General features: G+C 40.5%; 8 protein-coding genes across 9 annotated transcripts in view; all 8 read right to left on the bottom strand.

Moving 5' to 3' along the window:
- Positions 1–2,224, bottom strand: part of LOC138837435 (protocadherin beta-14-like) — a 4,639-nt gene extending 2,415 nt beyond the window's left edge. Inside the window, 2 exon segments of the mRNA XM_070036219.1 lie at positions 1–1,869; positions 1,872–2,224. The exon segment at positions 1–1,869 is cut by the window's left edge and continues 2,415 nt beyond it. Coding sequence (XP_069892320.1) covers positions 1–1,869; positions 1,872–2,088 — 2,086 coding nt within the window. The 5' untranslated portion in view covers positions 2,089–2,224.
- Positions 2,225–8,735: 6,511 nt separating this feature from the next.
- On the bottom strand, positions 8,736–21,887 carry LOC138837431 (protocadherin beta-14-like). Of its 2 annotated transcripts, XM_070036215.1 has the most exons (2): positions 19,501–21,887; positions 8,736–11,775 (listed from the first exon to the last, which is right to left on the bottom strand). In XM_070036215.1, exons 1-2 carry the CDS (start codon positions 20,185–20,187, stop codon positions 10,066–10,068), a joined length of 2,397 nt encoding a protein of 798 aa, XP_069892316.1. In that variant the 5' UTR covers positions 20,188–21,887; the 3' UTR covers positions 8,736–10,065. The 2 variants fall into 2 exon arrangements, with proteins under 2 accessions (XP_069892316.1, XP_069892315.1); XM_070036214.1 differs by lacking the exon at positions 19,501–21,887 and having other exon boundaries at positions 8,736–12,576.
- A 1,962-nt stretch (positions 21,888–23,849) lies between these two features.
- LOC138837433 (protocadherin beta-18-like) lies at positions 23,850–29,201 on the bottom strand. The gene has a single exon (XM_070036218.1). The coding sequence runs from the start codon at positions 27,480–27,482 to the stop codon at positions 25,113–25,115; it is 2,370 nt and encodes a 789-aa protein (XP_069892319.1). The 5' UTR covers positions 27,483–29,201; the 3' UTR covers positions 23,850–25,112.
- An 87-nt stretch (positions 29,202–29,288) lies between these two features.
- LOC138837432 (protocadherin beta-16-like) lies at positions 29,289–34,607 on the bottom strand. Its single transcript, XM_070036216.1, has one exon. It carries the CDS (start codon positions 32,610–32,612, stop codon positions 30,213–30,215), a length of 2,400 nt encoding a protein of 799 aa, XP_069892317.1. The 5' UTR covers positions 32,613–34,607; the 3' UTR covers positions 29,289–30,212.
- Positions 34,608–36,044: 1,437 nt separating this feature from the next.
- On the bottom strand, positions 36,045–41,256 carry LOC138837429 (protocadherin beta-13-like). The gene has a single exon (XM_070036212.1). It carries the CDS (start codon positions 40,842–40,844, stop codon positions 38,439–38,441), a length of 2,406 nt encoding a protein of 801 aa, XP_069892313.1. The 5' UTR covers positions 40,845–41,256; the 3' UTR covers positions 36,045–38,438.
- Positions 41,257–43,161: 1,905 nt separating this feature from the next.
- On the bottom strand, positions 43,162–46,841 carry Pcdhb7 (protocadherin beta 7). Its single transcript, XM_070036213.1, has one exon. The coding sequence runs from the start codon at positions 46,654–46,656 to the stop codon at positions 44,254–44,256; it is 2,403 nt and encodes an 800-aa protein (XP_069892314.1). The 5' UTR covers positions 46,657–46,841; the 3' UTR covers positions 43,162–44,253.
- Positions 46,842–59,873: 13,032 nt separating this feature from the next.
- LOC138837428 (protocadherin beta-14-like) lies at positions 59,874–62,786 on the bottom strand. Its single transcript, XM_070036211.1, has one exon. The coding sequence runs from the start codon at positions 62,590–62,592 to the stop codon at positions 60,208–60,210; it is 2,385 nt and encodes a 794-aa protein (XP_069892312.1). The 5' UTR covers positions 62,593–62,786; the 3' UTR covers positions 59,874–60,207.
- A 2,714-nt stretch (positions 62,787–65,500) lies between these two features.
- Positions 65,501–68,963, bottom strand: LOC138837427 (protocadherin beta-5-like). Its single transcript, XM_070036210.1, has one exon. It carries the CDS (start codon positions 68,779–68,781, stop codon positions 66,409–66,411), a length of 2,373 nt encoding a protein of 790 aa, XP_069892311.1. The 5' UTR covers positions 68,782–68,963; the 3' UTR covers positions 65,501–66,408.
- Between the last annotated feature and the right edge of the window lie 2,013 nt (positions 68,964–70,976).

The raw sequence follows: 70,976 nt of genomic DNA, 5'->3' as shown, positions 1-70,976 counted from the left end.
CGGTGCGCACCTCGCCATTGTGCGGCCACACGCTGAACAGCCCGGGCTCCGTGGCCTTGAGCAGCTGGAACGACAGCCAGGCGTTCTGGCCCGAGTCGCGGTCCACCGCCACCACCTTGCTCACCAGGTAGCCCGGCTCGGCCGCCCTGGGCAGCAGCTCGGTGCAGGGCGCAGACGCGTTCTGCAGCGGGTACAGCACGAAGGGCGAGTTGTCGTTGGCGTCCAGCACCTGCACGCGCACCAGCGCCTGGCTGCTGAGCGGGGGCGAGCCGCGGTCGGCGGCGCGCACGCGCACCTCGAACGCCTGCAGGGCCTCATAGTCCAGCGCCCTCAGGGCGAACAGCTGCCCGCTGTCCGCGTTGATGGACACCAGCGCCGCCGCCGCGTCGGGGCCGGGCTGCGGGCCGGGCAGCAGCGAGTAGGTCAGCTGGGCGTTGCTGCCCGAGTCTCTGTCTGTGGCGCTGATGCTGCCAATGTGCAGGGCGGGGCTGTTGTTCTCGCGGACCCACAGGGTGTAGGACGACTGCGTGAATTCGGGGGCGTTGTCGTTCACGTCGGACACCTGCAGGGTGATGGTGTGCTGGGTTTGCAGCCTGGGAGTCCCCAAGTCGGAAACGGTGATGGTGATGTTGTATTCATCTCTTTCCTCTCTGTCTAGCGCTCTCTCTGTTATCAACATGTAAAAGTTCTTGACGGTTGGTTTCAGGATAAAAGGTATATCTTCTTCAACAGAACAAACCATTCTTCCATTGTCTCCCGAATCAAGATCTCGAACACTAAATAGAGCCACCAGGGTCTCTGAAGCATTCTCTTTAATTGTCTTTGTAGTTGATGAAATCATTACCTCTGGTGGATTGTCATTAACATCTAATACTTTAATTCCAAGAGTGCATTCTTCTGAAAGACCCCCACCATCTGTTGCCTGAATAGTTATACTATAGGACTGTATCACTTCAAAATCCAGCGCTGATTTCAAATGAACTTCCCCAGATAATGCGTTCATGTCAAAAGTTTTGCGAATATCTTCAGATGCATGGAAAAAAGTGTAGGATATTTTCCCATGATTTCCTGCATCCAGATCCTTAGCAGACATAGTGATTATCCAGGACCCAATGGGTGTGTCCTCTGGGACCTGCACCTCATAGAGACTCTGAGCAAACTTAGGTGCATTATCATTGATGTCCAAAACCTTAATGAGAACCAAAGTTGTCCCAGACCTGGGTGGAGATCCACCATCCAGTGCTGTGAGTGTTAATCTGTGCTCAGATTCCTTCTCATGATCTAATGCTCTATCCAGAACCAGCTCTGGGTAAATCTTCCCATCAACACTGTTTCTAATTTTAATATGGAAATAGGAATTGGGGCTAATTGTGTAGTTCTGAAGACTGTTCCTTCCTATGTCCACATCTTGAGCACTTTCCAATAGAAAGGTGGTTCCAATGGGAGCACTTTCTGATATTCTCAAAATTATTTCCTTGTCTAAGAATGTGGGAGAGTTATCATTTACATCTCTGACATGCAGTTCAACCTGAAAAAACTGTAAAGGGTTTTCCAATACTACCTGGAAATGCATTATGCAGGGTTCTGCAGAGGCACACAGCTCTTCTCTGTCCAGTTTCTCATTTAGAAACAAATCTCCTGTCAGTAAATCAAGGCGCAAATGCCTTTTATTGTCATCAGACACCACCCTAGCTTCCCGGAAGGACAGCTCCTCCACCCCTAGCCCCAAGTCCTTCAGAAGATTAGCCACAAATGAACCCATTTCAGTTTCCTCTGGCATAGTATAGTGCACAGATTCAGTACTAGCCTGAGACAATTGTAGCAAAACAAAGAAAATCAGCACTTGCCTTTTCTGAAGAGCCAATGCTTCTCTGATCCCCATGGTTCTTTCAGGTCACTTCTTTTATGGAAAAACGTTGGTTTGGCCTTAATTTTGAAAGCTTTAGCTCTAATTTTTAGGTAGGAAATCTCTGATAAATATGCAGCCCTCCTGCAGCTCCGTAGGTGAAGCTCCTTTAATACATTCCCCTTCAGTGTGTTAGATATTCTGTTTTGTGTAATGGAGCCCCCAGTGCCGGTATGGCTCATCTCATCTTATCCTGTAGCGCCACCATGTGTCTCTATAATGTTTTTCAATACTGTGCAATTTTTTTGTTTTTGAAAAATTTCACAATGCACCTGTTGTATTCATAATCATGTTTCCACTTACCTCTAAATACATTAAGACTCTCTTATAGATTAAGCTTTTGAAAATACAAGAACAAAATTACTCTTCTGATCAGGAAATATAGCATGACTTTTTTGAAACCATTTATCCCCAGTCTCTTTGGTTTACCTCAGTTCTTGACAAAAGGCATCTTATTGCTCATTTGTTTAAATCAGAAGCCAAACAAGGTCTATTTATGCATTCAGTTACCATTGCTTCTGATAATTCAAAGAAAGGATAACATTTTATTCAGGCAACTTCTTTAGTAGCTACCATGATATTCTCTTTTCCATTGAGTTTACCAATTGTAGTTAATAAATTCCTTTTTTCTCATATTTACATATAATCAGGAAAAATCCACAAAGTTTACTGTATGTCTAACACACGGTATTCAGTTTTGTATTTTAAAAGATACATGACACAAGTAAGATTGAGATAATCTTTATGGAGAATGACAAATATGGAGAGCATTATAATAATAAACTAACATGACAAATAGAAAATTTGAGAAATAATTCTTTTTTATAATTTAAATTGTTTATTAAGATGTTGTACAGAAGGATTGCAAATACACCAGTCAGTAACAAATACATTTCCTTTTATACAATGTTTTCTGTCCCCTTCCTGAGAGAGGAAAAAAATCATATTAAAATCAGAGAATGTCTTGAGTTAAAAATTGTGAAACCAAAAGGCAAATATAGATCTGAAAACCAAAGGCCCACGTCTGTAATTCGAACATCTTAGGAAACAGAGATCAGGAGAACTGAGGGTAAAGTCTAGCCTAGGCATATGGAATTCTCCTTCTCAATAAAAGCTAGGTGTGGTGGCACATATCTATCATCCCACTTTCAATGAAAAGTGAGAAAATAGCAGAATTAAGATTCAGGTGCATGTCCAGGCAGTAATCTACACCCTGCTTAAAAATAATCAGTGCAAGAAAAAAAGGCATGTCTCAGTAGTAGAGTGCCCACTTTGGAAGTGAAAGGTCTTTAATTTAAACCTCATTGCTCCAATAAAAATAAAGAAAAAGAAAATGAGGAAAAACAAAAACAACTGGTGCTTCAGAAAATCAAGAAAAAAATCAAGTTTTGAAATAGTTTATTGGATTTAAGATTGTCATTATGAAAGACTCTGATAGATATTCAACAAAATCTGTACTTCCTTTCTTCTGTAATAATAGAACTGCACCCAAGCAAATGGCTACTCTGGTAAATTGCTTATCATATTTTTTTTTTTGCAGTTATGTGTGGCTAAGTGAACTAAGCTCTTGCAGATAAAGCAGATCTGCAACAAAAGAGATCAGAATCTGCCTTTTTTCTCAAAGCCAACTACAACTAAATATGTTAATGTCCAGCTATAGGCATGCAGATTATTACATTATCATAAGATATATTGGAGTAGTTGCTTGGAACAAATTGCTTCCAAGGGATTGCAAATGATAAAACTTCTCTATACAGAGACTGTCACATAAAAGAGATATACACTTCTACATGCTTGTGGAGTTATGCCTTTGTATTCCAGCACTATAATGTTACTTAAATTATAAGAAAACTTAGAAGATGTTACAATAACATTTTCAGTGGAATAAAAATTGGATCACTGTTTTTTGAAATGTATGAGGGATGATAAAAAATAAAACAAAGATGGAAAAGCATTAATATATAATGGGAGAAAATGCTATAAAAGGAAGGAATTTATTAATACTTGGAGGATAATTTAGGTTCACAGAAATATTTAAATGCTGATGTTCAAAATACAATAGAGAATTGGGTGTAGTGGTGCATGCCTGTAATACTAGATATGAAAGATGCGTAAGTGGGAGGTTCATTGTTCCAAACCATCTTGGGAAAAAAGCATGAGACCCTATCTGAAACAACTAAAAGCAAAAATGGGTTAGAAGTATATAGCTCAAGTGGTAGAGTACCCTGATTTCAAACTTCTTTTTAAAAAATTATTTATTTTTGTCAGTGCTGAGGCTTGAACTCAGGGCCTGGGTTTATCATTGAGCTTTTTTTGCTCAAGGCTAGCTCTCTACAAATTTGAGCCATAGCACCACTTCCAGTTGTCTGGTGGTTAATTGGAGAAAAGAGTCTCATGGACTTTCTTGCCCAGGCAGCCTCAAATCACGATCCTCAGATCTCACCCTCCCGAGTAGCTATGACTACAGGTGTGAGACACTCATGCCTGGCTGATTTCAAACACTGCCAAAGCATAATTCAATACAGAGGTAATTCAATACAGAGGGAGAAAATTATGATATAGAAGAAACATTCAGTGGGAGGCCCCTAGACTCTTTAGATTGGATCTTTAGCCCTTTTTTCCAAACAGCTAAGGATTGGTCTTAAGAAACATATGAACTATTGGACTAAGGTGGGAAAAGCTTCTGTAGAAGAAAAGTATATGTACAGCTGCTCTCAAAGGTATAGGCGTGGGACAGGAAAATCAGGTAATTTCCATCTGACAGTTCTGTTTTCTCTGCATGTATTTGGCAAGCTCATTTGCTAAAAGCAAGTAGGCTGAAAAGATTAACAATTTTTAAAGTTTAAAATATTTGTGGAGACAGAAAGATGATAGGACACATTTAAAAAGATGTCTTGACCGTAGTGTCAACTTTTTTTAAGTTTTGTGTTACTTGTACAAGCAGCCCAAGTGTGCAAAGTGGGGGGAGATAGTTGTGTTCATTCTGAGTAAAGCTTCATCAGGTGGTTTTAGTGGAGGAAGACTGAATAAAGGAATGAAAGATATGAGCATCATAGTGAATGGGAATAGACAACCAAGGAACTGGCTATATAGAAAGGAAATTAAAAGAGGGTATGGTTGTTATGTTGTAGCAGCAACATCATGGAATGGAGGTTCTCATAACATCAAAGATGTGTTTTTTTTTTTAAAGAAAAATATGATAGACAAAGTGGCACAAAAGTTGATGGTGCAGAAAATTGTGTGTGTCCTCGAGGGATATTTTATATTACCCAAAGATAAGTTTTGGTGAAGAAAAAGTATAGCACATAATCCAGGCAGTAATACCTGGAATGTGAGGTGAAGACCTGGAATTAATTGAAGGCCATGTTTGCACATTAATCAGTGAATTCAGGTGTCATGGCAGGACATGAGATTGAAAAAAAGATGAAAAAAAACAATGTATTTAAAAGCTAAACCTTAGTAACTTTGCTAATTCTGAATTAACTCATTTTACACTTATTCTTTAGAGTTCATCCTGGGAAGCTCATTTCTTACAGCTCTTATTTTCTGAGTAGCTCTCCCCAGTTGTACCTAATATTATTTCCTTGATTATTTATAACCCAAGGACCTTTATAACAAAACTGGTGCAGTTTAACTTGTATACATTGGTTTATACCTTTATAACAAAACTGGTGCAGCTTAACTTGTACACATTGGTTTAAATATGTAAGTGTGATATTTGAAGAATAAGATATAGGAAGTGGCGCTGTAGCTCAAGTGGTAGAGTGCTCGCCTTGAGCTGAAGAGCTGAGGGACAGCTCCCAGGCCCAGAGTTCAAGCCCCACGACCGACAAAAAAAAAAAAAAAAAAAAAAAAGAATAAGATATAAACTTTAAGCCAAGTGATTTAGGAGATTGCTTAGTAACTTGTATCTTGATTGGCATATGAACTTTTAAATGCTTAGTGACTCTCAATTATTGTGAAGAAACATACAGTTGCTCTCATAAACAGAGAAATCCTGCTGCTCATCTATCTGGAAAATCTGAAACATGAAGACAAGTACCTGATCTTGTCTCTACTACTACTGTAGAGACTGTTTTTGTCTCCATCATAGATAAGACTTAGCTTACTCAAGCATTTGGAGTTACTTCACCTTTATTTTTAGAAGGTTTATTAAGGTATAATGTAAATGCTGTAATATAAATTAGCTCCTTTAAAATATACAAGTTGATGATTTATAGCATATTTGTAGAGTTTTGAAAATATCTCCATAGTCTAATGTAGAACATTTAATAAACCTTAAAACAGACTGTGTACCTATTGCAGTTACTCTCCATCCACACTTTTGCCAGCCTTAGGCAACCATTAATCTGCTTTTGGTCTCTATAAATTGCTCCATATGACTATTCCTACAATGGAATCATACAACCTGTGAACTTTCATGACTGGTTTCTTTCATTCATTGTATTTTTGAGACTCATCCACCTTGTAGCATGTACCAGCACTTCAGTCTATTTCATTGCTGAATAAAAACAATTTGATTATATGGAGATTCCAATTTTATCAATTCATTTATCAATTTCCAAACATCGGATTGTTTCCACTTTTAGTTATTATAAATAATGCTATTGTGAATATTTGTAATTTGGGGGGACATATATTTTAATTTCTTTCTCATACATAAATAGGAGTTGACTTTGTGAGTTATAGGAAAACAAGATCTTTAACATTCAACAAAGTGCTCTCTCATTTTACTTTTCCACAAGAATGAGCATTTCAATTTCTACACATCTTTGCCTACACTTGTTATTGTCTGTTTTTTCTATTTACATGTTTTAGAAGTGACCATTTTTTAATTTTTATTTTGTTTGGTTCTGGTCATGGAGCCTTAACTCTGGGCCTGGGCGTTGTCCCTCAGCTCTTCAGCTCAAGGCTAGCTTAAAGAAAAAAGCCAGTAGTGGCTCAAGGTTAGCACTCTACCACCTCCGGCTTTTTTCTTTTTTCTTATGTGGTGCTGAGGAATTGAACCCAGGGCCTCATGCATGCAAGGCAAACGCTCTACCACTGAGCCACCTTCCCAGCCCCTCAGTAGTGACCATTTTTATGTTCACCTTGTCTGAGTTTCTTGCCTAACATGCTGTAGTATCTTATATATGGATGGCTTATCTCCCCTTTGTACCTTATTTAAGATAAAATGATTAGTGGGGAAATGAGGCAGGATAGATGAGACAGAAAAACTATATTATTGTTAAATATATACCAAAAGGGCTGGACTCAGCGGCTAAAATTTGGAAGTAAATTGAAAAAAGCAAAGCTCCCTTCACTCTATATTTCCTTTAGATGTTAAGTTACAAGATTAGGAAAAATAGGAGGGGCTATTTAAATCTGCCTTCTTTAAAATGAAGGAGGAACCGGGCGCTGGTGGCTTACTCCTGTAATCCTAGCTACTCAGGAAGCTGAGATCTGAGGATCGAGGTTCAAAGCCAGACCCAGCAGGCAAGTCCGTGAGACTCTTACCTCCAATAAACCACCAGAAAACCAGAGTGGTGCTGTGGCTCAAGTGGTAGAGCACTAGCCTTAAGCTGAAGAGCTGTGGACAGCGCCCAGGCCCAGAATTCAAGCCTCACAACTGACAAAAATAAAATAAAATGGGGGCAGGGGAATCCAAATCTCTCCTACCCATTGATAATGGCAAAACCCTGGGGGAGAAACAGAAAGAATGAAAGTTTTATCAGGCAAAAGGAAGTCCTGAAGAATACCTTCATTTGAGGTAGGCCAAACAATACACCCATTTGCCTATGTAGGACTGTTGTCTAAGGATTTGTTGTTACTATAAAGTACTTGGCCCATTGTATTTGCTCAATTCAAAAAGTTTAAAAGTTACAGGTAGGAACTGCCATTTTGAATTTTTTAACTCTCGTTTCTTGCATGGGAAGCAGAAAATGTTTCTTTTTCCTTTTCCCCCCTCTTTTAATCTGGTTATACTAAAATAAATCCTTGTTGACAAAAAAGAAATACAGTAGTAATCTTCCACTAATGAATAATTAGTATTTCTAGGAGTTTGTTTCTTCTTTCTTTCTCTTTCTTTCTTTCTTTTCTTTCTTTCTTTCTTTCTTTTTTGTTGGTCGTGGGACTTGAACTCTGGGCCTAAGCACTGTCCCTCAGCTCTGCAGCTCAAGGCTAGTGCTCTACCACTTGAGCTACAGTTCCACTTCTGGTTTTCTGGGTTTTTTGGAGCTAAAAGTTTCATGGACTTTCTTGCCCAGACTGGCTTTGAACCACGACCCTCAGATCTCAGCCTCCTGAGTAGCTAGGATTACAGGCATGAGCCACGGGCACCCCACAAGTTTTTGTTTCTTATGTAAAGAAACTTCCAATTAGGGAAGAACTTATTCTTACTTTAACTTTTGAAAATAGACAATTAGAATTTAATTAGCCTATATTTTTTAACACAGTTGACTTCTGTTTTCCCCATTTCTCTTGTATATGAAGATTCTAAGTTGCTGCACACAACTCAACAGTTCTAGTAAAATCATAGTCTTCAAAAAGTATATTTTGTAGCTGGGCGCTGGTGGCTCACGCCTGTAATCCTAGCTACTCAGGAGGCTGAGATCTGAGGACCACGGTTCAAAGCCAGCCCGGACAGGAGAGACCGTGAGACTCCTATCTCCAATAAACCACCAGAAAACCAGAAGTGGCGCTGTAGCTCAAGTGGTAGAGCGCTTGCCTTGAGCTGAAGAGCTGAGGGACAGCGCTCAGGCCCAGAGTTCAAGCCCCATGACGCTGTAGCTCAAGTGGTAGAGCGCTTGCCTTGAGCTGAAGAGCTGAGGGACAGCGCTCAGGCCCAGAGTTCAAGCCCCATGACCGACCAAAAAAAAAAAAGTATATTTTGTATACTAAACAAAGAGCCTAGAAATATAAATTGACTAATACTTAGCACTTTGGCAGTGTTAAAAGAGTTTAAGTATGTCTTAAGACGCAGTTTTTTGGCACTGACTATAAAACTAGTTATAATCACCCTCACTCATATTTTCTCTTCCTCCCTCCACTTCCTTCTCTATGATTACTGGTTACTAATTGTCTATAATTTGGGGGCTTTTGTAAAGGTTTTCCTTCTAAGATCACTGATCTTAGATCAAGAATAATTGCCTACTTTCTATGCAACACAAGACAAAAGTAATGCCTATAATAGATTTTTAAAACTTCCTAGTCTTCCACATGTATTGCCAAGAAAAGTGGTTATTAAACTTTTGATTGCTATTTATTAGTAGGTCACCCCATTTGGTGAATTGAAATCACATCTGAAAGTTAAAAATCATAGAATATAATCAGTGATATTGAGTTCCATAATAAAAGACTAAGCATTGTTTACAAAACATTTTTCTATTATATTTCAATGTTGTAAAACAGATGCAACTTAGATTTGTGATAGGTGTGGTAAAAAAAAATAAGTGCAAAAATAACTGCTCTGTTCTAGGAGAACACAGGTAAAAAGTTGCACTTATTGTTCAAGCATCTGTGTCTAAAGAGATTGAATTCTGACTTTGTAACCTGAGTGAAACATCTGAAAAATCATAGCTTCAATTGTGAAGACTTTGTAAGTAGCCAAAATATTAATGTGACTTTACAATCACTTTCCATGATTAAAAGGGAAAGGTTATAAGGAAACTCACCTTATTTCTTCCACTTTTCTGAGCTAAGATTTGCTGAGCAATCTACAACCAAGTCTTAACTCAAACAATTCTACATTTATTTTTGTACCACGTACTTACAAGGAATATATCCTAGTACATATTTTAAGTGGGTATCCAATAGTAATGAAATTTTACATGCTAAAAATGAAGTGGATTTTAAAGACATATTTGTGGATTGCATTCACTACCAAAGAAAAATAATTAAAAAAGAGTTAAATGAAGAAGTGAATGAAACAATTCTGAAGTGATGTAGTTAACATTTCTGGAGAGAAAGATACAGAAAAAAGTGTCTTTGTCTTAATAGAGTAAATTATTTACAAAGTAAGACCTCGTGCGAATGAGAATAAATTACCATCTCATTATACCCATAACGAAAGCCAGACATGGCCATAAAAGTAACCATAGGGAGCACAAGAACATCAGAAAAATGTAAATTACATGCAGATTAGGAGAAATAAACATTTGTTTTTCAAAGCCTAATTCACATTACTCAATATTGACTCCCAAACTATTGCGGAAGCTAGGCATACCCTCTAGTTCATTCCCAGGGACCTGGGGGGATAGGTTTGGAAACACTGGCTTCAGGAATTTGAACTCATTAGTGCCAGCACCTCCCTGCAGACACACCTCATACTGGTAGCTGTGGGCCAGGGTCCCCGTGCCACTCACGTCCAGCAGGTGTGCAGGCAAGGGGCCATCGGGCAGCGCGCAGCCGGCCAGCGAGCGCGCCCTGCTCCTCCTGCACAGCCTGACGGCCACGAAGAGCAGCAGAGACAAGAGGAAGAGAGAAGACACGGCCGCCAGCGCGATGACCAAGTAGGCAGTGAGGCGGTCGGGCTGCGCGCGCTCGGGCGCCGGCGCGTCGGGCAGCGGCAGGTAGGGCTGCGAGAAGCCATCCACCAGCAGCACGTGCAGCGTGACGCTGGCCGAGCGCGGCGGCTCGCCATTGTCCTTGACCAGCAGCAGCAGCCTGTGCTTGGGCGCGTCGCGCTCGCTCAGCAGCCTGGCGGTGCGCACCTCGCCATTGTGCGGCCACACGCTGAACAGCCCGGGCTCCGTGGCCTTGAGCAGCTGGAACGACAGCCAGGCGTTCTGGCCCGAGTCGCGGTCCACCGCCACCACCTTGCTCACCAGGTAGCCCGGCTCGGCCGCCCTGGGCAGCAGCTCGGTGCAGGGCGCAGACGCGTTCTGCAGCGGGTACAGCACGAAGGGCGAGTTGTCGTTGGCGTCCAGCACCTGCACGCGCACCAGCGCCTGGCTGCTGAGCGGGGGCGAGCCGCGGTCGGCGGCGCGCACGCGCACCTCGAACGCCTGCAGGGCCTCATAGTCCAGCGCCCTCAGGGCGAACAGCTGCCCGCTGTCCGCGTTGATGGACACCAGCGCCGCCGCCGCGTCGGGGCCGGGCTGCGGGCCGGGCAGCAGCGAGTAGGTCAGCTGGGCGTTGCTGCCCGAGTCTCTGTCTGTGGCGCTGATGCTGCCAATGTGCAGGGCGGGGCTGTTGTTCTCGCGGACCCACAGGGTGTAGGAGGACTGCGTGAATTCGGGGGCGTTGTCGTTCACGTCGGACACCTGCAGGGTGATGGTGTGCTGGGTTTGCAGCCTGGGGGTCCCCAAGTCGGAGACGGTGATGGTGATGTTGTATTCATCTCTTTCCTCTCTGTCTAGTGCTTTGTCGGTAATTAAAGTGTAGAAATTTTTGAAGCTGGGTTTCAGAATAAAGGGGAGGTCCTCTTCAATAGAACAAACTGTTCTTCCATTGTCTCCTGCATCTTGGTCTCTGACACTAAACACAGCTACAAGAGTGTCTGGAGTATTCTCTGGAATACTATTAGTAACTGAAGACATCTTTATTTCTGGTGGATTGTCATTAACATCTAATACTTTAATTCCAAGAGTGCATTCTTCTGAAAGACCCCCACCATCTGTTGCCTGAATAGTTATACTATAGGACTGTATCACTTCAAAATCCAGCGCTGATTTCAAGTGAACTTCCCCAGATAATGTGTTCATGTCAAACGTTTTGCGAATATCTTCAGATGCATGGAAAAAAGTGTAGGTTATTTTCCCATAATTTCCTGCATCCAGATCCTTAGCAGACATGGTGATCATCCAAGACCCAATGGGTGTGTCCTCTGGGACCTGCACCTCATAGAGACTCTGAGCAAACTTAGGTGCATTATCATTGATGTCCAAAACCTTAATGAGAACCAAAGTTGTCCCAGACCTGGGTGGAGATCCACCATCCAGTGCTGTGAGTGTTAATCTGTGCTCAGATTCCTTCTCATGATCTAATGCTCTATCCAGAACCAGCTCTGGATAAATCTTCCCATCAACATTGTTGCCAATTTTAATGTGGAAATAGGAATTGGGGCTAATTGTGTAGTTCTGAAGACTGTTCCTTCCTATGTCCACATCTTGAGCACTTTCCAATAGAAAGGTGGTTCCAATGGGAGCACTTTCTGATATTCTCAAAATTATTTCCTTGTCTAAGAACGTGGGAGAATTATCATTTACATCTCTGACATGCAGTTCAGCCCGAAAAAACTGTAAAGGTTGTTTCAGCATCACCTGGAAATGCAGTATGCAGGGTTCTGAAGAGCCACACAGCTCTTCTCTGTCCAGTTTCTCATTTAGAAGCAAATCTCCTGTCAGCAAATCAAGGCGCAAAGGCTTTTCATTGTCCTCAGATACCACCCTGGCCTCCCGGAAGGACAGCTCCTCCACCCCTAGCCCCAAGTCCTTCAGAAGATTAACCACAAAAGAGCCAATTTCTGTTTCCTCTGGTATAGAATAGCGAACTGATTCAGTACTAGCATGAGATAATTCTAGCACAATAAAGAAAATCAGCACTTGCCTGTTCTGCAGAGTCAGTGCCTCTCTGATTCCCATGGTTCTTTCAGGTCACTTCTTTTGTGGAAAAATTTGAATTTAGCCTTAATTTTATAGAATAGAAAGTCTTGGAAGAAGCTGTGTAGGTGAAGCTGTTTTCTCAATGGGTTGGATATTCTTTGTTCTATGTAATGGAGCCTGTTGTGCTGATATGGGTGGCCTTCATCTTATCCTGTAGCGCCACCATGTGTCTCTATAATTTTTTCCATACATTTTCCTCTTTAAATAAATCTTGAGCACTCTGAGTATTCGCAAGGAAATATCAGATTCATACATACACTTACACACACACTTTTCTCTAATAAATAAGGCCTTTTAATATGTAACTGCAGTACTACTGTCACAGCAACAATATCCCAGGAATTCCTAATTATATAATTAGTCTGTGTTTGTTTTGCCCACACTTATCTAAAATGCTTATTTTTAATTACTTTAATCAAAATGTAAACAATGGGCATATTCTTTTTATATTATTCATGCTTTAAAACCTTGATGCAGTGCATCCACTGTTCTGAATTGAAGAAATAATATTGTATAGAACTTATTCCTTTAGTATTAAAAGATACCTTCTCCATTACTATAGCTATGCTGAATTTGTTTTATAAAATCATAACTTTTTCATATGTATATATGAGAACAGAAAAGGCACAATTTACAACCTTCCTAGGGCATGGGATTATTAGTTCCAAGGCCATGGGATTATTTGTTGTTTCCCTTTCATATATGTATAAAGCTGAGCACTGGTGACTCATGCCTATAATCCTAGCTACTTCGGAGGCTGAGTTCTGAGGAAACCAGTCCAGGCAGGAATGTCTGCGAGATACTAACTTCCAATTCCCCCACCAAAATGTTGGAAGTGGAGCTGTGGTTTAAGTGGATCCTTGAGCATAAAAGCTTAAGAACAGCACCCAGACCCCATGTTCAAGTTCCAGAACCAGTACAAAAAATATACATGTAAGAAGATGATACCATCTTCTTACATAAGATAATCTTTGTGTATATGGATCTTCCAGGCTTGAAAAAATTGGCAGACCAATAATTAAAATGTTATTTTTATGTATAGATGAGAAGAATAAAATATTTGCAGAAGGAATATGTACCTATGCCACAGGAAGCTTTATAATACAATGGTAGAAAGTAGTTAGAATATAGAATCACATTGGAATTGTAGTTCTGCCTCTCATGATTTACAGACTTTCTGAAATTATTTAGAGTACTAATAGTATTTACCTGAGAGGGTTATTCTCATAGGAACCTAATGAGTTAATGTTTACAGAATGGTCAGGAAGTGTTGGTGGAATGTCTGTTTAAAGCAAAATAATTAAATCACAGGCATGGTAGGGTGAGTGCATAGAATTAAGGTCCTAGGCCCAATTTCTAGCCTCAAAGTAATAAAATAAAACAAGTTCTTATGCTGACTACCACATTTGCATAGGATATGTAGGTTTATCACTCAGTATTCCCTAAACAATATAGTATGCTAATGCTTTATATGCCATTTATGTTATATTTACATATAAACAATTTAGAAAACATTTTAATTATATGATCAGATGTGCAACACTGCTCTGTTTTAACACCTGTGAATTTTGGTATTATAAAAACCATAATTAAAAATCTTGAACTAAAAAATAAATAGCATATCAAGAAAATAAGGGCAGCAACAACAGCTAAAGTTTCAGAAAAATCAAAAAATATTAAAATTAGTTGTTGGATTTAAGAAGATAAGTGTGAAGGAACTTGATGTTTGCTAAAATCTGTACTCATTTTCTATGTTAATAGAACTATACCTATGTATGTGGATACTAAGATAATTGCCTGTCCATCCTCTTTTGTAGTGACCAAGTGAGTTAAATGCTTGCTGATGAACTGTTAGCAGGATTTTTGTTTACCAATACGATTAGGAAGAAAAAGAGATCTGGATCTGCCTTTTCTCTCTGGGCCAAGGAGGACCTAAACATGGTAGTGACCACTTACAGGCATGTAAATTTTGAAAATATCATAGGGAATATTAAACCATTTTAAAGAAAATTTGCTTCTAGAAGATGATAAGAAGCAATCTTCCTCTATGTAGCCACTTGCACTATCACATGAGAGTATTTTTGTACTTGAATCTCTTTATTTCAGAAATAAAGCATCAATATAATTTGTAGTCCTTTATTAGAAAATTGGCTAATGTAACTTGATTTGTATTCACTGGTTTAAAGTTAGCTTTATATAGGACAGTTGAAGAGTAAGAGTCTGGCTTCTTTTAACAAAGTCATTTAAAACTTGGTTAGTTACTTGAGCCTAGGCATATGAGCTCCTCAGGTCTTGGTCAATCTCCATTAGAGTGAGGAAACATAGTTGCTTCCATATATAAAGAAATCTTGCTACTCATCTACTTGGAAAAAATATTTGAAAAATTAATACAAGTACCTAGTATTTATCTCTGCTGTTGCATCTGTTTGATTTTTCTGTTCATCTCCAACATTATAGATAAGTGAAAACCCAGTTTACTTGGAACCACAGGCTGCTAGAGCCACTCCACTTTTTTGTTTAACAACTTGTGGAAATAATGAATACCATAATATGTAAATTCATTAATTTAGAGTGCACAGATGAGTGAATTTTAGTTTATTTAGCATTGTGCAATTAAAACCAGTTTTTACCTTATACTGTTTTCACCATCCACCAAATAAACCAAATAAACTTTCCCTACCTTTCACAACTACTTAATCTGCACTTCTGTCTCTATAGATTGGCGTATTTTGACTTTTTTGCATAAATGGAATCATACAGCCTATGATCTTTCATGACTGATTTCTTTCATTAAGTTAATATTTTTGAGGCTCATCCATGTTGTGGCATGTACCTACGTACCAGTCTATTTCCAATGTATGACGAAAGCACATTTTATTTATATATTCATTGATTCCTGAATATTTAGGTTCTGTTTTATTATAAATAATATTATGAACACTTGCACGTATTTTGTAGATACATTTTTCTTTTAGAGTTTATGAATTTCTGAGTCATTTTGGAGAGTTACTAAATCTTTTTTCCAACATGCATTACATTCTTAGCAGCACTAAATTTCCAATTTCTACACTTTTTGTTAACATTTATGGTGTCTTCCTCATCATTTTAATTAAGTTTTTCTGGTGTGTAAAAAGTGACCATTTTTCATGTTCACCTTCAGTAGTTTAATTATCTTATCTAACATGAAGGGCTGGTCCTGGGGCTTGAACTCTGGGCCTCTGCACTCTCACTCAGCTTCTTTTACTGAAGGCTAGTGCTCTATCTCTTGAGCCACAGTGCCACTTCCAGGGTTGTTGGTTTTTTTTTTTTTGCGTAGTTTATTAGAGATAAGAGCCTCATGGATTTTCTTGCCTTGGCTGGCTTTGAACTATGATCCTCAGATCTCAGCCTCATGAGTAGATAGGATTACAGGAGTGAGCCACCAATGCCTGACTTATATATGTCTTTTAAGCTAGTGTTCATCTTTTCCCTACTAAATGTAATAAAGACAGATAGTAATCTTGCCACTTAACTTGATTTATTAATATATGAGTAGTTTTTGTTCTCTATGTATAGAATGAATTAGAGGATAGCATAATTCTCAAAAGAGATAGTTACAATGTAATTAGTCTGCAGAATAGTTGCCTTCTATTTCCCCCCTCTCTCTCTTAAATATAAAGATTCTACATTGTCTACCCAATCCAACAGATTCTAGCTTTGAAAAGTGCAAATACTGGATATCTCAAATATTCAAGTATGAGAGACAGTTCATTCTGGAATTACCAGTTGACTAATACAAATCACTTCTTACGTACATCTTCAAGAGACACTTTTGGCATTGACTTTGGTTTGTAGGATTAGATGTAATCATATTACACCCCCACTTATTTCCTTTCCCATGTTTCCTCCTTCCTTGTCCCTCTCCCTCCCACTGCTCTCTATCACACACACACCACTCTCTATCACACACACTATGATTGATCACCTTTCATCTACATTTCCCTTCCACGATGAACAGACTTCAGAATTTCTGTGACATTCATGAGAAACTTCCACTATTATGGAGAAATATTTTTCCTAGTCAGGTAGTCACTAGAGACAAACTAAGATAGAACTTCCTATTACAATTATTTCAATTTTAAAAATGTAAGAATATAAACTGTGCATATCTCTGGAACTATCACAAATGAAATACTTTTCTACTATTAAGTTATGCTAATAAAAATAGTAAAACAAGTAGAACTTGCAGAAGGATCTTTTGAAACTTCTTGGTGCTATGTATGACACTTTTAAAATCTCCAAAAATGGTTATCAAGTTTTTCATTGATATCCAATACTAGGTTTTAAGATCAATTTAGTGGATTACGAGCATATAAGAAAATTTAGATGAATACAAGCAATTCTAAATTTTATCACAAGGCTAAATAAGCATGGTTAACATTTATTAAATTAGTGCACAATTATTGGAGAATACAGACAAAAACTGTATACTTTAGTACACAAACATACTTCACCTACAAAAGTTATTGAAGTGTCTTTGTTTGCCTAGATGGCTATGTATTATTAGTGAGACATATGGAAAATTATACCTTCACATTCTATGAGTCAGTTAATGGTCAAAATATTAATGGGCCTTCACAATCACTTTCCAATATAAATGAGGAAATGCTAGTAAGAAACTTGCCTTCCCCTTTTCTTTCTGTAATGGGATCTACCCAGTGACCTACCAGGAATCTTTCTTAAGCAAAATCCCAAATCCTTCTTCCAGGTTTTTTTGTTTTGTTTTCTGTCTTAGCACATGTTAATGTTCAATAATACTTATTAGTAAAAATATTCAATACAAATAAATATCTATTAATAGTGTAATCAATATATTCAGTAATAAACAGCATTTCTAAATGTTAGCTAAAGATGGAGAACATTGTTAAGAATATAATTGTGTTGAACCATTATAAACGAAATGAGAAAAGGTTTACACAAAAAAATCAGACAAATACTTGAACATTTAAACTACTGCTAAAGTGATTTATTTCATCATAAGTATATGCAAGGAAAAGTTTAACAAAAGAGAGAAACAAGGACAAAAAATGTGTATTATTTGAGGAGGCAAATTATATACAAATTAAGACCTCCTGGGTTTCAGAATAAACTACCATTGCATTACACCCAAATTAAAAGTAAGTATTGGCATAAGAGCACAAGTGGGGAGCATAATAACCTCTACAAGAATATCACTAACATGTACAGTACATGCAAATTGGGAAAAATAAACATTTATTTGCAATAGCCATAAAATAGATGTGGAAAATGAAATAAGTCACATTACTGAATATTGAACCCTAAACTATTGCGGAAGCTAGGCATACCCTCTAGTTCATTCCCAGGGACTTGGGGGGATAGGTTTGGAAACACTGGCTTCAGGAATTTGAACTCATTAGTGCCAGCACCTGCCTGCAGACACACCTCATACTGGTAGCTGTGGGCCAGGGTCCCCGTGCCACTCACGTCCAGCAGGTGTGCAGGCAAGGGGCCATCGGGCAGCGCGCAGCCGGCCAGCGAGCGCGCCCTGCTCCTCCTGCACAGCCTGACGGCCACGAAGAGCAGCAGAGACAAGAGGAAGAGAGAAGACACGGCCGCCAGCGCGATGACCAAGTAGGCAGTGAGGCGGTCGGGCTGCGCGCGCTCGGGCGCCGGCGCGTCGGGCAGCGGCAGGTAGGGCTGCGAGAAGCCATCCACCAGCAGCACGTGCAGCGTGACGCTGGCCGAGCGCGGCGGCTCGCCATTGTCCTTGACCAGCAGCAGCAGCCTGTGCTTGGGCGCGTCGCGCTCGCTCAGCAGCCTGGCGGTGCGCACCTCGCCATTGTGCGGCCACACGCTGAACAGCCCGGGCTCCGTGGCCTTGAGCAGCTGGAACGACAGCCAGGCGTTCTGGCCCGAGTCGCGGTCCACCGCCACCACCTTGCTCACCAGGTAGCCCGGCTCGGCCGCCCTGGGCAGCAGCTCGGTGCAGGGCGCAGACGCGTTCTGCAGCGGGTACAGCACGAAGGGCGAGTTGTCGTTGGCGTCCAGCACCTGCACGCGCACCAGCGCCTGGCTGCTGAGCGGGGGCGAGCCGCGGTCGGCGGCGCGCACGCGCACCTCGAACGCCTGCAGGGCCTCATAGTCCAGCGCCCTCAGGGCGAACAGCTGCCCGCTGTCCGCGTTGATGGACACCAGCGCCGCCGCCGCGTCGGGGCCGGGCTGCCGGCCGGGCAGCAGCGAGTAGGTCAGCTGGGCGTTGCTGCCCGAGTCTCTGTCTGTGGCGCTGATGGTGCCAATGTGCAGGGCGGGGCTGTTGTTCTCGCGGACCCACAGGGTGTAGGACGACTGCGTGAATTCGGGGGCGTTGTCGTTCACGTCGGACACCTGCAGGGTGATGGTGTGCTGGGTTTGCAGCCTGGGAGTCCCCAAGTCGGAGATGGTGATGGTGATGTTATATTCAGCTTTGCTTTCTCTGTCAAGTGGTTTCTCTGTTTCTAAGGTGTAGTAATTATTAACTGAATATTTCAGTCGGAATGGAATGTCTTCTTCTATAGAGCAAACCATCTTTCCATTGACTCCTGAGTCTCTGTCCCATATACTAAAAACCATTATTACAGTCTCAGGCGAATTTTCTGGAATTGGGCTGGTAATTGATGACACAGTAATTTCAGGATAATTGTCATTCACATCCATCACCTCAATTCTGACAGTAGATTTTCCAAAAAGTCCTCCACCATCTGTGGCCTGAATGATTATCGAGTAGGATTGTATTGTTTCAAAGTCCAGATCTGTTCTTAAACTAACTTCTCCAGACTTCTGATTAATTTCAAATGTGTTTTGAATATCTTCGGAGGCATGGGAAAACATATATGATATTTCACCATTTATTCCTGAGTCTAAATCCCAAGCTGATACAGTGACTACATGTGAGCCAACGATGCTGTCCTCTGAAATCTTCACTTCATAAAATGCATGCTCAAACTCAGGTGAGTTGTCATTTACGTCCACCACCATGACTTGAACTAAGGCAGTACCAGATCTGGGTGGGGACCCACCATCCAAAGCAGTAAGAATCAAGCTGAGCTCTGGCTGCTCTTCATAATCCAGTGCCTTGTCCATAACTAACTCTGGGTATTTCCTGTTGTCTGGATTGACTCTCATATTAACATGGAAATGAGAGTTTGGGCTTATTTTGTAGCTTTTTACAGCATTGATTCCCACATCTAAATCCTTTGCACTTTCTAGTAAGAACACAGAACCGACAGGACTATTCTCTGGGATTTTTAGGATCATTTCTTTTTCCAAGAAAATGGGAGAGTGGTCATTTATATCTGTCACCTGAAGCTCAATCGGTAAAAACTGCAAGGGGTTTTTCATTAATACCTGGAAATGTAGCACACAGGGCTCAGTGGAGCCACAAAGCTCCTCCCTGTCTAGCATCTCGCTTAAGAGCAAATCCGCAGTATTTAGGTTCAGCTGCAAAGGTTGTCTGTTTGCATTAGAGACCACCCGAGCCTCCCTTGATGAAAGCTTATTCACTTCCAGTCCCAAGTCTTTTACCAAATTACCCACAAAGGCTCCACTCTCAGTTTCCTCCATCACTGAAAAGCTCCTAGACTCAGCCTGAGACATTCCAAATAAAACAAAGAAAAGCAGGACTTGCCTTGTCTGCAGATTGCCTTCCCCTCCGTTCTGCATAACTCCTTTCCCAAAGGCTTTTTAAGAATCACTTCAGCACCACTTTGCAGTTCTAAGGAACGTGTCCCTTAATCAGCAGTCCAAACTTCAGAACCCAAAGTATTTCAGTTCCACTGGAATGGCTTCTAGGTCGCACCTTAATTGCTTGTTCTTTCTCTCTGGTCAATTCTGTGTGCACCCTTGGATAAGGGTCTCCACCACATGATGTAGTGTAATTTTTTTCCCCCGTGATGTTATCCTGCAGCGCCACCATGTGTCTTCACAAAATTTTACAGTCTGATGAAAGCTGTTTAAGTTCCATTCACATTGAGGTTCCCAGAAACAAGTATTTCCTCATCCTTTCAGCAATTAGCAATATAATTGGTATCTTATACCAATTATTTTATATTTCTGATGGTTAGTGGTGATATTAGTATTATTTTAATTCAATTAGTAGGTATTCTTTCTCCTGACACAACTAGATAATCTCAATTGTCAGAATATAGACATACAAGATCTGATTCCTGGTCATCAGGAGTATGTAATTTTTTGGCAAAGATTGTAACTCTTAAACAAGGATAATGTAACAGATTGTGAAATTTAACATAATATCTACTTGGTCTTTCTTATATGGTAAGAGAATGTGGAAGCGTCCATTGGTCAAGAAGTTTTCTCAAGGGCTATGAAACTAGCGGATAGTTGTAACACACAAAGGAATTTTTGTAGGTTTCTTTAGTATTAAACTGTCATTTTGTAAAAAATGAAGTAAGATACTGGGGGGCATATACATTATGTAAATTTGTAATTTGTTTTCAGCTTCTAACAAATTACAAAAAAACATGCAACATTAATAAATGCAAACATAGGGGCTGGGAAAGTAGCTCAGTGGTAGAGTGCTTACCTTGCATGCATGAGGCCCTGGGTTCGATTCCTCAGCACCACATAAGCAAAAAGAAACAAAGCCAGAAGTGGTGCTGTGGCTCAAGTGGTAGAGTGCTAGCCTTGAGCTGAAGAGCTGAGGGACAGCACCCAGGCCCAGAGTTCAGGCCCCATGACCTGACCCCCCAAAAATAAAAATAAAATAAAAATAAATGCAAACATATTCGTTTCATTTAAAGAAGAGCTGGTGTACCCCTTAGTCCCAAGATTTTCCTAAGGACAACTATGATTACCTTCTTTTACAGTCCAGGGAGACAAAAAAAGATGTATTTTCCCCCAAATAGAACAAAAACACAACAATTACTCTGCTGAGACCACTTCAGCTTATGTTCCTGCTACTGATGTCATTAATGTTACAAAGGGTGAAGTTTCTAGACCTAGAATCTGGAGATATATCTTTGCCCCTTACTTTGATTAACCCTGTTTGAGACTGTTTCTTAGCTTGGAGTGACTTCAATCCTAGTCAAAGTACATGATTACAATAGGATGAAGAAATGAGATGAGCAGTGTAGATGCTAGGTGCCCATTAATTGATGTCCAATAAAGAAGGCCCAACATGCACTGATGAAAGAAGAATTAAAAAGTTGGCATGAAAATGCTAACTTCACATTACATTCTTAAAAATGTAAGCTGTATATACAGCTGATCCAGGAGAAAAGGGTAGAAATTGAAAAGTAGGTGGAGTGACTATGCATCATTATTCTCCTTCTTTTAAGATATTCTCTAAGCTAACAAAATTAATAAAAATTTGAACTCACAGAGACAAAGTGGATAAGCAAATTGCTTTGATGACAGAAAGCAAATGGAAAAGCCACTGACATAGCAACTCCCGGAAATGGTTAAAGATCCTGCTCTAAAGATACAAAAATTAGAGTTGCAGGGCTGGGAAGGTAGCTCAGTGGTAGAGCGCTTGCCTTGCATGCCTGAGGCCCTGGGTTCGATTCCTCAGCACCACATAAGCAAAAAGAAAAAAAGCCGGAAGTGGTGCTGTGGCTCAAGTGGTAGAGTGCTAGCCTTGAGCTGAAGAGCTGAGGGACAGTGCTCAGGCCCAGAGTTTAGCTCCCACGACCGGACCCAAAAAGAAAAAATTAGAGTTGCATTAAGTACAAGACTTAGAGGAACCAAGTGCATAAGTAGACTGGAGTTAAGAATAGAAAAAAAAGTTGTTAGTTGAAAGCATTTATGCAGGAGAGTTGAATTCTTTGTTGCTTACCATTCTACAGAGTCAGAAAAGTAGCTCACTGTCAGGATAGTTAATCCGAGGGAAATTAAATGAGGCTTTCTTTAGTCTTGAATTACAAAACCAATGCAAGTATGAGGTATAACAGTAAACTAAGCAAAGTAAGAAAGCTATGAGTTTTGAATCGTGAGATTTCTAGTTCCTCTCCGAGTAATATCTTAGACTTTAAGACAGGTCCACCCTCACTCAGTGGATATTTCAGAATTCTAATATGAAGAGTATGATAGGTCCAAATAAAAAAACTACACATACTAATAGTTGTGGTTTTCCAAAGGTTGCAGCCATGTCTTAGCATGATTACATTAGAGAAGAGCCCTGCCATCAACAGGACCTTTTAGTAACTAAGACTTGATTATTAGCCTTTAATATGTCATCTTTAAATAAGAGAACATATGTAAGGACTATCAGAAATTTGAGGAAATTTCTTTAACATAAAATAGACCAAGACAAAAAGAAACTCATATAATTGGATGAAAGGAAATGTGTTTGAAATGTCTTAATATCCAGAGAAATTAAATTTAGTAAGAACATTTGCTTAGCATTTGTTTACATCATTTGTTATTCTAAGTGTTTTATACATAGTAACCTTTTTAGTATTCACAGAAATCATATGAAAGATGTGTTCTTAATTGTATAACATATAATAGATTAGGAGTTAATTGTCCCTTTCTAGCTGTATAACTTTTACGAAGTTCTTAACTTTCTTGATTCATCTTTATTTTTAAAATGGATATATAACAATATTCATACTACACTTTTATAATATATTCTAAGATAATAACTAGATGAATTCTAGTGGAGAAAAGATATTACACTCATAAATATGTAACAGAATAGTATGAAGAACATTCAGAGAAACAGAAAAAATTTTTTGTTGGTCATGGGGCTTGAATTATGGGCTTGGGTGCTGTCCCTGCACTCTTTAGCTCAAGGTGAGTGTTCTACTGCTCAAGCCACAGTGCTACTTCTGGTTTTCTAGTGGTTTATTGGAGATAAGAGTCTCACTGACTTTCCTGCTCAGGCTGGCTTTGAACTGTGATCCTCAGATCTCAGCCTCCTGAGCAGCTAGGATTACAGGCGTGAGCTACCAGTGCCTGGTAGAATAATTCTTCTAAATGCAACCAACAAGTAGAATAGTACTGAAATCTAAGGGATATTATTTGCAGCCTAGAATTTTATACCCTTTAAAACTATCAATCAAATGAAAATAAAAATATTACTTCACAATGTAAGGTCCCAAAATTTTTACCTCATCTGCCTCAGTTTTAATGATGGTATTGAAAGATATGTGTTGGCCAAAAAAGGGAGCAAACTAAGAAAAAATTGCATTTGTTATTATAAAAAAAGAAGTAACATAGAAAAAATATTTAAAAGATCTAGAATGAGAGCAATAGACCAAGAAAGCAGTCTAAATGAAGAAGAGATTTGAATGAAAGCCCTCAGGAAATACATGTTGTTAATTAGTATCAGATGCATTGTAATATTTTAAGTATAAAGGCTAATATTCAATGTGAATTTAAAAAATAATTAATAATTAACAATTAAAATAATTAACAAAGGCTGAGGGTTTAGCTTACCTGCCTAGCATGAAAATGATAGGACTGGCAAAAGAAAAAGAAAAAAGAAAGAAAAAAAAGCAATCAGAAAAAACCCTAAAAGTTAGGAGAAAATCACCTACATGCAAAATGTGAACATTAACTGTTCATTGCTCATGTGTGTATTTAGTAACTGAGAAACAAGAAAGGTAAATCCTTTTTTTAATACAAAAACATAGCTAAGATATAAAACTGAATGTGAAGATAAAGCACTACAGCTGAGTGCAATAGTTTACACCCATAATTCTAACTACACTATGGACAGATTTCATGGATTGAAATCCAAGACGGCCTGAAAAAATGTTCTCAAAACCCCAACTCAGTGGCTTTGTGAAGTGGTGTGAGTCTATTATTCCAACAAATGGCAGGAAACCTGAAATAGAATATGAGAGCCCAGTCTGGCCTCAAGATACAGACAGACCTTCTCTTAAAAACAAGCAAAGCAAAAACGTTGGAAATGCAGTGGAAACCATCCCAAAGGTGCAAATCCCAGTGCCACCAAAAAAAAAAAAAAACTGATGAAGAAATATAGACTTGCCATCTAGAAACACTGACATTAATTTCTTAGAAGAAGCCACTCTGTTAAAGGAATACTTTAGATAAAATTGTTATTCCTCATATGTTTTACTTTTTGTTTCAAGTTTGGCAGTAATCAAATTTACAATATAAAATAAAAATATTTCCAACAGTCCACCAATATTCTCACTGAGAAATTTTGAAAATGTTCTAAAGCATTCAGCTTATTACATCTTATAAGAATTATAAGAAAAGGTTGTTTTATATATCAGCAAAAGTGAACAAAATAAAATATTAGGAACTAATGAGCCGAAGAAACAAAAGGCTCTGGGTTAATCCTCAACTTCACCAGCCACAACAAAAAAATCACCAATCACAGAAACACCTCAGCTCTCTAGATTGAGAATAACAATAAATCAATGTTCACTTTGAAATGACAAACATTAAAAGTATTATTTATAAATGCTTATAGATGTAATTCAACAGTTCATGCAAAAATATTGAAAAAGTAACAAGACAAAAGGTAGACTACATGACAATTGAAAGTAAAATTAGTTGTGGTGCATAACAGCATAAAACTAATAATATAGTGCTATAACAATTCAGAAACAACAAATATAAAGAGAACTTGGATGAAAATTGAATATAACACTACTTCAAAAGGTGGGATTTTCATCATTATTACAAGGAGCATAAATATTAGGGTAAATCGGTTTCAAGAACTTGAAATCGCTACTCCCAGTAGAACCTCCCTGCAGACACACCTCATACTGGTAGCTGTGGGCCAGGGTCCCCGTGCCACTCACGTCCAGCAGGTGTGCAGGCAAGGGGCCATCGGGCAGCGCGCAGCCGGCCAGCGAGCGCGCCCTGCTCCTCCTGCACAGCCTGACGGCCACGAAGAGCAGCAGAGACAAGAGGAAGAGAGAAGACACGGCCGCCAGCGCGATGACCAAGTAGGCAGTGAGGCGGTCGGGCTGCGCGCGCTCGGGCGCCGGCGCGTCGGGCAGCGGCAGGTAGGGCTGCGAGAAGCCATCCACCAGCAGCACGTGCAGCGTGACGCTGGCCGAGCGCGGCGGCTCGCCATTGTCCTTGACCAGCAGCAGCAGCCTGTGCTTGGGCGCGTCGCGCTCGCTCAGCAGCCTGGCGGTGCGCACCTCGCCATTGTGCGGCCACACGCTGAACAGCCCGGGCTCCGTGGCCTTGAGCAGCTGGAACGACAGCCAGGCGTTCTGGCCCGAGTCGCGGTCCACCGCCACCACCTTGCTCACCAGGTAGCCCGGCTCGGCCGCCCTGGGCAGCAGCTCGGTGCAGGGCGCAGACGCGTTCTGCAGCGGGTACAGCACGAAGGGCGAGTTGTCGTTGGCGTCCAGCACCTGCACGCGCACCAGCGCCTGGCTGCTGAGCGGGGGCGAGCCGCGGTCGGCGGCGCGCACGCGCACCTCGAACGCCTGCAGGGCCTCATAGTCCAGCGCCCTCAGCGCGAACAGCTGCCCGCTGTCCGCGTTGATGGACACCAGCGCCGCCGCCGCGTCGGGGCCGGGCTGTGGGCCGGGCAGCAGCGAGTAGGTCAGCTGGGCGTTGCTGCCCGAGTCTCTGTCTGTGGCGCTGATGCTGCCAATGTGCAGGGCGGGGCTGTTGTTCTCGCGGACCCACAGGGTGTAGGAGGACTGCGTGAATTCGGGGGCGTTGTCGTTCACGTCGGACACCTGCAGGGTGAAGGTGTGCTGGGTTTGCAGCCTGGGGGTCCCCAAATCGGTGACGGTGATGGTGATGTTGTATTCAGCTCTGCTTTCTCTGTCTAGGGATCCTTCTGTCATTAGTATGTAAAAATTGTCCACAGATGGTTTCAGAAGGAAAGGGAGATTTTCTTGGATAGAACAATCCATCTTTCCGTTTTCCCCCGAGTCTCTGTCTTTAATTCTAAAAACTGCCAGTATGGACTCAGGAGAATTTTCTTCAACGTAGTTTGAAAGTGATGACATAATCAGTTCGGGAGGATTGTCATTAATGTCTAATACCTGAAGCCTAACTGTACATCTTGTAGAAAGGCCCCCTCCATCAACTGCTTGAATATTTATTTTGTAAGACTTCACTAACTCATAATCAAGCGATGCTTTGAGAATTATTTCCCCAGACAAAGGATTGATCTGAAACATTGCCTGAATATCTTCAGAAGCATCAAAAAAAGAATAGGATATTTCTGCATTGACTCCTGAGTCAACATCTTCTGCTGAGACTTTAACAATAGCAGAGCCTATAGGGCTGTTTTCTGGAACTTGGGTCTCATAAACTGCCTGTGAAAACTGAGGGGCATTATCATTGATGTCCACAACCACAATATGTACAGTGGCTGTTCCAGACCTGGGTGGAATCCCACCATCCAATGCTGTAAGTGTTAAACTGAGCTCCTGCTGATCCTCCCAGTTCAGAGTTTTGTCAAGCACAAGCTCTGGATTTATTATGCCTTCATCACTGTCGCTAATTTCAATATGGAAGATGAGGTTGGAGTTGATGGTGTAATTTTGGATACCATTTAGTCCTTCATCCAAGTCCTGTGCTCTTTGTAGTGGAAATGCTGTCCCTTCAGCAGTATTTTCTGGTATTTTCAATACCATTTCTTTGTTTGGGAATAGTGGTGCATGATCATTTATATCCATAAGTCTCAGTTGAGCCCGGTAAATCTGAAAGGGGTTATCCATTAAAATTTGAAAGTATAGAATACAGGGCTCTGTGGAGCTGCATAGCTTCTCCCGGTCTAGTTTTTCATTTGTGAGCAAATCTCCAGTATGAGAATCCAAGAGCAAGTGTTGTTTGTAAGAATCAGAAACCACTCTAGTTTTCCTTGCAAACAGCTCCTCCACCCTTAGCCCTAGATCCTGTGCAAGATTAACCACAAATGATCCTCTTTCTGATTCCTCAGCCACTGAATAATGTCCAAACTCAGAACCATCTAAGCACACACCCCAAAGCAAAAGGAGAAATAGCACTTGCCTTTGTCTCCAGAATAGCAGTCTCTTGGTCTCCATAGCTTCTCTTTTGGTCAATACTAACCACAGCACAGCGCTCAGCACTAACAGCAGTCCAAAACTTCAGAAGTACTGTACATAGCAGCAGGGATGTAGAATTTATTTTGTTCCAAATCTCAGGCTGCAATAGCTTTTCTTCCCAGCTCATCGGCCAGGTTTCTTTTCTATTTTTTTTTTTGTCATCGACTTTATCAGGTCAATTTCCCCCTTTTTCTTTAGCCTGCAGCGCCACCACGTGGCTTCTAACACTCTAAATGGCTGTATACAATATTTGTGTGTTCTTATGGATTTACTTAAATTTTTCTTTTATTTTTCTCAATTTTTATTTTTTCTTTTGTGGAAAATGTTGAAATAGAAATCCATTTACATTATTCTATTATTCACTGATTCATAGAAAAGTTAAAATTTTAAATATTGGGAAAAAAGTTTCTAGAAGTAATTGTTCACTACCATGCTAGATTTCTCTCTCCAAAACCTTTCACTTCTACATAACTACCATGGAACCAAAGGGACTACATAACAACCATGAAACCAAAGGGAGAATTCTGAGTACCTTTTTGGACAACCAAAACAACGGATAGAATTTGTTTGGAAACATTGAGTACACACACACACACACACAAAAAAAAAAAAACTGGCAAAGGAAAACTGTTCCACACCTCCTTCAAAAAATGCTTTCAAAATCCCATTACATTGCCTGATCAATTGTTCTTTTATTCTCAGAATCCATCATTTAAGCTATCCCTCCTCTGTGCTCCTGTAAAATCTTATTACTATGATTGACCTGTGAATGGCTATCCTTTCTGCTTCATAACAATCTGTCCATTCTTCAGTATATGAGCTACTTGAAGACAGGAACTATATCTTAGTCATTCCTTAGCCAATCAGTCAGTCAACAATGCCTATTAAGGCATGCATAGAACTTTGGCAAATAGGACAAGGACGGCAGCATTCCCTTTCTTTCAATTCCTACTATTTGAAAACTGTTTGCTTCATTTGCTTGAACTTTGCAATTTCTGTTCCATTTATTTGCCCTCATTTTTTGGTATATTAGATTTAAAGTAATTTGCAGCATTAAAGAGGGGTTGATCTTTATTTTTCTAGAGCAAAATAAACTTTATTTTTAGCAAATAACCAGACAACATTCTGTTGGTCTTTGTGGGCTATCAGATCACTGTTATAGCTTAACTCTGAAGTTATCACCAAAAGGCAACTGTAAAGAACATTCAGAGAGAGCTTTTCTAGATGCAGTCAAATTTTCAGTAAATAAACAGCTGGCATAACTTTACCAGACTATTAGTAAAGTTTTTTCTAGTCTCTCTTTGGAGTTGATCTTTATTTTAAAACCAATCTTAGTTGAAAGCTAATAAGACCTAATCTCTCTGCATCAAAGGAAGAAGACTGGACCTAATGGCACATGGCTGTAATAGCAGCTGTTCAAATGGAGGCAGGAAGATAAGATTATATCTCAAAAACAAAATATACAGATAGAAGTGCTGTGGTGTAGCTCAAGTGCTAGAATTCTGTGTAGCATTCATGAGGCATTGGCTCAACCACAGTACCACAAAAAGGCCAAGGGCACCCCATATCAAAACAATTATTAAAGCAACCATACTATCATAACATCGCCTCACAATTTTAATCAAAGGAGGAAAGCAGCAGCAATTCTCCTATAATAATAAGAAAGGGTGTGTAGAACAAAACTAACCTTTCCCAACCTTTAAATCTGTTGACCATAAAAAAGTCACACAATCTAAACTTGTCTTTGATGACTTCTATTTATTAAATTTAATGGGATTGAATTATAACACATAACAGATACTTCTGATTTCTTGCGTTGAGACTAAAAGAATGAATTTGTAAATATTTCTATATAATACTGCAAAATGTCTAAAATTTGCCCTTATAATTCCAAAGTTAAGCACATTCACACTCACAATAACTTACAATTTTTCCCTTTTTTTTAAGTTAGATAAGAGTATATACTTAAACAACTTATATCACTTACAAACTTAGTTTAAATAGTGAAAATCAAATAGAACATTTAAAACATGACATATTGATGAGCGTCAGTGGCTCTTGCCTGTAATGGTAGCTACTCAGGAGGCTAAGATCTGAGGACCACGGTTCAAAGCCAGCCTGGGCAGAAATGTCCACGAGACTCTTGTCTCCAAATTACCACCAGAAAACCCGAAGTGGCACTGTGGCTCAAGTGGTAGAGTGCTCATCTTGAGCTAAAGAGCTCAGGGACAGTTCTCAGGCCCAGAGTTCAAGCCCACGACCAAAACAAACAAATGAACAAAAACATACAACATACTTGTATGATGACTGTTCTAATAACAATCAAAGATGACTAACAAAAAAGAATATCAGTTTATAAAGGAAAATAGAAGACATAAAATATTACTTATGAATATCACTTGCAGTAAAATATTGTAATAAGTCTACAAAAAGAAAACTGGAAAATATATACTAAATATAAAGTCAATAAAGACATGAATAAAGTTTAAATCCTTCACCAAGGATATAACTTTGTAAAGAAAAGCCTTTTCATTCATTGGGAGTTGGAGAAACATCCACTGAAATAAATGAAGAAAAATTGCTCAGTTAAACACAAAATTGGAAATTAATTTATCAAACAAGAAAGTAAATAGCTAGTATTAGCAGTAACGAATGAAACAATTAAATCGCCAAGAAAATAAGTGAAGATCCTTCCTAAGCAGATTTCTATCAGTAATTAAAACCTAAACTGTTTCGGAAGGTAGAATTTTCCTCTATCTCTTTCCCAGAGCCCTGCGGCTGGAGATTGGGGCTGATAGGCTTCAGGAATTTGAACTCATTGGTGCCAGTCCCTCCCTGCAGACACACCTCATACTGGTAGCTGTGGGCCAGGGTCCCCGTGCCACTCACGTCCAGCAGGTGTGCAGGCAAGGGGCCATCGGGCAGCGCGCAGCCGGCCAGCGAGCGCGCCCTGCTCCTCCTGCACAGCCTGACGGCCACGAAGAGCAGCAGAGACAAGAGGAAGAGAGAAGACACGGCCGCCAGCGCGATGACCAAGTAGGCAGTGAGGCGGTCGGGCTGCGCGCGCTCGGGCGCCGGCGCGTCGGGCAGCGGCAGGTAGGGCTGCGAGAAGCCATCCACCAGCAGCACGTGCAGCGTGACGCTGGCCGAGCGCGGCGGCTCGCCATTGTCCTTGACCAGCAGCAGCAGCCTGTGCTTGGGCGCGTCGCGCTCGCTCAGCAGCCTGGCGGTGCGCACCTCGCCATTGTGCGGCCACACGCTGAACAGCCCGGGCTCCGTGGCCTTGAGCAGCTGGAACGACAGCCAGGAGTTCTGGCCCGAGTCGCGGTCCACCGCCACCACCTTGCTCACCAGGTAGCCCGGCTCGGCCGCCCTGGGCAGCAGCTCGGTGCAGGGCGCAGACGCGTTCTGCAGCGGGTACAGCACGAAGGGCGAGTTGTCGTTGGCGTCCAGCACCTGCACGCGCACCAGCGCCTGGCTGCTGAGCGGGGGCGAGCCGCGGTCGGCGGCGCGCACGCGCACCTCGAACGCCTGCAGGGCCTCATAGTCCAGCGCCCTCAGGGCGAACAGCTGCCCGCTGTCCGCGTTGATGGACACCAGCGCCGCCGCCGCGTCGGGGCCGGGCTGCGGGCCGGGCAGCAGCGAGTAAGTCAGCTGGGCGTTGCTGCCCGAGTCTCTGTCTGTGGCGCTGATGCTGCCAATGTGCAGGGCGGGGCTGTTGTTCTCGCGGACCCACAGGGTGTAGGAGGACTGCGTGAATTCGGGGGCGTTGTCGTTCACGTCGGACACCTGCAGGGTGATGGTGTGCTGGGTTTGAAGCCTGGGGGTCCCCAAGTCGGAGACGGTGATGGTGATGTTGTATTCATCTCTTTCTTCTCTGTCTAGTGCTCTTTCTGTTACCAAGGTGTAGAAGTTCTTTCCTGAAAATTTTAGAAGAAAGGGAAGATCTTCTGGAATGGACGAAACCATCTTCCCATTGGTTCCTGAGTCAGAATCTGAAACACTGAAAACCGCAACTACCGTATCTGGGGAGTTTTCTGGGACCGGGTTTGTAATTGCGGACATGGTCACTTCTGGTGGGTTGTCATTTATGTCCACAACCTGTAGGACAAGAGTGCATTTTCCTGAAAGACCACCCCCATCCGTGGCCTCTATGTCCATTTCATAAAACTTTACTGTTTCAAAATCTACTTGTTTCTTCAGCCGAATTTCTCCTGTCATAGTATTAACCTCTAAAATTTTGTTAGTTTCTTCAGAAGACTGGGCGAGTGTGTACACTATTTGCCCATAGGCTCCACTGTCTATGTCCCTGGCGGAGACTGTGACCACCAAAGAGCCTACTGAGCTATTCTCAGGAACCTGCACCTTGTAGATAGGCTGCTGAAATTCAGGCGCATTGTCATTGATGTCTACTATTTCAATGCGGACCTGTGAGGTCCCAGACCGCGGTGGTGAGCCGCCATCCAACGCTGTCAAGGTTAGTCTTACTTCAGGCTCCTGCTCCCGATCTAGCTCTTTTTCCAGCACCAGCTCTGGGTATTTCCTACCATCGCTGCGATTACGGGTTAGAACATGGAAGTGAGAGTTGGGGCTGATGTTATACTTCTGAACACTATTGTTTCCTACGTCCAAGTCCAGAGCATTATTAAGAAGGAATGTATTTCCTAGTGGGCTATTTTCTAGTATTTTAAGAACCATTTCTTTTTCAGTGAACACGGGAGAATTATCATTTATGTCTTTCACTCTCAGTTCTGCCTGAAATATCTCTAAGGGCATTTCCATCAACACTTGGAAATATAGTATGCAAGGCTCCGTGGTACCGCATAGCTCCTCGCGATCTATTTTCTCATTTATGAGCAAATCTCCAGTCTGTACCTTGAGCTGCAAATGCTCTTTATTTCCCTGGGAAATTACTCTGGCCCGGCGGGTGGACAACTGTGGCAATTCCAGCCCCAGGTCTTTTCCTAGATTGGCTACGAAGGAGCCTTTCTCCATTTCTTCCACCACGAAATAGGGCCCCAGTTCTGTGTCCGCCCCAGACATGCTCAATAAAACAAAGAAAATTAAGACTTGCCTTTGTCTCTGATTTGGTATCCATCCGATCTCCATTGCTTTTTCTTGAAATTTGATTCACAGAAGCTTCCGGTATTCCTAGGATCCTTGTAGCTCTGTCCTGCAGACCAGAGCGTCAGAACGAAACAGCTGAACAGCTTTTTATAAAGGCTTCTCACTCGCGTTTGCTCCGGCCGAAAAAGCTTATCTTGTGCTTCCAAGCGCCCCGAGGAGAAACTGGCTGTGATATGGGAGTTGCAGTTACGAATGTATAGTGCATCTTCTTAGCCTGCAGCGCCACCATGCGTTCTCATTGAGCCTTGCATTTTCTCGTTTCTCAGGAGGCCAAATTGTCCAAAATGTTGGGATAGGTTATGTTATATAAAACACTGAGTGGTGAGTATAGACAAAGTTCCATAATGTTTCTTGGGAAAGAACATAAAGAGAAAACTACCACTTATATTACTGACTAATGATGCTGAGGGTTTGCTTAAATAATTAGCATTTGACTTGTGAAGAATATGTACTTAAAATATTTTAACTTACATGGGAACAGTTTCATATGTACATATTTTTCATTGTACTTACAAAAGAATTAAAAAGTAAGCAATACATAAATTACAATCAATGGGATTCTAAGAGTGTACAGCTATTAAAGATACTCCAATAGTGCATACATATTAAAAATGGATTGTCTCTTTCCAACATCTGAAACAGAATTCTGAGTTTTCTGAATTTTAAAATTATTTCTAAGCAGGTAGAAGGTTCTCAGTGTTGGGCATGCCACACTTCTGGATTCTTAAAATAAAAGTTAACAACAGTTTCTTTTATTCTTTAAAAAAATTAGGATGTTATTCAGAGAGCATACAATACTGTACTCAAAGTACAGGATGCAGGAGTTGAAAATACATTCATGGAGTTCTGTATCCATCATCACAGTCGATTTTGAAATATATCACCTCAGAAATTGCATTCTTTAGCTATGTTCCCACTCTTTCTCCATGTCTTCTACTCTCCACCATAAGTATTGGTTAGTATATTTTGTCTCCATAGAGTTTAATTTGTCAGACCTTTAAATGGATGGAATGACACATGGACTTTTGTGACTGGTTGCTTTCACAATACTTTCAAAGTTCATCAAGGTGTAGCATGTGTAGCTACTTCTCTACTGTTTTTGGCTGAATGTACCTTGTACTCATTAAGACATTTGGGAAGTTCCCACTTTGGGGGTTATTCCAACTAATGCTACTATGAACATTTATAAACATGGTTTTGTGTGGACATGTCTTACTTCTTGTAGGAACAGAATTACTGGTTATGCAATGGTTTTATGCTTGATAGAGCAATGGCCAGAATGTTTTCCAAAGTAGCTGCAAGATTTTACATTCTCATCAAAAGTATATTCAGATTCTAGTATTTCAACCCAAGACTTGCAGTGTCACTGAATTATTAATTGGCTCCATCGTATTGGATTGCTATGATTTTGATTTGTATTTCACTGATGAATCTTTACATGAGTTTATTAACCATGGACAAACAGTCCTTTGAAAAAAGTTATTCACATATTTGTTCACTTTCATTTGATTGATTTATCTTTTTCTAATTGAATTACAAGAATTACATTCTAGATGTAAAAGTTTTCTTGTATTTGGATTCTTGTTGTTCAAGTTTCCCAATTCTATAATTTGAATTTAACTTCAGTGAAGATTCATGATGCAGAGGGCAGGTAATCAGAGGTACAATGTATGTTTATCATGTATGATGCTCTGAGTTTGTTCTCTAGCATATTTTCCCCTCTTCACAAAGTATTTATGATATTCTAGTGAATTGAATGTCTTTGTTAATGGGTTTAAGATTTTTTTGTTTGTTTTTTGGTCGGTCATGGGACTTGAACTCTGTCCCTGCGCTCTTCAGCTCAAGGCAAGCACTCTACCACTTGAACCACAACACCACTTCCAGGTTTAAGATGTTTTCAAACTATTTTAAATTCAATATTAAGTCAACAAGGCTTAAATTTCTACTATAAACACACACACGCATGCACACACACACACACACACACACACACACACACACACACACACACACACACACACACAAAATCTTCCTTTGGTCACAGGTGGTGTTTATAGAGTGAATACTTTCCCCCAAGCAGTCAATCTGTGGTAGATGCATCACTCATGGGATTCTTATGGAATGGAATGTTGTACACTCAAAGATGTCCCCAAATCTGTATGTTAAACTATGTTTCAAACGAATCTTTACATTCTTGACCATTAAAGAATTTGTGAAAAGAAAACCTTCCTGTGTTATCTAGGTGGGACAGAACCCTTCCAGGTTATTCTCAGGAGATGTAACTATTAAAAAATAATAAGATAAATTGACAGGAAGGGTTAGGTGAGGGGGATGGGGGAGATTAATAAAAGGGGGAATATCAATCAAGGTGAAATGTACTTGTAAACTGAATTGGAACTTTTTGTGTAACTACTAAAGATAATAAAAACATAGTTTACAAATGACCAGAGAAGCAATGTTGCTGGCTTTAAAGTTGGATAAAGGGGCCACAAGACAGGTAAGATTGACAGAATCTAGAAGATGGAAAACAGAAAAACATGGGTTTTCTAGAGTTACCAAAATATAACACATCCCTTTTGCTGATACTTTATTTTAACTCAGACTCATATCAAACTGATCTGTATAACTAAAGAACATATGTATTTATTGTTTAAGCTACTAAGCTTGTGATGCTTTTGTTGGCAATAGAAAAGAGAAAACCAAGAAATAACAAAAGCATGAATTTTCAGTTGACAAAAAGTCAATGACTTTTAAAGAATACTGTTATGTATAACAACTGCTGAGAAATATCTCATTCTTCTCTGATTAGTCATTTTTTCAGAATAAACTCATTGTCTCCCTTACATTTTCCAGTTTAATTTTTAAGATGGTTGCCAAAGACATATGCTTATTCTTATAGAAAATAAATGGATCCCAACAGTTTTTTCCTATTGAATTCCTAGATACCTTACTTAACTAAAATTCCTCTGCAACATTCTCTGTACCTTTCTAAAATTTTTCAGTTACAACTAGCACTAGAATAGCAATAGCTCCCAAACACATATACTGAAATAACTATAGTACATTAATGTTAACAAGAATGTGAAAATTTACATACATACACATAATGACTACAGAAAAAGCCTAGCAGATGCAAGAAATGAAACCATAGGGAGACTGTACTGACTATTCAGGGCACCCATTTATGCAATAACACATGTGTCATGCTAAAACCATACAGGAGAATAATTACGCTGAGTTTCATGAAGATTAATTGGGGTGTGTAAAGCATCTTCCTAGACCATTGCTTCTGTAGCACATTGAGATTATCTTTTAAAGTTGTATGGTCACTTGTATAAAAAAATATAGAAACAATTGACTAAAGGTTATGTTTTGGCAGGAGATTTTATTCATGGTTTATGAGTAGGACTAATAGATGAATTTAGTTTTTTAGGAAAACAATGTTACCAATGAATGCCTGCCAATGAAGTATATTGTTTAAGAAGTGAGGCATTATTAAGGAAGACTTCAATTGTTTTTCAAATTTTTCCTTTTATTATTTGGAAGCATAAGCAAGATATTTAACCTTTATAAGTTTTCTTATATGTAAAGGAAATAATATGCCAACCGCCTTAGGTGAGGAAAAGGCAAAAAGATCATCTCTTTACTAAATTAGAAATCTGGAAATAAGAGCATCAAAAGCTCAATCTGTATACTTAAGCTCTGTACAGTTTAATACAGATAGATAGACAGGTGGATAGATTTAATTCTAAAATTTACCTTTAAATTGCTCAGCTACTTGGCAGAGGAAGACCCAGAGTATTGAGGTTTATGTTAAGCTCATGATGAAGGTAATAGATTCCATTTCAATAAATAATCTGGCATGATGATGTGTGCCTCTGGTTCTAGATAAGTGAAAAGTATAGATAGAATCCTGATCTGAGACTAGCCTGGGCAAAAATGGAAGATGCTTTCTGAGAAATAACTAAAGAAAATAAGGACACAGGCGTGACTCAAGTGGTAGAGTATGCCTAAGAAGCTCAAGGTCCTAAATTCCAAGCCCAGTGCCAGAAAAAAAAACATATCAAAACAAAAATTGGATTCCACGGAAGGTAGTATGAAAACTAATGTGAGTGGTGGCTTACATGAGAAAAAATGCTCCATTAATTTTACCAGGTACTAATAACTCAAACTTGTAATCCTATCTATTCATGAGGCTGAGATCTGAGGATTGAGATTTGAGGTTTGAAGCCAGCCCTGGCAGGAAAGTCATGAGGCTCTTATCTCCAATGAATCAGCAAAAAGTAACCCAGAAGTGGACCTGTGGCTCAAGCAGTAGAGCAATAGCCCTGAGCAAAAAGCTCAAGCCCCAGGACCAGCACAAAAACGAGTTCATTTCTTGAGAAAAAGAAGTTCAGAAGTAGGCAATCTAGTGATGACAATGTGACTCCTGGATCACCAGGGATGTTTTTTTGTTTTATTCTATGCTGCTTGTCTTGGTTCCTTGTTTCTACCATTAGAAGTCCAACTAAACAAAGGAGGGAATAGCAATGTTCAACAAGAAATGTACTCATTATCTTACTCATGTAACTGTAACCCTCCTATACAGCATCTTTACAATAAAATAAAAATTTTAAAGTCCAACTACAGATGACTTTTATGTGCCTTCTTTCAACTCAGGTGTTATTCCTAGATGCATCAATCACATAATTCTTATAGAATGGAACAGAGATGCTAACAGAGGCAAGGAAGGAATTCCTTAACAGATGGAGCATCTCCCTTTACACAATCTTCTTGGAGAGTGAGGGGATAGATAGTTCAGTGATAGCATGCTTGCCTAACATGCATGAAGCCCACTGTGGATTCTGAGCAGAGTGTGTGACATATTTACATGTGCACACATGGGGTTCTGGAAGATACTTGCAACATTGGTACATACTTTTCACAGACTATTTTGTCATATATGTAGTTCTGCCAAAAAGACTGAAAACTTATCCTTTTGACTATGCACTGAAAATTTAGGATCTGATACTATAAGAAGAAAAATGAACATTAGCTACTGCAGTTTCTCCATGTTTCTCAAACTGGGGGAAAAGACAGTTTCACTACAATGCTTCTTCATCTTACTATGTAAATATAGTGCAAGTTCCTGCCTTCTTAACATGGATGAAGCTCAATGAAGCAGTTTGCAATTATTATATCCACTACTACTGATATGTGAATGAAAAAATAAGTGCAATTATAGGTCAGTTTAGGAGAAAACAGCATACAACAAGATTCTGAAACAAGAGCCAGACATTCTACTTATACCAGGTCTCTGCCATGCTAATTACACTTCAGTGTATGTGTGTGTCACTGCTCTTTATTTACCCAAAGGATTGACAATTAATATGAGAATATACAAGGAAATAAAATTGATATGTAAAATGAGTTGCCATCTTTATTCCCTGTGCATAAGGCTGAGCTGTTCCAGAACTAGGATTTACATTATACTTGCTTTCATCAGGTTTGGAAAGAAGAAATTTAGAAATGTTCACCTTATACCACGGAGAAAAGATGACATAAGCAAAAGATGACATTTAAGCATGCAGACATGCTTAAAGTATTTTGAAACTTCATAATAACCAGAATAGGAAAACAACTTTAAACTTAACACAAAAATGAAATAATGATTGAGAAAAACAACTATTTTAACTGAATGTCAAAAGCTAGGTCAGTTTTACAGTTGCCATTTTCCCTCATTTATGACCCAAGGGAATGCCTATGCAAATTAGGTAAAATTGGTTTCAGAATCTTGAACTCATTCGTTGGAATATGAAATCATTCCCATTACTGGATATTGAACCCCAAACTATTGCGGAAGCTAGGCATACCCTCTAGTTCATTCCCAGGGACCTGGGGAGATAGGTTTGGAAACCCTGGCTTCAGGAATTTGAACTCATTAGTGCCAGCACCTCCCTGCAGACACACCTCATACTGGTAGCTGTGGGCCAGGGTCCCCGTGCCACTCACGTCCAGCAGGTGTGCAGGCAAGGGGCCATCGGGCAGCGCGCAGCCGGCCAGCGAGCGCGCCCTGCTCCTCCTGCACAGCCTGGCGGCCACGAAGAGCAGCAGAGACAAGAGGAAGAGAGAAGTCACGGCCGCCAGCGCGATGACCAAGTAGGCAGTGAGGCGGTCGGGCTGCGCGCGCTTGGGCGCCGGCGCGTCGGGCAGCGGCAGGTAGGGCTGCGAGAAGCCATCCACCAGCAGCACGTGCAGCGTGACGCTGGCCGAGCGCGGCGGCTCGCCATTGTCCTTGACCAGCAGCAGCAGCCTGTGCTTGGGCGCGTCGCGCTCGCTCAGCAGCCTGGCGGTGCGCACCTCGCCATTGTGCGGCCACACGCTGAACAGCCCGGGCTCCGTGGCCTTGAGCAGCTGGAACGACAGCCAGGCGTTCTGGCCCGAGTCGCGGTCCACCGCCACCACCTTGCTCACCAGGTAGCCCGGCTCGGCCGCCCTGGGCAGCAGCTCGGTGCAGGGCGCAGACGCGTTCTGCAGCGGGTACAGCACGAAGGGCGAGTTGTCGTTGGCGTCCAGCACCTGCACGCGCACCAGCGCCTGGCTGCTGAGCGGGGGCGAGCCGCGGTCGGCGGCGCGCACGCGCACCTCGAACGCCTGCAGGGCCTCATAGTCCAGCGCCCTCAGGGCGAACAGCTGCCCGCTGTCCGCGTTGATGGACACCAGCGCCGCCGCCGCGTCGGGGCCGGGCTGCGGGCCGGGCAGCAGCGAGTAGGTCAGCTGGGCGTTGCTGCCCGAGTCTCTGTCTGTGGCGCTGATGCTGCCAATGTGCAGGGCGGGGCTGTTGTTCTCGCGGACCCACAGGGTGTAGGAGGACTGCGTGAATTCGGGGGCGTTGTCGTTCACGTCGGACACCTGCAGGGTGATGGTGTGCTGGGTTTGCAGTCTGGGGGTTCCCATATCTGAAGCAGTGATTGTTATGTTGTATTCAGCTGTGCCTTCTCTGTCCAGTGGTTTCTCTGTTACCAAAGTGTACATGTTTTCCACGGAAGACTTCAGGAAGAAGGGTAGGTGTTCTGGAATGGAGCAGCTTACTTTCCCGTTTTGTCCCGAATCTAGATCCGAAACACTGAAAAGTGCAACCATAGTCTCAGGGGAGTTCTCGGGGATGGAGCTGGTCATTGCAGACATGGTAACTTCTGGGGCATGGTCATTTACATCCAGGACTTGGATCAGTACAGTGCATTTTCCAGAAAAGCTTCCAGCATCCCTCGCCTCCACATTGACTTCATAGGACTGAATTTTCTCAAAATCAAGTTGTTCTTTCAATCGAATTTCTCCTAACAAGGGATGGATCTCAAATGTTCTGCTAATGTCATCTGAAGCTTGAAAAAGTGAATAAGAGATCTCTCCATTGACTCCTAAGTCTATATCTGTAGCAGTGACAGTGATGATCAGGAAGCCTGTGGGACTATCCTCAGATACCTGAGCTCTGTATACAGACTGCTCAAATATAGGAGCATTATCATTGATATCCAGGACTTCAATGTGGACCTGAGCCGTACCAGACCGAGGTGGAGAGCCACCATCCTGTGCTGTGAGCGTGACCCTGAGCTCGGCTTCCTCCTCTCGATCCAGTGCTTTGTCTAGCACCAGCTCAGGATATATCTTGCCATCGCTGCGTTTGCGAGTGAGGACATGGAAATAGGAGTTGGGACTGATTATGTAGTTGTTAATATTATTTTCACCCACATCCATGTCCTGAGCATTCCTCAGTGGAAATGTAGTGCCAATAGGACTGCTTTCTGATACTTTTAGCACAATTTCTTTGTCCAGGAACACGGGAGAGTGGTCATTTATATCTAGTACTTGCAGCTCTGCTTGATAAATATTTAAGGGACTCTCTAACAGAACCTGAAAATGTAGCACACAGGGTTCTGTGTGCCCACACAGTTCCTCTCGGTCCAGTTTTTCATTGAGCCATAAATCCCCAGTTTCCTGATTGAGCTGCAGAAGTGGTTTATTCCCCTTGGAAATAACCCTAACCCCTCGCTTTGAGAGTTCCAGCTGCTCAAGTCCCAGGTCCTTTGCTAAATTGGTTACAAAGGAGATACCCTCCTTTTCCTCCACCACAGAATAATGCCTAGAATCCACTGCACCTGCCACAGATAACACCAATAGGAAAAAGAAAAAAAGGACTTGCCTTTGTCTGCGTCTGAGCTTACTGCTGACCTCCATTGTTCTTGGTTGGTGCAGAGTCCGGAGTGGATGTTTCCGCTGAATTGTAAAGTCCCAGGTGTTTCTCCCACTAAATCACAGAAATATCTAGTCCTTTTCTGAGTCCTGTTTAGAGGGACCAGACCTCCTTCCTGCTGCATCCAAGCTTTCCGCGGACTTCTCGCCTCTCCTGGTAATTTTTGCCAGCAAATGGAGCCACCGCAAAGATCCGTTGTGTACCTTCTTATCCTGCAGCGCCACCATGTGTCCTCATAGGATCTTACACAGCGTGGGATGAAAATAAAGGCAATTTACTTAACACTGCTAAGTACAATTGGGCTATGAAAGGTTACAATACCCGTTGCTGGACTTCATTGGGCAAAGAAATGCCTGAAGGCCACACAAGACAAATGACATTAGTAGAGAAGTTCAGAAATGCTAGTTGAATTTTGTGCAAAAGGTATATATTTAATTAACTGGCTGGCAGGAAAGTATTTATGCGGCAATTGTGTGTGTGTGTGTGTGTGTGTGTGTGTGTGTGTGAAATTAGAAGATGTAAAAATATATATTCTTTCAGTGTCACAAACCATGAAATAGTAGCTTTGAAATGACTTGTTTATTTAACCTCTCTCTGCCTTAGTTTTCTCATTGTTGGGTGAAAATTCAGCTTCTGAAAATGTTGGATAGGTAAATATATATATATATATATATACATATATACATATATATATGGCAAACTATTGATGGAGAATAATGGACATATTTTGTAGGGCTCTTGTGGGTTGCTTGCCTTACAGATGAGAAAAGTGTTGCAAAGAGGGATTAAACATAGAAATAAACTTTATATGCAAATTTGATGTGACTAGATAGTCAAATCTGCATGAATCCATTGCTGTAAGTACAAAAGCATACCACAATTTACATATTAGATGGATTCGTAAGTAGATCAGTCTCATTTTTAAAAGTATAATGTAGATGACTTCTTCAAGATACTGTAGAGTTTGTGTAAATAGAGACATTATCTGTATCAACAATGATGATTGTGTGTTTTTGGAGGATTTCCATAAAATAAACTTCTAAGAACCTTTCAGTTAAAGAATCTCAAATTCAATAAAAATCATATAAAACTATAGACTTTTCACGTTTCAACAACCATCAATAGTTTGCCATCGTTCTTTACCTATCCCACGTTTTATAACTAGCAAATTAAATTTGTGCCTACAAATACTGTAACAAATATAAATCATCTTTTAAATCCAAATTATCACACCATTCTCATAAAAGAAATGAAGTTAATATTATTTCATATCATCTATATTCAGATTCTCCAATACTTTCAGTCATTCTTTGAATCAATATTCACCACATTACATTTGTTTGGTAGATCACTTAAATTCTTCCAGTGTTAACCTTGTCCATTTCCAGTTTCCATACCATTTACTTGTTGGAGACACCAGGTAATTTTTCCCTAAGACTATAAAAACAGTTTAAGATGGCCATGGTGATGTGCGTGTGTGTTTAGACTATATATCAGTAGAGAGATATACTTTTGGAGTTACTGTCATTAATTTGTAGCATTTTTAGAACATATTCGAGACACACCACAGCTCTCAATAATTTTGAGTGAAGTCGTTCCGATGATTAAAACAAAGCTTCTCCTCAACCCCACAGAATTCCTAATTTTTGCTGATCATTTGTATTTCTCTTTAATATTACATGTCATTATTACTTTTCTTAAAATTTCCTGATTCTACACTGTAATATGTTGAATTAAATTTTTAGTTAAAATAAGAAAATATAGAAATAATGTAACTATGTAACTAATGTGACTTACAAAATTACTGTGTGAAGAAATTAATAAACAAATGAATTAATCAAAATTAAGTAATAATGTAGATGCCACTGGCTCAAGTTTATAATTCTAGCTACTTGGGAGTTCATGATCTCAGTATCACAGTTCAAGGCCAGCCCAAGTAGGAAAGTCCTCAATGAAAAAACTGAAAATGAAGCCATGGCTCCAGTGGTAAAGTGCTAGCCCAGAGCAAAAAAACTCAGGGACATGCCCAGGCCCTGAGTTCAAGGCCCAGGACTGCACAAAAATATGTAATATTCAGATTCAAGAACATTTGTTTTCTCAGTTAAATCAAAGTCATATCTTCAGAAGGTGAAAACAAAAGTTAATCTATCAACCTTTTTTAAAACTTGAGATTTGTTTAGACCAGAACTTTAGTATTAGTGGTTAGATAATTGAGACACTTAATTTGTTGGTTTATAAGAAAATAAAAATATAGACCAATAAAAGCAAACTTTTTAAATACACAGACAGAGAAGGGCAATATAAACATAGCAGAAAGATTTCTTCTCCTTTATTAAGCAGACACTTGCTACAAGATATCTAATGACAAAAACTAGAATAGAATTGGTGCTAGGTCACAGATCCAGAGTCTTCTAGAAGTAGGAGATAAGTCCAGCATTAAAACCAAAACAAACAAAAACAAGCAAATGCTCTCTTGTCATTTGCTACTTGGTGAGCTTAACTAAGTTTCATTTCTGAACTACTTCTTTTCATTAGGCATTTTCCCTCCTAAGATTTGAGTGTTCAAATGGTGATACACAGTAAGCAATAAAGATCTTCAAAGAATCTCTGCAATATATGCTTTCTAAACTTAGGGTAAGTACAACTTCTCATCATCCTAATAAACCCAGAACATGAAAATGGCAAAAAGATTATGGACACTGGGAAGCAATTTAACATCTAAGACAATATTTCATTTAATAAATTGTAAGTTAAGCACAATCATTGGAGAAAACCATACATACAAATTGCATGCATTGTGAAAGGTTCATGAACAAAATCTGATTTCTTCCTATGTCAAGAAATTTATACCTTTACTTTAAAAGTTTTGAATATGATACCAGATTACTTTGCTGCTGGAACCTAGAATATTTTTGAACAAGGAATATACCCACAGAAAGAAGGACTTATTTTCCTTTTATATCAGAGACCCAGCCAGGCACCGGTAGCTTGTAATCTGAGATTAGAGGATGGCGGCCAGCCTACGCAGGAAAGTTGTTGAGAAGTTTATCTCCTCTTAACCACCCGAAAATCTGAAGTGGCACTGTGGCTCAAGTGGTAGAGCCTCGCCTTGAGCTGAAGAGCTCAGGGACAGAGCCCAAGACCCAGGACCGAAAGAAAAGAAGGAAAGAAAGAAAAGAAAGAGAGAGAAAGAAAAATTCTGAGGTGTGGGACTTTCTTCCATATCCTTTTGGATGCCTTGGCGTAAGAGGGTAGAGATAACTCGTTTTAGGAACTTGAACTCATTGGGGGTTCCTGGGCCATCACCAAAATGTAGAGTACGTGCAAACTGGGAAAGCTAAATATTTATTTGGAATAGATATAAAATACGCTTGGAATATGAAATCATTCCCATTACTGGATATTGAACCCCAAACTATTGCGGAAGCTAGGCATACCCTCTAGTTCATTCCCAGGGACCTGGGGAGATAGGTTTGGAAACACTGGCTTCAGGAATTTGAACTCATTAGTGCCAGCACCTCCCTGCAGACACACCTCATACTGGTAGCTGTGGGCCAGGGTCCCCGTGCCACTCACGTCCAGCAGGTGTGCAGGCAAGGGGCCATCGGGCAGCGCGCAGCCGGCCAGCGAGCGCGCCCTGCTCCTCCTGCACAGCCTGGCGGCCACGAAGAGCAGCAGAGACAAGAGGAAGAGAGAAGACACGGCCGCCAGCGCGATGACCAAGTAGGCAGTGAGGCGGTCGGGCTGCGCGCGCTCGGGCGCGGGCGCGTCGGGCAGCGGCAGGTAGGGCTGCGAGAAGCCATCCACCAGCAGCACGTGCAGCGTGACGCTGGCCGAGCGCGGCGGCTCGCCATTGTCCTTGACCAGCAGCAGCAGCCTGTGCTTGGGCGCGTCGCGCTCGCTCAGCAGCCTGGCGGTGCGCACCTCGCCATTGTGCGGCCACACGCTGAACAGCCCGGGCTCCGTGGCCTTGAGCAGCTGGAACGACAGCCAGGCGTTCTGGCCCGAGTCGCGGTCCACCGCCACCACCTTGCTCACCAGGTAGCCCGGCTCGGCCGCCCTGGGCAGCAGCTCGGTGCAGGGCGCAGACGCGTTCTGCAGCGGGTACAGCACGAAGGGCGAGTTGTCGTTGGCGTCCAGCACCTGCACGCGCACCAGCGCCTGGCTGCTGAGCGGGGGCGAGCCGCGGTCGGCGGCGCGCACGCGCACCTCGAATGCCTGCAGGGCCTCATAGTCCAGCGCCCTCAGGGCGAACAGCTGCCCGCTGTCCGCGTTGATGGACACCAGCGCCGCCGCCGCGTCGGGGCCGGGCTGCGGGCCGGGCAGCAGCGAGTAGGTCAGCTGGGCGTTGCTGCCCGAGTCTCTGTCTGTGGCGCTGATGCTGCCAATGTGCAGGGCGGGGCTGTTGTTCTCGCGGACCCACAGGGTGTAGGAGGACTGCGTGAATTCGGGGGCGTTGTCGTTCACGTCGGACACCTGCAGGGTGATGGTGTGCTGGGTTTGCAACCTGGGGGTCCCCAAGTCGGAGACAGTGATGGTGATGTTGTATTCAGTATTACACTCTCGATCCAAAGGTCTCTCCGTTACTAGAGTGTAGAAATTGTCTACGGAGGGCTGTAGAGCAAAAGGGAGATCATCCTGGATAAAGCACACCATTTTCCCATTATTTCCTGAATCTTTATCTCTAACTCGGAAAACAGCAACTACAGTCTCTGGTGAGTTTTCTGCAATTGAGCTGCTATGTGATGATATAATAAGTTCTGGTGGATTATCATTCACATCGGTTACCTCAACAACTACAGTACATTTTCCAGCCAGTCCACCACCATCTTTTGCCTGAATTGTTAACGTGTAAGCTTGAATTACTTCATAGTTCAACTCAGCTTTAAGATAAAGATTACCAGATGTTGAGTTGATTTGAAACGTTTTGAGAATTTTCTCAGTGGCATAAAAGAATGCATAGTGGATTTCTCCATAACTTCCAGTATCGAAATCCCTCGCTGACACTGTGACAAGCAATGAACCAATGGGAGTGTCCTCTGGTATCTGTGCTTTGTAGATGGACTGCTCAAATTCGGGGACATTGTCGTTGATGTCTACCACGAGGACATGTACCAGGGCCGTCCCAAATCTTGCTGGAGACCCACCATCCCAGGCTGTGAGGGTTAAGGTGATCTCAGGTATTTTCTCACGGTCCAGCATTTGATCCAGTACCAGTTCAGGAACGATATTCCCCTCTCCTCCATCATGCACATTAATGTGGAAATAGGCATTAAGGCTGATGGTGTAGTTCCTCAGGCTGTTGATGCCAACGTCTGAATCCTGTGCACTTTCTAAGAGAAATGTTGCCCCTGGAGCGGCACTTTCTAATATTTTCAAGGAAAACTCTCTGTCCAGAAATACTGGAGCATGATCATTGATGTCTCTGACTTGTAGTTCAGCACGGTAAATCTGAAAGGGCTTTTCCAATAGCAACTGGAAAGGCAGTACACAGGGCTCTGTGGAGCCGCACAGTTCTTCCCGATCCAGTTTCTCATTCAGAAGCAAATCACCAGTAAGAGGATTGAGCAGTAAGAACTGTATATTCTGGTCTGAAACAATTCTAGGTCCCCGGGCTGACAGTTCCCCAGTCCCTAAACCCAAGTCGTTTGCCACATTGGCCAGAAAAGTGCCCCTCTCAGTTTCCTCCGCCACAGAATACCCCAACGGTTCCGCGCCAGCCCAAGACATTGCCAGAAAAACACAAAGAAATAGGACTTGCCTTGTCTGCACAGCGCCATCCACTCTGGCCTCCATTTGTCTGCCCAGGCTTTCACAAACACTTCAACTCGTCCACAAGCACTTCTCAGAAATGGCAGCAAATAAATCCTTAGAGATGAGCTGGATAATAGCTATTCTTGTGAGAAGAGAGTTTCCACTTTTCCCTAACGCCCAAACCGCGATTTCCCATCCTCTTTCTTTCTTGTCAGACTTCCTTTCTAAATGAGAATGCGTAATGTTGGTTGTGCAGGTGTATTTTTCCCCCTCTTTTTAGCCAACAGCGCCACCTTGCGTTTCATTATATTCCTAGTCTCAAGAATAAGAAGATGATGGAATAAAAGTATTCATCAGAAGTGTTTTGTTTTGTTTTGTTGCTCCATTCCATCTTTTTACTCAAATGGAAATGTTAGTAAGTACTTGATGATTGTTGTTACTCCTGTTATAATCTGAATTCGCAAATGTTTCCTTAAATCTAGGAGCATTAGATTAACTGGCTCTCCACCAAACTCTGAAAAATATAGGAAGAAAAGCTTCTGCTACTTCAAAAATTGATAGAAATAATTGATATGAAAGAAAGTGAAGTCAAGCCAGGCGCCGGTCCGCCTATAATCCTAGCTACTCAGGAGACTGAGATCTGAGGATCATGGTTCAAAGCCAGGGGGGGCAGGCAAGATCATGAAACTCTTATCTCCAATAAACCACTCAGAAAACTGGAAATGGCACTATGGCTCAAGTGGTAGAGGACTAGCCTTGAGCTGAAGAGCTCAGAGACAGCTCCCAGGCCCAGAGTTCAAATCCCATGACAGAGAGAGAGAGAGAGAGAGAGAGAGAGAGAGAGAGAGAGAGAGAGAGAGAGAGAGAGAGAGAGAGAGAGAGAGAGAGAGAGAGAGAGAGAGAGAGGACAACAAATATGGACTGATGGCCTTTTATTGATTTTAAACCATTTAATGATAATGATATTTATATGCCAGAATGATTATTTTTTGTTTCTTCTGAATTAAGCAACCATTCAATTTTCAAAGCCTTTTTACTCATAATATTTTCTAGAATCTTTTATGGCTCACAGCCTTTGTGCTTCATCTTCCTTAACTATTATATGCAAATTATTGTCACATATATTTCTATGATCATGGTCTCCATAATCCAATGAGGACTCTAATATTAATACTAGCAAGTAGATATGTGGAAGAGCTACTACTATTAAATAAGGGAATTTTATTGTTTTATATTTTAAAGTTCTTTGAGAGTTTTCAAAATTATTCATTTACTCTTTAGTTCTTAAATTAAGTGCTTGGTATAAAGGAAACAATGATGATGTTTTGTTTCAATGTGGAGGTAGCTTTGATGTGTCAGGATGGTTTTAGTTTTCTATCCAGTATTGATTTGCATGTTTCACTTCCGCAGTTAATATATTTAACTATCATTCTGGCCTCATAGAATGGGTTCAGCTTTCCATCTAATTTTATGTAACAGGATTTTTAATATCATTTGTTTCTACATGCTTGGTTACAACTTACATTTTAAGCTGCTTGAGTGATAGTCTGTAGATAGTCTATAGATCTATGATATATAGTCACAGATAATTTTCCATTTTGAGTTTGTTTATAAATCTGTTCAGTTTCTTTTGTGTGTGTGTGCCTGTACTTGGGCTTGAATTCAGAGCCTGGGCATTTTCCCTGAGCCTTTGTGCTCAAGGCTGGTGTTCTACCACTTAAGCAACAGCTCCATTTCCAGTATTTTATGGCTAATTGGAGATAAAAGTCTCATGAACTTTCCTGTCAGGGCTGGCTTCAAACTGCAATCCTTAGATTGCCTCCTGAGTAGCTAAGATTACAGGTATAAGTCACTGGCTTCTAGCTGTTCCGTTTTTTACATTTTTTATTGTTTTTGTAAAGGTGATTTGCAGAGGGCTTACACTTACATAAGTCAGTGTCCAGATTTTTAAAAAGCAACTTGTATTTTATTTTAAAACATTCTTTTTTCTAGTTTTCAATTTTTGGCATTGTGTTTTTATTGCATTCTTCACCTTTCCTTATATCTCTCTTCTTATTTGAAAGATATTTAAAAATGAATCTTTTCAAAATAGCATGAATTTGGTTTAAAACCAAGTAGCATTAAGAGGAATATTATAAACCACAATGGTTTTCTACATTATCCCTTCTCATTTTTCTTATTTCCTTTCCACACTATTTTATCAAACTCTGTTACTTACCTCTATTGCTATTATTTTCTATGCTAGTTTATCTTTTTATTGTGCTAGTCCCGGGGCTTGAACTCAGGGCCTGGGCACTATCTCTGAGCTTTTTTTTTGCTCAAGGCTAGTGCTCTACCACTTGAGTCCCAACTCCATTTTCTGCTCTTTTTGTGTGTGACTGGTGATGCGTCTCATGGACTTTCCTGCCTGGCTTGGCTTCAAACCATAATCCTGAGATCTGTTTCCTGAGTAGCTAGGTGTAAGCCACTGGTAACCATTTTTCTTATGTATCTTGATGAATTAATTTTTTATTTTATTGCCTATATGTTAAACTTACAACCTTTTTATGCCTTCTTTCATTTGCAGTGTATTAGGAGCTTTGCTGTGTAGTAATTAAATTTCTTATTTTCTGAAATTAATAATCATCTGGTTTTAATTATCTTGTTTCTTCTTACCTATGTCACCTGTTCTTCCTTCAATTCCAGTTTTCTGTTAGTATAATCTTCCACATGGTGGGGAATCTCCTGTTTCTGAGCCATCAATTTTCTAAATCAGTTGTTATCCTGGACTTCCTTTTGGATTTCTCTTTGTCTTTCATTCTGGTTAGCTTTCCTATCTAGAGGTATTTCATATATTCCTCTTTTCCATTTATTCTATTGCTTTAATAGGTCTTATCCTCCAACAGATTCATCTAATTGAAAAGATGATATAGTGTCAAGGAGCTCATTGATAACATCCCTCAAAATGCCAGTCTATGGAGTCACAAACCTTCAAAGTGGACTACTAGTGGTTCACTATGTTTAAGATCTAGTTGCTATACTGGGAACATTCTTTAATATCATCTAGAGATTCATTTCATTTCTGTCCTGTTTTGTATCTTCTTTAGTATCTCATTTTGAAAGATAAGAGTCTTATAATTTCCAGAAAAAAAGAATTACATTTTGTTGTAATCTTAAATCTATTAAAACACCTTCATTTTATCCTCAAATTTTGTTCTGTCAATGAGCTATCTAAACCAATGTATGCCAAAAATGCTACATCTAATCTTACTTGTTATCTTCCATGTAACCTATATTTGTATTTATTATTCTCGTGTTAGTCACTATTATAAACATTTTAAATACAGTCATGTGTTTTGATTAGGAATTATATGTCAGCCATTGTATTGGAGATTTAAGTCATTTTCTACAGGAAACAATTTACTCTAGCTCTTAGAAATTTCCTACCCGTTTCCTACAATCCATTGGTATTATCTTGCTTTTATTCTCTCTCCTTTTCTGGAAGTCTTTTAATTTGGATATTGGATTTCTCTTATGATTCTCTTTTTTCTCATCTTTTTCTCTTCTGTCTGCCATTTTAAGATACTTTTACAATATTTCTTGACTTTATTTCTAAGCCCTTGAGATTTTTATTTTATTCATATTTTGAATAGATCTTTTTGTAGCTTACTTCTTAAATGCAATAAGTGTTTTTCTGACAAAATTAATAATAGTTTCCTCCAGTATTATTTTTTCTGAGAACTCTCCAAGTTAGTATTTTCTTACTTTGTTCTGATTTTTGTATTTCCTTCTGGAATTTTCTTTTTATTCTTTCTTTTTCTTTTTTTGTCAGTCTGAGGCTTGAACTCTGGTCCTGAACGCTGTCCCTGTGCTCTTCAACTAAAGGTTAGCATGCTACCACTTGAGCCACAGCACCACTTCCAGTTTTCTGAGTGGTTTATTGGAGATAAGAGTTTCACGGTCTTCCCTGCTCAGGCTGGCTTTGAACTGCAATCCTCAGATCTCAGCCTCATAAGCCACTGGCGCCTGGCTTGGAATTTTCTTTAACTATGTGTTTGTAATTCAACTTGGGAGAGTAAAGGGCTGAGTGACAGCTCTGAGCAGGTTGGCAGTGCTTGTTCACATCCTCATGCAAAGGTGAACTGCAGTGCTGTGGCTGGGAAAATCCTAGTGTCAGTGTGATCAGAATTTTCTCATCATCTACCCAGAAGGAAAATACATAGATTGAGAAAAATTGAGTGAGGAAAGAAGAGGTTCATGGGGCTGGAAAGGTGGCTCAGTGGTAGAGCGTTTGCCTTGCATGCGTGAGACCCTGGGTTCGATTCCTCAGCACCACATAAGCAAAAAGAAAAAAGCCAGAAGTGACGCTGTGGCTCAAGTGGTAGAGCGCTAGTGTTGAGCTGAAGAGCTGAGGGACAGCGCCCAGGCCCAGAGTTCAGGGCCCACGACCGGACCTCCCCCCCACCAAAAAAGAAGAGGTTTATGTCAGCATAGATTAGATCATACTTTCATTTCTACCCTCCCCAGTTTCAATGGCTAATGCAATGAAGATTGATTTCTTTTTGTTGTTGTTGGTGGTGGTCATGGGACTTGAACTCTGGGCTTGAGCGCTGTCCCTCAGCTCTTCAGCTCAAGGGGAGTGCTCTACCACTTGAGCTACAGCGCCACTTCCAAAATTGATTTCTTTCTCACATTACACAGCCTATACACTTGAGTATGAGGTATCCTTTTACTCAAGTGTATAGGCTGTGTAATGTGAGAAAGAGGGACACCAGGAACACAGAATTTGAGTTTGAGTGAGAAAAAGTGGATTGTTAAGTTATACATCAGGACCCCAGAATTTGAGTTAATTTGAGTGAGAAAAAGTGGTTTAAGTTATACACGTCAATTTACGTAGTTCAACTTTTACATAATTTACATTGAATATGATGACTCTATTTTTCCTGCCTTTTCTTATCCAATTATCTACCCTTGCCCTCATTGCTCTCTCATCTTAAGCACTTTTAGCACAATCCTTATATGGTGGTTTCCACCATTTCTATGGTCCCTGGGGCAACAGATTTGATGCCTCTAAAATTTATTCATTATGGACAGGATTGATTGTTGGCTTTTTCCATTGAAAGACTGATAATAAATTTGGGAGGGGTCTACTATATCATAGATGTGCTTTCTGGGACTTCTAACATTTTTCTTAGAACTTTTCTACATTATTCTTTCCATTCTTGTATGTTTACATTAAAAAAATCTCTTTATGTTTTTGTTCAGACATTTATAGAAGGAGCCATGTTAAATATGCCCAACCAACTAGTTATGTATAGAACCCAAATATCCTTGAGTCTTTCAAAGAAATAGATTTTTTGATTGAATGGTAAAATTGCCTGTAGTTTTAATTATATTCAATTTATGCATTGTTTTTATTACTTTTAAGTTTTTTTTTATCCAGAAGTTATTTATGTTAGACTTGTAGATATGGTATAATTTATAAGCTACACAATTTTCTCTTTCTTTAAAAATCAAATCATCATTATTACTGCTATTTTAAATTTTATCATATATTAATTGAAGAAAGTAATGAGGTTCACTATATTTTCATATGTATAAGTAATTACTTTGATCACATTTACCTTTCATTATTCTTTCTCCTTTTCCCATTCTTCCTGGTACTTTCCTCTTCCCAAATAATTCCAAGACTACTTTATGCCTTTTAAAGTAAGAAAATACTAGATTCTGTACATGAAAGAAAACATGAAGTTTGTCATTTTGAATCTGATTTATTTTACTTAACATAATTTCTGGTTGCATCTATTTTTTTCAGCAAACTACATGATTTTGTTCTTCTCTATGACTAACACTTCATTGTGTATGATATATATACTATTTTCTTTATCTTTTCATTAATATGCACAAAGGCTTATAAATATCACATTGTAAAAAAGATTACATATTATATTTTATATAATTATTTTAGTATGTATATTATATGGTTATACATTATATCATATATTATGCATATTAAATAATTATTTTACATTATATAGTTCATATAAAGAATTATATTTTATATAATTTTAGTTACATGTATTTTAGCCTGAAATTATAGGAAAAAAACACATGACAATAATGACTTTAAAACCAAGTTTTATCTCTCTCATATAAAAGAAGGCTGAAACATATTCTGACACTAGGGCTCCACTCTTCATTTTTGATTTGACATCTTCAGGTCATAACTTTAACCTCTTAGTTAAGATAGTTGTGTAATATTCATCCATTACATCTCTTAGCATATCAGCAAACAAAATAAAAAAGAGATGACTATTCCTTCCTTTAAAAAGTAGTTCCATGAAATACTCCATGGCTGTAGCTTTGTTATAAGACAACATCCAGCTGTGAGAGAAGTTGGAAAATATCAACATAGGGAGCTAAGAAAAGAAAGTTTATTAGTAACAAATAAGCGGATGACATCTGTTTTAGTAAAATTATGGGACTGTATCATACTCAAACTTGACCTGTTACATACAACCTATGTCTATAGAACTTAAGTTACCCAATTCTGATGAGCTAATAAAACACATGACTATATCTCTCTGTATTGGTTGTATGTATCCTAAAGAATTCTTATTCCACTGAAGGTTTAGCCTCAAGAGCCCCAGAGTAATGAACTTAATGGCTGGGGCAAGATCCTTTAAAGTAATGATGCTTCCTTAATGTGACATTGGCACATTATCTATTACTATTATTATTATTATTATTATTATTTTGTCCATTGTGGGGCTTGAACTCTGGGCCTAGGCACTGTCCCTCAGCTCTGTAGCTTAACTAGAGCTCTACCACAGAGCCACAACTCCACTTCCAGTTTTCTGGTGGTTTTATTGGAGATCAGAGTCTCGCAGACTTTTCTGCCCAGGCTGGCTTTGAACCATGATCCTCGGATCTCAGCCTCCTGAATAGCTAGGATTACAGCTGCAAGCCACTGGTGCCCAGCTTCATCTATTATTATTCTTATGAAATTAAAAAATTAGGATCTAGAAAGTTTAAGATGCCACTTTTCAGACTCTTTTGAATATTATTTGGGATTATTATGTTTAGGCATGAAATTCTTCATGTGTGCCTTAGAAGAAAGGCAAAAGTCATCTTCTCACAGTTGCTTCTCAAAAGTTCATCTTCTCACAGTTGCTGATATTGACCAACTAGGTAAGAAATATGTGAAAGCCTGCAACTGACACAGCATTTCTCTGTCAAGTCACCAGCTTCATCAGGAACTGGAACTGTGGCACACAGATACTCTGCTCCAATGTATAGCTAAATTTAGGAGGTGAGAGTGAAAATTGTGAGCAACAGTTTTGTTAGAAGCAGCAGGAGCGTCTTGTTTCCTATACTTTAATTCTGGTACCATAACTTGACATTCAGGGCTGACTCTCTTACTTATATTTGTCCACTTTTTTTAAATGGTTATATCAACATCCCAGGCCCTGTACAAAATAAACACAGAATACCTAAGCGTGATGTAGCATGCCTATATTAATAGTCCTCAATAAGGTGAGGCCTTTTGAAAGTAATGATTTTTAAAGCTTATGAAGCTTTGAAAGTTGTGATTTTAAAAGCTTAGAATTCAGTCAGAATGATATATAAATAAGTTTGTTAGAGCTGCTAGAACTCAGGAAAAGACAGAAGACAGAAAATACAATGAAGTTAAATTAAGCTCACATGGCAGAGGTTGGAGAATCTTGAGTTTGAGATGTCTGTTACATAATGAGAATTTATCTCAGAAAAAAAATTTTTTTTTTTTTTGGTCCGGTTGTGGGGCCTGAACTCTGGGCCTGAGCACTGTCCCTCAGCTCTTCAGCTCTTCAGCTCAAGGCTAGTGCTCTACCACTTGAGCCACAGCGCCACTTCCGGCTTTTTTCTTTTTGCTTATGTGGTGCTGAGGAATCGAACCCAGTGCCTCAGGCATGCAAGGCAAGCGCTCTACCACTGAGCCAACTTCCCAGCCCAATCTCAGAAAATTTTAAATCAAGTGTTAAATAAACAAATTACTAGTCTGTGAGTGCCAGTACTGAACCCAGGTCCTTGGACTCTCACAAGACTTTTTCACTCTACCACTTGAGCCACACCTTTACTTTCAGCTTTTTGCTGGTTAATTGGAGAAAATCTCATGGACTTTCCTTCCTTGGTTGGCTTTGAACTATGATCCTCAGAGTAGCTAGGATTACAACACCTGGTTGACCATTTACTCTTGAGCAACCAATGGACCAAGAATGGAATCAAGAAATAAATTTAGCCAGGTGCCATTGGCACCTGTAAGCCTAGCTACTCAGGAGGCTAAGATCTGAATTTACCATTTGAAACCAGCTCAGGCAGGAAAGTCCATGAAACTGTTATCTCCAATTAGCTATCAAAAAGAAAAAGCTGGAAGAGGATCTAAGCCTTAATTGATAGAGCCCTAGCCTTGAGCAGGAAGCTCAGAGACAGCATTTGGACTCTAAGTTCAAGTCACATGACAAAAAAAGAAAGAAATCTAAAAATCTCTTCAAACATGTGAATAGAAGACATACTATACCTAATATCTATATTAGGAAATATTGGAAAGGTAATACTAAGAGGGAAATTCACACCAATCAAAGTGTGTGTGCATGTGTAGAGAGAAAGTATATGTGTGTATACACATATATCCAAAAAGGCCTTAAATCAATCCAACATGTTGTCACTGTACCTCAAAAAAACAAGGACATGGGGGAGTGGCCAATTGGGAGAGCACATTCTTAGCAAGTGAAAGTATCTGAGTGAAAACCCAGTACAACAAGAGAGAAAGAGAGAGAGAGAGAGAGAGAGAGAGAGAGAGAGAGAGAGAGAGAGAGAGAGAGAGAGAGAGAGAGAGAGAGAGGAAAAAGGAAGAATGGGAAGGATGAGAAGAAAAGGAAATAAATGAAAGGAGAACTAGAAAACAAAACAGCCAAACGCAAAATAGTAGAAGTGTGGTGTAGCACTGTAATTCAGCACTTGGGATGAAGACAGGAGGAATAAAATGTCTCAAAACATTAAAATACTGGGGCTGGGGGTTTAGCTCAGTGGAAGAGTTCCTGCCTGATGAGCACAAGGCCCTGAGTTTGGTCCTCAGCTCTGGAAAAATAAAATAAAATACTAAAATAATTATATTTTAAATGCTAAAATTAGAATATATTAACATATATTATATAACATATAATAAAATGTTCTAAAATTACATTAATTATATTTTAAATACTAAATACTAACATTGTTGAGGGGAAAATAATACAGATAAGAATGAAAATAAAACATGAAAAATTAAGACAAATATCAATTTAAAAATTGAAAAAATAATTGACAAAGGCTTAGCAGACTCCCCTCTGTACAGTATTTTCACAATAAAAAATAAAAATAAAAATAAATAACAAAACAAAACAAAAGACTTAGACTAAGAAGAAGGGAAAACATTAATTAAAAAGTCAGAGATAGCCAGGCACTGGTGGCTCATGCCTATAACCCTAACGACTCAGGAGACTGAGATCTGAGGATCATGGTAGGAAGCCAGCTCAGGAAAAGTCCCCATAAGACTCTTCTCACCAATTAACCACTGAAAATGATCCTGTGGCTCAAAGTGGTAGAGCACTACTAGGCTTGAGCAAAGGAACTCAGTGACAGTGCCCAGGGTCTGAGTTCAAGCCCCACGACCAATAGAAAAAAAAGTTAGAGATAAAATAGGGAGACAGTATAACCAACACTACATAAATCTAAATGATCATTAGACAGAGTCAAAACATCTATATTCACAAATTTTTATAACTTAAAAGAAAGTAGCAACTTATTGGGGAAAATCAGCACAGGCTAATAATGAATAATGAAAGATGAATCAAAGAAAATCCTAGAATCAAATGGTTTGCACTGGATTCTGCCAATCATTTAAATAGTTATTACAATTTTTAAAAAATTATTCCTAAGTAGGAGAGGAGAAATCCTTCCAAAACACATTTTATAAGGTCAGTGTTACTCTGACATCAAAACCAAACAAGACACAACAAAAGAGAGAACTATATGCAATATAGTTATGATGAACTTAAATGCAAATATTTTAACAAAAAACTAGAAATTGTCACTCAATGTCATATTAAAATATTATGTATAAGGCAATGAGGGCATAGCTCAATGCTTACTTAGCATGTATATGCTCGTGGGTTCCCCCACGTGACTTCCCCCTAAAAGAATTATTCACCATAAACAAGTAAGATTCATCTCCCATATTTGAAGATGGTTCAACATATCAAAACAAAGCAAAATTAAGCAAACAAAAAAGAAATAATCCCCTAATCACCCCCAAAGGGAAAAATTAAATTTAACTATGAGGTCACAATACAATTAGCAAGAATCAGGTAATGTGGAAACAAAGATTGAGTAGAAGAGGAAATTTTTTAATTGAAAAAACTCACAAAAGCATAGCATAGGAAATGAGAAAATTAAACGGTACAGTAACAAAATCCTAGAACACTTGTGATAAACATAAGAACCAAAATTCCTCTAGAGTAAGGTAGCAGCTTCATTATTGTTAGAATTTGACATAATTCTCTGTGGAGAGCTATCCATGCATTTCAGAATATACTTTTTGTGGTACGACTATCACAATTACCATGTCCTCAAGTTGTGTCAATCAAATATGATTTCAGATATTGACAAACATTGGTAGGTAAAAAAAATTTCTCTGGTTAAAACCATGATCTAGAGGTGAAACAAAAGTTCTTTTAAAATAATGGATAATCAGACTGTTAATGAATAGTCTAACATTGAAAATTTGAAAATAGAGGAACAATGCCTTCAGAATATTAGTTGCAAATAACTCCTAATTTATAATTCCACACCGAATAAAACCTTGAAATAAGACACTTGATTTTTTGACACCTGAAAATTTTAAGATGTGCAGACTCTCAAAACATTTAGGAACTCAAAGAAATAAGGCAAACAATAAGAGGATATAAAATCCAGAATACTATATAAAATGCAAGGGGAAAATGAAAGCAAATTGCTTGGTGACAGGTAAACCAAGTTACCAGGTGTACAAAAAGCATAGAGACTGAATTGTATACAAACAAGAAAGTGCTTGGATTGCTCTAGAGTGTCTCCAAAACAAATGATCAAAACTAGATTTTTTTATTCTAACTGTCAAATTGAGAGCTTTAGAGTTTGAGAAGTTGAAGATAACTTTATATATACTCATGGTGGGTGAAATGAAAAAGGAAGTGAGGCAATTATTAACTTAAGGGCAAAGAGGCCTTTTGTTTTACTTTTAATGTTCAAATGTAAACAATAATGAAATGGTGATAATTGCATAATCACTAAACAGAATTATGATATTGTTAGGTGGGAAATGAGGGAGAAATATGAAAATATATGTGTATGCCCTTTAAGAAGGAAGCAAATGGATAGTATCTAAAACTGAAACAGTTTGAGACCAGTCTGGGCTACGTACTGAGATTCACTGTCAAAGGAACAAAGTAAAACCAACCCAAGCCAAAACAAATGAACCTTGAAAACTTCAGAAAAAAAGTATTTTAGCTATGTTATTGAAAACATGAAACAGTTAAATAAATGTGGTTAGTTAATAAATATGGTGAGCTGTTTGGCAATCAGACTAGAATAAAATCCAAATAAATGTATCCTTTTACATTGAAATTTTATAAATGTAAAATAGCTAAACAACCAGGGGAACTATCTTTTAAAAATACATTATAAATGCATCAATGAGGTAACATATAAAACAAACAGTTAGGTGAAGTCTGGTGCTGTGGCTCACACCTGCAATCCTAGCTACTCAGGAGGCTGAGATCCAAGGGTCATAGTGCAAAGTCAACTAGAGCATGAAAGTCTGTGAGATCTTATTTCTACTAGCCTAACAAAAGAGGCTGGAAGGTCAGAGATAAGAGCCTGGGCTCCATGTTCAAGCCCCAAGACTGTCACACAAAAAGTAAAGTGATTGGGCTGGGAAGGTGGCTCAGTGGTAGAGCCCTTGCCTTGCATGCTTGAGGCCCTGGGTTTGATTCCTCAGCACCGCATAAGCAAAAAGAAAAAAGCCGGAAGTGACGCTGTGACTCAAGTGGTAGAGTGCTAGCCTTGAGTTGAAGAGCGGAGGGACAGTACCCAGGCCGAGAGTTCAGGCCCCACGACTGGACCCAAAAAAAAAAAAAAAAGTAAGGTAAATAGAAAAGGGAAGATATTTATTTTTTTGCTTTTTAAGTGAACAATTATGTGATGGTAATGTTTGAACATACATTACAGTCTACTTTTTTAATGTTCTAGGGATTTTTATCTAATTTTAAGCAAATTTCCTTATATTCATTATGATCATTTGAAGTTCCAACTACCAGTTTACTATAGATCCATTCTACAAAATTATTTATAGCTAATTTAACTTCTATGCATTTATGGAAATATTCATCTTGTTGATGAATATTTTCATCTTTGTTGATGCTGGGATTAGAACCAAAAGCCTTGAGCATGCTAAATACATGTTATTCCAAGTCTACACCCCAAACTCCAGTAGAAATATCTCAGATTATTCTAAGATTGTTGAATTAACAAAGATTTTGAGTGGAGGAGAAATGATGTTAGTTTCCCTTATTTTTTACACTTTATGTTGTGAAGTATAAGACTACCATTATTTTTAAAGAATGAGAATTATTTTAATATAACAAGTCATTTATTATAAAAAAGCAATCACACGTTTAGCAATTTTGTTATTTTTAAAGCAAAAAAATAGTGGATTATCTAATTAAAATCAATTTGGAAAAATACTGAACAACTTAGAAACATCACTCATACTAAATCTTGATTCTTGAAAAAAGCAACAAGTCTTTCTGAGAAAAAAGTGTTTTGGAAACAATAAAATTCCAGGAGTTTACTTAATAAGAATTTTACATTACTAGATATGATTTTAAAATTCAGAGCAATCATTTACAATAGAATTAAACTCATGCTTGTTATGATCAGAATGCATGGACACAAATGTCTTAATATTAAAATGTAAATAATAATAAGTCTCAAACATTGGGACTCCCAAAACAACTGTGACTTCCAAACAATGTGACTAAATCAACAACATTGACAAACACTGTTTCCTTAGTATTGTGTGTGTGTGCACGTGTGTGCATGCGAAAGTGCATTGTGTAAGCCAGCTAAGAAAAAAACTAAAAGGTTTGAAAAATAATTCCATGGGTTTAAATATATATATATATATATATATATATATATATATATATATATATATGGCCTAAGACTATAATTACTAACATATAAGTATGCAGTATAAGTGAATGAAACAGTTGAGAAGTTACAAATACATCATTGAATTCTATAATTATCATAAATGATCAATTAGATTCCTACTTGAACTCATAATGATTCCTAAAGTTGAAATTACGTTCATTGTTCCTATCAGTCCCTCACCACAGAAGTTAGGGTTTAACAATTTGACCTCAGTAGCCTCAAAGCACAGGGCCAAATAAAATTCATACTGACAATTCTGAGACAGGGTCCCGGACTTGCGGATTTCTATCATTTAATCACCAAGACTAAGTTAAGTAAACATACTAACTAAGTAGATTTCTATCATTAATTTAAACCTAAACTGTTTCGGAAAGGAGAATTTTCCTCTATCTCCTTCCCAGAGCCATGGGACTGGAGATTGGGGATGATAGGCTTCAGGAAATTGAACTCATTGGTGCCAGCACCTCCCTGCAGACACACCTCATACTGGTAGCTGTGAGCCAGGGTCCCCGTGCCACTCACGTCCAGCAGGTGTGCAGGCAAGGGGCCATCGGGCAGCGCGCAGCCGGCCAGCGAGCGCGCCCTGCTCCTCCTGCACAGCCTGACGGCCACGAAGAGCAGCAGAGACAAGAGGAAGAGAGAAGACACGGCCGCCAGCGCGATGACCAAGTAGGCAGTGAGGCGGTCGGGCTGCGCGCGCTCGGGCGCCGGCGCGTCGGGCAGCGGCAGGTAGGGCTGCGAGAAGCCATCCACCAGCAGCACGTGCAGCGTGACGCTGGCCGAGCGCGGCGGCTCGCCATTGTCCTTGACCAGCAGCAGCAGCCTGTGCTTGGGCGCGTCGCGCTCGCTCAGCAGCCTGGCGGTGCGCACCTCGCCATTGTGCGGCCACACGCTGAACAGCCCGGGCTCCGTGGCCTTGAGCAGCTGGAACGACAGCCAGGCGTTCTGGCCCGAGTCGCGATCCACCGCCACCACCTTGCTCACCAGGTAGCCCGGCTCGGCCGCCCTGGGCAGCAGCTCGGTGCAGGGCGCAGACGCGTTCTGCAGCGGGTACAGCACGAAGGGCGAGTTGTCGTTGGCGTCCAGCACCTGCACGCGCACCAGCGCTTGGCTGCTGAGCGGGGGCGAGCCGCGGTCGGCGGCGCGCACGCGCACCTCGAACGCCTGCAGGGCCTCATAGTCCAGCGCCCTCAGGGCGAACAGCTGCCCGCTGTCCGCGTTGATGGACACCAGCGCCGCCGCCGCGTCGGGGCCGGGCTGCAGCGAGTAGGTCAGCTGGGCGTTGCTGCCCGAGTCTCTGTCTGTGGCGCTGATGCTGCCAATGTGCAGGGCGGGGCTGTTGTTCTCGCGGACCCACAGGGTGTAGGACGACTGCGTGAATTCGGGGGCGTTGTCGTTCACGTCGGACACCTGCAGGGTGATGGTGTGCTGGGTTTGCAACCTGGGGGTCCCCAAGTCGGAGACAGTAATGGTGATATTGTACTCTGCTCTGTTTTCTCTGTCCAGAGAGCCTTCTGTGACCAATGTGTAGAAATTTTCGACTGTAGGTTTCAGAAGAAAAGGGAGACTGTTCTGGATGGAACACATCATTTTCCCATTGTCTCCAGAATCTGGATCTGAAATTCCAAAAATAGCGACCACAGTCTCCGGAGCGTTTTCTGGAATGTCACTATTAAATAGTGACATCTTCAACTGAGGGGCGTTGTCATTTACATCCAGCACTTCTATTTCTACAGTGCATTTTCCTGAAAGTCCCCCGCCGTCTGAGGCCTCAATTTCCATGCGGTAAAACTTAATTTCCTCAAAATCCAACAGTTTTTTTAATCTAATTTCTCCTGTGTCTGTATTTATTTCAAAGGCCTGAATGACTTGATTTGAGGATTGGAAAAATGAGTAGGAAAGTTCTCCGTGAATCCCAGCATCTAAATCTCTAGCTGATACAGTGATGACAAGGGAACCTACAGGAGTGTTCTCTGGTACCTGTACCCCGTAGAGTCCCTGAACAAATTCAGGGGCATTGTCATTGATATCCAGAACTACAATGAGAACCTGAGAAGTCCCAGTTCTGGGTGGTGACCCACCATCTAGTGCTGTGAGGACTAATCTGAGCTCAGGCTCCTCTTCCCGGTCCAGTGCTTTGTCCAGCACCAGTTCAGGGTATTTCCTGCCGTCGCTGTGATTGCGAGTGAGAAGATGGAAATGGGAATTGGTGCTGATTGTATAATTCTGAACTGTATTGCATCCTACGTCCAAATCTTGAGCTATTTTCAAAGGAAACAGGGTCCCTGGATGTGTGCTTTCCACGATTTTAAGGAGAATTTCATTTTCTAAGAATTCTGGAGCATGGTCATTTACATCTTGGATCTGTAGCTCACCTTGAATAAACTGCACCGGGTTTTTCAGTAGCAACTGGAAATGCAAAATGCATGGATCTGTGTCCCCACACAACTCTTCCCGGTCCACTCTTTCTTTGAGGAGCAATTCCCCACTCTTCCGTTCCAGCTGCAAATGCTGTTTGTTCCCTCTGGAAAGAATCTGTGCACCCCGAGTGACCAGCTCCTCCACACCTAGCCCCAAATCTTCTGCTAGGTTGCCTACAAAAGAGCCTCTGTCTCTTTCCTCTAGAACGGAATATTTAATAGTTTCACTGCCCACCTCCCACAAGAGTAGTAAGAAAATAATGGTGGTCACTTGCCTTTTCTGCTGTGCTGGGAAGACCGGCATCTCCATCTTTTCTCAGGTTCAGAAGATGCAGTAATTACAAAGGAATCACTTTATAGTCAATTCAGCTATCTTGGTTTAATAATCTTGATTTCTTTTTTGTTTGTCCTCACGTTGCTTAACTTTGCCTTTCGGGAACGTAGTGTCTCCAGTAATGTATGGTATTTCCCTTTTAAGCGTCAGGAACAGCTCAGCTTTGAGTCTTTGTTTCTGCATTTTTCTTTCTTAGCCTGCAGCGCCACCAAGTGTTCTGCTTTACAACTTCAAGTAATGTCCATTCCAAAAATACATTGTAATTGTGCATCTTTTAGGTCATAACTTCTCTACACTGTTTTCCTCAACCCACTTGACAGTCGTGTTTAAATAGATAACGGTAGCAATGAGAAAAAGAGAAATATATGTGTATATTTGTCTTCCTCATAATGGTGCAAAGTCAGTACTCAAAACTGTATTCTAACAATTACTTACCTATACAGGCTTTCATCTAGTGTTTGAGATACTACCCTAAATGAGGCACTAAAATCCTTCCTTTGTGGAGTTTTAATTGTATTAGAATACTGATGTTTTATTTTGTTAAAATTAGGCTTTAACTTGGAGAGAGTGAAGGAAATGGTGCCATTTTCCAAAAAGAAATGTACTCATTATCTGACTTATGAAGCAGTAACCCCTCTGTATTTTGCCTTTTTAATAACAAAAATATTTTAAATAGGCTTTTAAAATCTATTTCCACTCCGAAATGTACTCATATTACATATATAAAAATTATGATGTGATTTTTTTGTCCATCTCTGGGCTATATAGCACTGAGATTTTTCAAGTTGTGCAGTGCTCAGTGAAGTTGAGAGGAAATGGTTGTTTGGTTTATGAAAATAGGTATAAGCTGAAAATTAAGTTAATATCCTTTCTACAAACATGAAGATATTAAAGTCAGTGAAGTAAATAAAAATACTGTCTGGAGAAAGGCTTTGAGCTATGAGCATAAGACAAATGTTTATGTCTTGACTATGGAGATAGGATAATTGAACATCACTAATATTCCAACTAAAACTATCTGGAATGAGAGCAGTGAAACAGAACATCTTGATTAAAAGAAAGAATGCTATTTGAAGAAGAGGATCAACATGTAGGAATACACCTTCCCCACACTTATCAAACCAGTTGGTAATCATCCACAGCAGATATTTATTTGAACTCTAAAATAGCCAAATATAGTTCTATTGTAATTAAAAATATTAACTTAGTTGTCGTTTTATTATAAATTATCTGAGCTGATGCCCGTGGCTCATGCCTGTAATCCTAGTTACATATGAAGCTGAGATCAGTGGATCATGCTCCAAAGCCAGTCCAGGAAGAAAAGTCCATGTGACTAATCTCAAATAAACTACTGAAAATAAGCTGGAAGTGGCACTGTGGCTCAAGTGGTAGAGCACTCACCTTGAGCAAAAGAAGCTCAGAGACAACACTCAGGCCCAAAGTTAAAGCCCCAGGACCAGATTTAAAAACTATGTAAAATAAAATAAATAAAAATAGATTATCTGCCTTTGACAGAAACCTTAAAGGAAAATTTCCTAAAATACTACATATAAAACCTACATATATAAGACCAAATAAAGGTTAACCTGAGGAGGTAAATGACTTTCTGTTTAATGAAGGCCCATGATGCTTACACAGCACAAGAAAGGAAACTCTAGCATTACATAGCAACCTGTGATTAATACTAAACTTAAGACTTTGTACAGAAATTTGAGAAAAAAATGAAAGTTTGAAAAATACAATTTGATTTTTACATATCTATGAACTGTTAAATTCTTAGACACACAAAATGGATCATCAGGAGTATCTTATGTTCTGTAATAGAGTAGTATGAATAGAAGAATATTTTCTGTTTTGAAGGAAAGCAAAAAAGACAAGTAAGCTATAATATTTAACAACTTCACTTATGGAAAGGGGACTTTATTGCAGAGAGGATACTAGCATTTCTTTATTCATGAAAATGTACTCTAAAAATCACACTGAATTGTTACTAAAATTCACCAAATGTTTATAAGAAATTTAAAATAGATATTTAAAGAAAATATCTAAAGGAGGCTCATAAACTGTAATTTAATATCTTGACAGTTCATTAAATATACTTTCTATCCTTACAAAATGTTCCTTGACTATTATGGTGTATTGACATACATTCAAGCATGTAAACATAAGATACATGAGTACTTCATCATTTAGATATTTTTAGTGTTTATCTTGTAACACTATAGTTACCCCTAAATGAGACATACACAGGATGATAATAATAAAACATTCATAAGGAAAAATAGTTCTCAGACAGGAATAGTGAAAAGACTGTAATCAATTGTAAGAGAGTCTATCTATGGAATGTTGGAAGGTATTATTTGTAAAATGGGTATTTCAAAGTTTTAAATTACTAAAAATTACTTTTGATTGAAATTGCCAAATATAGCACTTGTCAATATTAAACATGCTGTAAGCATAAGAGAAAAGAATATGTAACTTTTGCTTTTTATAAAAAGTTCAACCTCAAGCACAGCGTGAAGGGTTTAACCATGCTGCTCAGATGTAGAGAGCTTGCTAGCATGCTTGAGGCACCAGGCTCAATTTTCCCACACCTTAAATGGGAGTAACATAAACAGGAAAAGGCCCATTAAAAAAGGCAAAAACAACATGCAGAGTTAAGTCAAAGGACATTTGTAAACTTAAATAACATGGTATGCTACAATAATGCAATGCTTAACAAAATAGGAAGCTATTTCAAAGAGTGGGGAATCTCCTTCCATTTTCCTTATAGTATTCACAGAAGAAAAGTGAGAGAACAACAATTGGAAGTTGAACTCACTAATCTAAGTCTCCTCACAGACAGATATCATTTTTGGTAGCTGTGGGACAGGGTCCCCCTGTTGCTGACATTCACCAGGTGGCCTGAAAAGTGACTCAGGCACAAACCAGCTACCTAGTGAAGCTATCTTATTATTTCTGCACAGCCAGACTATCATTGACAACAGCACTAAAAAGAGAAAGAGCTATGACATCAATGCCAGGGCTATGACCAACAACACAATGAGATCTTCTTGTGGCCTGGAAGAAGCAATGCCTCTGGGAGCAACGGCTTGGGCTATGGAAGGAGCCAGGACTGGAAACAAAAAATAGAATGTACTTGATTTCATCTTATTTTTCATATATTTGATTGTGTAATCGATATAAGTTCCTTTGAAAATATGTATAATTAAGAAAACAACCAGGTACTAGTGACTCATGTCTGTGATCCTAGCTACTCAGGAGGCTGAGATCTGAGGATCTTGATTCAAAACCATCCAGGGCAGGAGAGTCCTAGAGACTGTTATCTCCACTTAACCACAAGAAAACCAGAAGTGGCACTGTGGCTCAAAATGGTAGCATGCTAGCCTTAAGCAAAAAGAGCTGAGGAACAGAAATGGGGCACTGAGTTCCAGACCCACGACTGATTCAAAAAAGAAGGAAGGGAAGGAAAACATTTATTTTCAATTTATCATAGTATATACTTCACTGGCTGAAATAAAGAGGCACAAAATATATTAAAACATAGAGTTAAGATTTTATTTGTATTGCTATAACCCATCACAATAACTATCAATGAGACAACAAAAATTTCAGGAAAACCGAACACGTGTACGTCCATATGTGAATACATGCAACTTCAACACATACAAAACGAGTTTGAGATTTACTACTGACAGTGAACTTTATCTACAAATAAATTCTAGAACTAGTTAAGGTGAATAGTGAGAAAATAATATTATAAACAGATATCTAAGAGAATGCAAAGCTATTTCAGAAGAGAGGATGGTTCCCTGTCTCTTCACCAGAATCCTGAGGCAGAATGTTAGGTAATATCGGTTTGAGGAATTTGAACTCATTGGTGCCAGCTCCTCCCTGCAGACACACCTCATACTGGTAGCTGTGGGCCAGGGTCCCCGTGCCACTCACGTCCAGCAGGTGTGCAGGCAAGGGGCCATCGGGCAGCGCGCAGCCGGCCAGCGAGCGCGCCCTGCTCCTCCTGCACAGCCTGACGGCCACGAAGAGCAGCAGAGACAAGAGGAAGAGAGAAGACACGGCCGCCAGCGCGATGACCAAGTAGGCAGTGAGGCGGTCGGGCTGCGCGCGCTCGGGCGCCGGCGCGTCGGGCAGCGGCAGGTAGGGCTGCGAGAAGCCATCCACCAGCAGCACGTGCAGCGTGACGCTGGCCGAGCGCGGCGGCTCGCCATTGTCCTTGACCAGCAGCAGCAGCCTGTGCTTGGGCGCGTCGCGCTCGCTCAGCAGCCTGGCGGTGCGCACCTCGCCATTGTGCGGCCACACGCTGAACAGCCCGGGCTCCGTGGCCTTGAGCAGCTGGAACGACAGCCAGGCGTTCTGGCCCGAGTCGCGGTCCACCGCCACCACCTTGCTCACCAGGTAGCCCGGCTCGGCCGCCCTGGGCAGCAGCTCGGTGCAGGGCGCAGACGCGTTCTGCAGCGGGTACAGCACGAAGGGCGAGTTGTCGTTGGCGTCCAGCACCTGCACGCGCACCAGCGCCTGGCTGCTGAGCGGGGGCGAGCCGCGGTCGGCGGCGCGCACGCGCACCTCGAACGCCTGCAGGGCCTCATAGTCCAGCGCCCTCAGGGCGAACAGCTGCCCGCTGTCCGCGTTGATGGACACCAGCGCCGCCGCCGCGTCGGGGTCGGGCTGCGGGCCGGGCAGCAGCGAGTAGGTCAGCTGGGCGTTGCTGCCCGAGTCTCTGTCTGTGGCGCTGATGCTGCCAATGTGCAGGGCGGGGCTGTTGTTCTCGCGGACCCACAGGGTGTAGGAGGACTGCGTGAATTCGGGGGCGTTGTCGTTCACGTCGGACACCTGCAGGGTGATGGTGTGCTGGGTTTGCAGCCTGGGAGTCCCCAAGTCGGAAACGGTGATGGTTATGTTGTATTCGGCTGTGCTTTCTCTGTCCAGTGGCCTCTCAGTCACTAGGGTGTAAAAGTTCTCGAATGTGGACTTTAACAAGAACGGGAGATCATTTGGAATGGAACACATCATTTTCCCATTATCCCCAGAATCTGAATCAAATACACTAAAAACAGAAACTACAGTCTCTGGTGAGTTTTCCGGAATGGTGTTCATGAACGACGAGATGGTCAGTTCTGGGGCATTGTCATTCACATCCAACACCTGTATAGCCACAGTGCATTTTCCTGAAAGCCCTCCGCCATCGGTGGCTGAAATCTCCATATTGTAATACGGAGTTGCTTCAAAATCCAACAACCTTCTCAGGTGTATTTCTCCTGTGGTTTCATCTATTACAAACGGCTGGGAAACACCATCCACTTGAAATAGAGCATAGGCCACACTACCATGCGTTCCTGCATCTAAATCTCGAGCAGAGACAGTGACAACTAAAGAATCCATCGGGCTGTTCTCAGGTACCTGCACCTCATAGAGCGACTGTAAAAATTCAGGGGCGTTATCATTGATGTCCACGACTTCTATGCGCACTGTGGAGGTCCCAGAGCTGGGTGGAGCCCCACCATCCAGCGCAGTCAGAGTGAGGCTGAGCTCAGCCTGTTCCTCCCTGTCCAGCGCCTTATCCAGCACCAGCTCTGGATATTTCCTGCCATCTCCGCGGTGCTGGGTAACCACATGAAAATTAAGGTTGGGGCTGATTGTGTAATTCTGGACAGTGTTGCTCCCTATGTCGAGGTCCTGCGCTGCTTTCAGAGGGAACACTGTCCCTGGCTGGGCGCTCTCTGGGATCTTTAGGAGCATCTCTCTCTCTGGGAACTCTGGAGAATGGTCGTTTATATCTGTGAGGTGCAAATCAGCTTGAAAAATCTGCACGGGGTTTCCAAGTAGGAGCTGGAAATGCATTAGACAGGGTTCTGTCGCCCCGCACAGCACCTCCCTGTCCAGCTTTTCATACAGGAGCAAACTGCCTGTCTTTACATCTAGCTGCAAGAGCTGTTTGTTTCCTTTGTAATGGATTCGCGCGCTGCGAGTGGCCAACTCCCCCACCCTCAGTCCCAGATCTTTTGCCAAGTTGGCCACAAAGTGGCCACTTTCCGTTTCTTCTGGAATGGAATATCGAATTGTCTCACAACCAGACCCCCACACAAGCAATAGCAAAGCAAGAAAAGCAACTTGCCTTTTCTCTGAGGTTTTTGCTAGCGCAGTCTCCATTGTTCAGACGCGGTTCCAGAAGGTCCTTTTCTTCAACTCCGTGTAGGATTAATCCACACAGGTGATTTCGCCAAATAACCTCAATTAAATCTTACTCACTGACTTGTTTTTAGAAGTATGTTCTTCCTAAAGATCTGTCCTCTAGACCTCACCAAAATGCGCGTCCTTCTTTTAAGGAAAGATTTCTGATCGTCAGCTTAATGGTGCTGTGGGTATCTGCAGAGCGGGTTGTTCTTATTCTTAGCCTGCAGCGCCACCAAGCGTCCTTAATTACTATTGCATACAACTTTTGGTAATTCAATCAGCATCGTTTAAAACAGTACCTATTTCTCAAGATTGCCTAATATATCTCCTTCTTTCAGTCACTGAAAGTTCCTGTATTAATTAGTTTTCAGCTGAAAAAATCCTTCATCTTCATCAAAATCATCTTCTTCATAACAGCACTTTTCATATACATAAAGTGGTTCCCCTTGGTTTATATTTGGCTTTTCAATTAAGAATGATAACATATTTTTTTCTTTAATTGCTTAATTTAATCCACTTACAATCAAGGTTAATTATATTCTGCTTGTTTGGTATCTTTTTGTTGCTCTTTTTGTCCTAGGGTTTGAATCAAAGCCTTGTGCTTTTTCAGCAAGTGCTCTACTATATGGCACCATTTCATCTGTTCAGGAACTCAACTTTTTAACAAAGGTTTTTAATGCTAGGTATTGAATCTACAATCTTTTGCATGATAGGCAAGCATTCTACCACTGAGGTATGTACCATTACATCCATTTCCCTTACTATTTTTGTAATTTAATAGTTTTTGATATGTTAAGGTTTGATTTTCCTCTCCTATAACTATTTCTATAATGTGTTTCTGTATGTGCATCCATCATGGTAACTTGTATCTTTTTATTTCTAGTGTAGGATTCCTTTAAATATTTCTTGTGGAGTTGTTTGTTGGTGATTAGTTCTTCTGGTCTTTGCTTCTCTTGGAAAGGCTTCTGTTTTACCTTCATTTTTGAAGTTTAATTTTGTTTGATGTAGTTTTCTTTATTTTGAATGTATCACCTCATTAATTTCTGGTATATTAAGTTTCTGTTGAGAGGTCTGCTGTAAGTTGGAGTTTTATGATTCTGTATTATATTGCACTTTTGATGTCTTAACATTCCTTGTTGAGGGTCTATTTTGGTTTTAGTTAGGGTCTTTTGAGCTTTTGGTACTTGGATATCCATTTCTTTGGGAATATTTTGGCAATTTCATGAGAAATTTTTCTCATACCTTTCCCTTCTCTTCATTTAAAAATTATTTTATTGTTGTTCAAGAGGTGACATACTGTGAGGTTACCTTTACATATGTCAGGTAATAACTACATTTCCTTTCACACTGTGTCATCTGTTCCCTCATTCTTTCCCTTCCCACCCTCCCATCTCCACCCATGAGTTGCATAGTTCACTTTCATCAATGGATAACAGTTACTATTAAAAATTAAAATTGACTCGTATAACTTTTGTTTTTTATTATATATCCATCAAAAGATACAAGATTTACATGTGCAATCTGGATTTTCATCATGTGAAGGCTATTATAAGCAGAAACCAAATAAAAATACATGTTCCAAACCCCTAAAAGTACCCTTCAGTTTACTATAAAGTAAACATTATATTTTTATTATTTTTGAGGGGGAGTTCAAGATTGGGACTCAAACTTAGTACCTGCTGTTTTCACCCATTGGCTAGCACTCTACCAACTGAACCATGCTTCCCACTCATTGATTCTTTGGCCCCTTTTGGGGATCTTTGGTAAAACATGTGTTTGCGGAGTATTGGCCTCCCTGTGTTTTTATCCACTTGCCATTGTTTTCAAAAGTGACCTGTAGCATATATTCTAAATTTCCCTGTTTTCATAGTATGATTCCTGTATTAGTATGCTTTTATTTAATTATTATTTTAACATATTCCTAGCTTATGTGCACTGTAAATTTTCCTGTTTTGAGATTTGGGAGTTTTGTCATAAACATAATTGCAATTTTGGGGGGTTAATGATATTTATGTATTTATGTTAAATATATTTAGAGTTCTGTTATAGTGCATTAAGATATGCACATACACATATATCTTTAGCAAGGATTGTGAAACATTTTCAAAGTTATTTTACTACTAAAAAGTCTGAGTTCCAGTTGCTCTATACCCTGGGTCAACATTTGATGT

This window comes from Dipodomys merriami, unplaced genomic scaffold (genome assembly GCF_024711535.1).
Source record: "Dipodomys merriami isolate MVZ:Mamm:240054 unplaced genomic scaffold, mDipMer1.0.p SCAF_27, whole genome shotgun sequence".
Taxonomy (NCBI): Eukaryota; Metazoa; Chordata; class Mammalia; order Rodentia; family Heteromyidae; genus Dipodomys; species Dipodomys merriami.
Note: the sequence above shows the minus strand (reverse complement) of the source record. Positions and strands in the feature narration are given on the sequence as shown.

Coding starts and splice junctions, on each gene's coding strand:
- Pcdhb7 (XM_070036213.1), bottom strand. CDS start 46,656: ATGGAGGCCAGAGTGGATGGCGCTGTGCAGACAAGGCAAGTCCTATTT.
- LOC138837429 (XM_070036212.1), bottom strand. CDS start 40,844: ATGGAGGTCAGCAGTAAGCTCAGACGCAGACAAAGGCAAGTCCTTTTT.
- LOC138837428 (XM_070036211.1), bottom strand. CDS start 62,592: ATGGAGATGCCGGTCTTCCCAGCACAGCAGAAAAGGCAAGTGACCACC.
- LOC138837427 (XM_070036210.1), bottom strand. CDS start 68,781: ATGGAGACTGCGCTAGCAAAAACCTCAGAGAAAAGGCAAGTTGCTTTT.
- LOC138837432 (XM_070036216.1), bottom strand. CDS start 32,612: ATGGAGATCGGATGGATACCAAATCAGAGACAAAGGCAAGTCTTAATT.
- LOC138837431 (XM_070036214.1), bottom strand. CDS start 12,468: ATGGGAATCAGAGAGGCACTGACTCTGCAGAACAGGCAAGTGCTGATT.
- LOC138837433 (XM_070036218.1), bottom strand. CDS start 27,482: ATGGAGACCAAGAGACTGCTATTCTGGAGACAAAGGCAAGTGCTATTT.